The sequence below is a fragment of the Toxorhynchites rutilus genome, chromosome 3 (assembly GCF_029784135.1).
Source record: "Toxorhynchites rutilus septentrionalis strain SRP chromosome 3, ASM2978413v1, whole genome shotgun sequence".
Classification (NCBI taxonomy): Eukaryota; Metazoa; Arthropoda; class Insecta; order Diptera; family Culicidae; genus Toxorhynchites; species Toxorhynchites rutilus.
In genome coordinates this window covers 327,460,631-327,532,719 of record NC_073746.1, presented here as the reverse complement: position 1 = coordinate 327,532,719, position 72,089 = coordinate 327,460,631, and the positions used below count along the sequence as shown (strand labels likewise).

General features: G+C 37.6%; 1 protein-coding gene across 1 annotated transcript; it reads left to right on the top strand.

Moving 5' to 3' along the window:
- The first annotated feature begins 35,773 nt into the window (after window positions 1-35,773).
- LOC129779398 (uncharacterized) lies at window positions 35,774-37,972 on the top strand. The gene is made up of 2 exons (XM_055786842.1): window positions 35,774-36,354; window positions 36,413-37,972. The coding sequence occupies exon 2, from the start codon at window positions 36,962-36,964 to the stop codon at window positions 37,823-37,825; it is 864 nt and encodes a 287-aa protein (XP_055642817.1). The 5' UTR covers window positions 35,774-36,354; window positions 36,413-36,961; the 3' UTR covers window positions 37,826-37,972.
- The last annotated feature ends 34,117 nt before the right edge of the window (window positions 37,973-72,089 follow it).

Genomic DNA, 72,089 nt, shown 5'->3' with positions numbered 1-72,089 from the left:
AATTTATTCATGGTGCGAAATGTATAAATTGCCGATCCTACTGCCGATTGCAGTCAACCTAAGGAATGGAAAAGGAATTTCAATTTATATTCTCAACTGTTCCATATACCCGACAGGCCATCCACTCAGACGCTTAGTAGACTTTAACTCATCCAGAGTCATCCGGAAATATAATACCAACAATTCATATAATGTGCGGATGTGAAACACGTCAAATATAATTCTCAACCCTTTGTTATTGTGGAAGGAGCCGAATGTTTCGTCGTTTCGAACAGTTGTGCTGTGTTTTACAATTTATTCAAAGTTTAATTGAAAAGTTTCCTGCAAAAATGTTAGCAATATGCAACGCTCCAACAGAATAATCATTCTAAAGTAATCAAAAGTCGAATGAAACAATTTGTTGCACTTGAAACATGGGTTCCCCGTGGCGTACAATTTTATTACTGTCTTATCACATCCTGTCAATCGGATATCCCCGTCCGGGATATCTTATGTAGCCGTGATCCTGATCTTCTGCTTCATCTATACCTGTTCCTCAGAAACGCCGATGTCAACGTTTAATGATGTTTCCTTCGTTGTGTCCCTGTTTCGTATTCCTCCTATCCGATCTATAAACTTTTACTTAGTCGCGGCAATACATACACACACTCTTTACAGATACACGGGCCAAAGGTTGTGCAGTCCACTGATGATTCAACAAAAGCCAAAGGTTGTACCGCTCATGAAAACTCTACACGAGCTGATGATTGCACCGGCTAGTGACCATTCTATCCTGGATTCCTCGAGAAGACGTACCACGCTAGATATGGGGTACAGACTAGGGTGGCTGATTAATGGTCAGCTGCATCCCAATAGGAAGTATCCCGTGTCGGGCACAGGTACAGATCATTGAAGACAGCAACATCACAATTACGAAAACACTTGTAATACTAACCTCGAGCCAACCGTGAGTAATCGGTTACATATTACTAACATAGTTATAAGGCAAACATTGTCGAAATATTGAACTCCCGGCCCCGTCAGGTTGACGCCATATGAGCCTTAATAAAAATATATATTTTGGATAAAAAAAAAAATAAAAAATCACATCCTGTGGGATAGAACACACATTGATCTTCATACCTCATGGTGTTCTCACTCAAAATCGTAAATTAAACCACATTTCAGATCTTAGACTTCAAATTTGCTCGCTTGCAGTTGATGTACACATCTACCTATATTTGATGAATAACTAATTCCAGTGTTTTTCAAGATCTATACGCGTATATCAGGCACAAATATGAGAGGTACGAACACGAGCTTGCTTCCTGAGAAAATTCAGTCTCAGTCATGATCATTTATACCTTCCAGTCATTTGTATCAGATTCTATTCGCTATTCTTTCTTTCTTTCTCTCCCCAAAACAAATACTTCGAAACAATTTCCTCGCTGTCGATCAATGAATGAATGAATTTAATTTGTTTTGAAAGAGAATCCAAAACAGAGTATAGTCGAGTTGAGGATATTCAGAACAGCTAAAAGTGTTACAAAAGTGTAAGCTAAATGCGCTGAGCTGGTTGCACAAACTGCACCGTATTTTAGGCCATCTTATATCGCTCATAATAATATACAGGTAAACTTCGATATAACGTACATTTCACTTTCAAAATTGTACGTTATATCGAAGTATAATAATGTACTCACAAACGTAGTCTATAATACATTATTGTGTTGCTGGTTTAGTAAAGTTAATGAATAACTTCAATCAGAAGAAGATGCCAGCCTTTCTCATGATGTTTCCCTTCGTACTGTTGATTAAAACTTGATTCATTTAGAATCCGGAATTACAAAACCAGCTGTATTTCGGGATTGATTGAAGGTACAAAACTTGTTTTAGCATCGTAATACAGACAGTTCAAAGTATATTGAAATTTTTTTTCCTTTACACTTTGGAAATGTGTACGTTATATCGAGGGTACGTTATATAGAAGTTTCCCTGTAGAAGTGTCGAAAACGCAACTCATCTAATCCCGCAACCGACACTGTCCTGTGTTTAAATTATAATTGTAATGCAGCAACTTACTGTTAATAGCTATTTCACATTATCAATGAAACTGAGAGCGAATCGAAAGAAGTTAATTGAAGAAAATGAATAACATTGTTGATTTATTTTCACAGTATTTTATAATCGTTATAATCGTGAAAAATTACCGTGTAGGATAATGTCGTTTCGGATAACACCCTGTGTAGTAGGGTCCGCCAATTCAGACGCTGGTTTCTCGGTATTGTTTTTTTTACGAAGGATTACTTCTTTCAGTAAAGGTTCAGTAATCATAAATCAAATCACGTTTTTAACAAATATTGTTAACGTTAATAACTGTTTGTGCTGCGAACGAGTTTTGATGATTTACATACCTATCGTCTGATTTCATGCCGTCTGGAGGGGTCCCAGTAGAGAGCGAAAACTGCTTCACAAGCCCCACCAGTTAGTGATTCATTAGCCAGACGAGTATTTTTCCAACCGTGAAGCTGTTGTATCTTCAAGTAGTAGAAGACAATTTCTTTTTAGAACTAGTTTCCAAAGAAGCCTCCGCTGTGGACTTTTGAGTTCAAGTATCCAGAGGCACGTTTCGTTTAGGTAAAACAGTGCGCCACCCGACCAGTGCCTTCAGTTTTGTTTATTAGATATCCCGAATAATGGATCCAATATATAACCATATCTGATTGTATATATGACAAATGGAAAAAGATCGCCGCGATAAATTTTATAGCTATAACACAAAAATAAAAATAACGCTTGCGATACATGCTTATTATTCTCGTTCTCGCCGTATTGTTCTCGTAGGGGAAAGTATGAATCATGTTTCGGCTGATTCTACAAATCCAAGCAAACCTTCAGCTCTTTCAGTCTCACGAACATTCTACCAAAGAGTTATTTCGAAAATTTTATGCTTCAGTGCACCCATGGCCGAGTGGTTAGCGTCTCACATCATCATGCCGGGTGTTCGGGTTCGATTCCTGTTCGATTTCGTCAGAGAAATTTCCTTCGACTTGCACGCGTATTCAAGAGCTTGCCTCTCGGAATACGTTGAACGCGTGTTATTTGGCTTAAGAAATCTCAACTTAGTATTAATAAATGACGCTAGTTAATGCATACGTTGAGACGGCAAAAGTTCCACAGGGAACGTTGACGCCATTCAAGAAGATGACCAACATGCACGAGGAACTCTCGATACCCAGAGCACTATCGGATCTTTCATCCGGTCATCTTCCGGTAATTGTTTCTGTCGGAACAGCAGTGATTCAGCAAACACAGCGAAGGCGAAATCTTGGACAACCTTCTTTCAACTATCCAGGAAGCGGAAAGGAGATGTATTCTACAAACCAAGGTAACGAGGAAAACCATTGACATTGACAGTCATACACGCAGAATTATCATGCTGAAAATCTTTATTAGCAGACAATATTAGAGAAGTTAAGTCGTTCGTGAGTTATAGTGTCGCAAATATGGAGCAAAATAAAGAGAAAATCCGACATATTTTACAGTACTACTATGACAAAGGCAAAAATGCATCTCAAGCTGCCAATAAAATTTGTGCAGTTTATGGACCCGATACAGTTTCCATTTCCACCGCACAACGATGGTTTCAACGTTTTCGTTCTGGTGTAGAGGTCGTCGAAGATGCGCCACGCTCCGGAAGGCCTGTCGTCGAAAATTGCAACAAAATCGCTGAATTAGCCGAGAAAGACCGGCATAGTAGCAGCCGTAGCATCGGCCAAGAGCTGGGGATAAGTCATCAAACCGTTATTAACCATTTGAAGAAGCTTGGATTCACAAAGAAGCTCGATGTATGGGTGCCACACACGTTGACGCAAAAAAACATCTTTGACCGTATCGACGCATGTGAATCGCTGCTGAATCGCAACAAAATCGACCCGTTTCTGAAGCGGATGCTGACTGGCGATGAAAACTGGGTCACTTGCGACAACGTGAAGCGCAAACGGTCGTGGTCGAAGCCCGCTGAAGCGGTTCAGACGGTGGCCAAGCCCTCATTAACGGTCAGGAAGGTTCTGCTGTGTGTTTGGTGGGATTGTCAAGGAATAATCTATTATGAGCTGCTTCCCTATGGCCAAACGCTCAATTCGGACCTGTACTGCCAACAACTGGACCGCTTGAAGGTAGCACTCATGAAGAAGAGGCCATCTTTGATAAACAGAGGCCGCATTGTCTTCCATTAGGACAACGCCAGGCCACACACTTCTTTGGTGACGCGCCAGAAGCTCCGGGAGCTCGGATGGGAGATTCTTTTGCATCCGCCGTATAGTCCGGACCTTGCACCAAGTGACTACCACCTGTTTTTGTCCATGGCGAACGAGCTAGGTAGTCAGAAATTAGCCACAAAAGAGGCCTGTGAAAATTGGCTATCCGAGTTTTTTGCCAATAAGAAAGCGAGCTTCTATAACAGGGGTATTATGAAGTTGGCATCTCGTTGGGAACAAGTCATCGAACAAAACGGCGCGTATTTGACTTAAAACAGATGATTGTAACTAATTTTATGAAGAAATGAAAATTCAAAAAAAAATACCGCAGGACTTTTTTGACAGCCTAATATAAGCCTAAGCCTGTACCTCCACTAGTGGACAATAATCAGGTATTTGTGACCTCATTAGAGAAAGCAAATTCGATTGCTACCCACTTCGAAGGTGCGCACAACTTGGGACGAAACATAAATAGCCCGCTAGAATCAACAGTTTCTGAGTCTATAGAAAGAATCAGCACTATCGATATCCCGTTACAAATACAACGAATAACAGTGAATGAAATTAAAGATAACATAAAATGTACAAAAAATATGAAAGCACCAGGATTTGATGGATTGTTTAATATTCACCTAAAAAAGATGGGTCCTCGAGCATACACTCTTCTCGCGAATATATTTAACTTCTGCTTAGAAAATTACTATGTTCCTTCGATGTGGAAATCGGCAAAAGTGATCCCCATTTTAAAACCGGGTAAAGACCCCACCAAAGCAACAAGTTATCGACCAAAAAGTCTGCTGTCATCTATTAGTAAAATCTTCGAAAAGTACATCTATACACGTCTGCTCCTACATGCTGAGGATAACAACATTTTATTGGAGGCTCAATTTAGTTTCAAACGAGAGCATTCAACAGTTCATCAACTGAAACGAGTGACAAATTATATTCAACGCAACAAAATGGTGTCCGAAACAACAGTTATTGTTCGGATATTCGTTAAAAACATAATTCTCGTAGCAGTTCGTGGTTGTACAGCTCAAACTGTAATATTTTTTTTTATTATGAGCAAATTTCCAATAAACAACTTAATTCTACTCACAAATTATAGTTTTTCTAATACGATAGAACTTGTTTCGATTTTCAGCTGTGGCGTCTATGCAAAGTCCTAATAAAGAATAACAATGTGCTACTCAAGTGATAATGCGCGTTTTTCGTCTGCGCGTTTGACAGTTGTCACTTTGTTGACAGCTTTGGCTGCATGGGCATCGGACCTTGTGCCCAGCGGTTTTAACAGTTATGGTTATCTTAGACATAGAGAAAGCTTTCGATAACATCTGGGATGACGGCCTTATACATAAATTGGATCGTTTCGGTTTCCCGTGCTATTTAACCAAGTTGATTCAACATTATTTGAAGGATCGAAAATCACAGGTAGCGCTCAATGGAACAATGTCTAGAGAATATCCTGTTGTCGCTGGCGTACCTTTTCACCACAGACGTTCCCATACTTGCTGGTGATGCTACTCTAGCGCTATTCGCAGATGACACGGCTATATTGTATAGAGGAAGAATACCTAGACACACCATCAATCGAACACTCACAGTGTTAAGGTCTTTCATAAAATACCTTCCAACATGGAAGATTAAAATCAATGCGACAAAAACTCAACTAATTGTGTTTCCTCATAGAAATTTTGGAACCTAATTCCTGAAGCTGGGATCAGAATCCAAGGACAGCAAGTCGATTGGTCTAATGATGTGAAATGCCTTAGTCTCACTACACGAACCACCGAGATCCATCGCATTACTGGATTAGAAACAATCGCCGAAAGATTTAGAAAAAGGTTAGAAATATTCGTAGACGAACGCAGCATTCTACCCATCCAATACTAAGAACTCTGTTCTGAAGATCAACATTTATCCTTTTGTTTTGTGTTTATTTTGTAGATAGTTGGTATTTTATTTTTTTATTTATATATGTTAAAATAAAAAAAAAATCTTGTTTTGTAATAGCAATTAAAACGATTTTCCTAGGGAAAACGAAGATTGACTACATGAAAACCTCGTTAATGAAGCTGGAAAACTATGTTGTGTCACTTAAAATTAGAACTAAAATCAATGTCAAACATGTAATTACTTTAATAAAGAGAAATTTAATCAATTGAATTCAAAGTCTTGCTCATTTTATTCAACTTTAATGGTGAAACTACAGTAAATATATCTATAATCGAATCAAATTAATCAAAAATCAAAAACAAAACAAACACAAACAAAAAAAAAATTAAAAACAAACATTCAACAATTCATCCACTGTCGATATGCTTTCCTCATTTGGTGAGTAAATATTCATTACAAAGTATGGGCGATGAATTCGAGGAAACTCTGAGTATTGATGCTGTAGATTTTTGGTAAAAAAATATAAGCGATCGAAAGATCCCTGTAAAATTTTCTCAATGGCATGAACTTCAACTCTATGGTCAGCCCGAAAAAACATTTTCTGGAGGGATAGAATTTTTAAGCTGCATGAAAGATGGCAAAAGATGATTGTATAACAAATATATAAGAATGTAGAATATATAAAAAAATTAATACTCGTCAGTCTGTCTATATAAGTAATGCTATGGTTGGTCCCCCTGTTTGTAACAAACTTTTGGATTCTAAAGAAATCAAGAGTGGAGACAGGCACAACAAATAGACCGTTAAAATCGGACTAACCGTTCTTGCCAGGGAATCCGATCCGTTTTGACAAGAAATTGGAATATCTTTGCTGCTGCTGATATAATTCGACTGGTGAATATTTTATGTCTCTTTTAGGTTTTTTTTTTAGGTGGCGACGTAAACTGCTTCACGGCTCGAGATACACTGTATGCTCTTTGCAAGTATACCACCACTGTTATATATTTTAGGGTGGCTAATGAAAAACGAAGCGGTGGGGCTTGCGATGCAGTTTTTGCTTCTCTTCAGGAACTGAACACCTTGTGCTGGGGATCTCAAACTATTTTGAGCAAAGGACCCCTTTACCAGAATGAAGTGATACCGTCGATCCCTGTAGCCAAATTTCATTTAAAAAATTATCTTTATATTATTCATTCAAAATACTTCCCAATTCAAAAACATTGCGGCAAGCAAGTAAACTTGATATATTTTTTTCATTACTAAATACACGTAAAATTCAGTAAATATCAAGTGTAATTAATAATTATTAATACAAATTACAACGATTATGCTGGTGGATCACACCATTGAGGAAGATGGCGGTTCCTTCGGCAGAAGGAGGCCTGGATGATGATAGCTCAGGAATCTGGATTTTACACTTTGGTCTCATGGAAGACCAAACCGTTTGGATGTGGCTTGCGGAGAATGGAAAAACATTTTGGTAAACTTCAAAAAACTCTGGAATTTATTTACGCGATCGTAGACGGTTAATGGTTGGATTTGGAATGGTAAAAGTATTTGGTAGGGATCTTCTCGTATGATATTTCATTGTATGCGTTCGACTCATGTTATTTGCGCATTGGGTTATTGTGTTGGTTATGGTTGTGATTGTGGTAGGCAGTCTTCCGAAAAACACTTACACATGTCCACGCGATGTGAAAATTCCATCTTTTTGTTTGAATTCGAACATGATTCTCGCTAGTGTTGAGTGTCTATCCCCAACACGAACAATGATACACAAACATAGACATGTGAAAACAAACACGATGTTTATAATTCAAGAACATCATGTACAAACATATCACCCGATGTCGCAGTATTCATTGCTTTCGTTTCGTTTCTTTTCATACACGGAAAGAAATTATTCATCCCAAAACATTTCTTCGTAGAATACTTTTTCACAGAAATTTAGTTCGCATTTCAAAAATTGCACGAACTAAGAGGCTATAAGTTCATGCACCAAAATATATATTTTTATTAAGGCTCATATGGCGTCAGCCTAACGGGGCCGGGAGTTCAATATTTTGATAATGTTTGCTTACAACTATGTTAGTAATATGTAACCGATTACTCGCGGTTGGCTCGAGGTTAGTATTACAAGTGTTCTCATAATTGGGATGTTGCAGTCTTCAGTGCTCTGTACGTGTGCCCGACATGGGATACTTCCTATTGGGATACAGCTGACCGTTAATCAGCAACGACCCCCTAGTCTGCACCCCATATCTAGCGTGGTGCGTCTTTCTCGACTCGAGGAATCCAGGATAGAATGGTCACTAGCCGGCGCAATCATCAGCTCGTGTAGAGTTGTCATGAGCGGTACAACCTTTGGCTCTTGTTGAATCATCAGTGGACTGCACAACCTTCGGCCCGTGCATCTGTAAAGAGTGTGTGTATGTATTGCCGCGACTAAGTAAAAGTTTATAGATCGTTCATGCACATTTTGCAAGTCTGATTAAATAATCCTTAGTTTCGTTCAAAGAAAACATTCTCTGAATAGAAAGAAGCTTTAAATTTTTTTTGCGTGCATGTTGGCAATTAAAGTCTGGGGAGCCGACTGCATAGCGGGCGACGTCGTACAAATGCTGACCAAAAAAATAAATACCCAAAAATTAGTTTTAGATGCAACCTTCAGCGGCACACAGCAGAACCAGCAGAGAAATTTCAGCGGCTAAAACACACCATTAATTTCTCACAAACTGAATGAAGGAAAAAACTAAAAGCTACACTTACACTGCACTACATATGCTATGTGTGCATGCGATTGCATCATCCTTTCTTCTCCTCTTCTCCGCTAGTTTTATAGCTCGGGTCGCGATCGTCGCGAACAAGCAGTATTGGCCATTTGTATTCAAAGATCCAGTCAAAATTGTTGCTCCCGTGGTCGAGTGGTTAGCGTCACCTAACATGTCACTGCTGAATAATTCAATTTTAGTACTTGTTCAAATAGCTAATAATAGCGAATGTTACATGAATTCAATATATAAATTGATGCGTGCACTAAATAATGATATCAAATGTGAAAAACTCTCATATCAATCGATGTTTATTTTGTTCAGAACAGAAAAAGAGGTTTATTTTATTTGCCCAATATTTTTGATGAAGCACCCATTGTCATGAAAGGAAAGCATTTTTTCCATGTCAACATACCAACACACCACGCGTTGAGTGATGGTGGTGTGGTGTCCGATTCGCTTCTTCTGGAGGGGATGAAGGGTAGGGTTGGAAAAGGAAAGTTACTTCATTTGATTCTTGCTCCTCTTTCGTGCTGTCGGTCGCGAACATATGCTTTCTACTAAAATAATAGTCATTATTTTTTACAAGTTGGTTCACGTAACATAACTTATACAGTATATTGAATGTTTCAAATAAGAACTGGTGTTAATTTATAGGGATCGATTTCATGACCTCGTCGACCCTCTGGGTAACCGATATCGACCTCAAGGGGTCGATATTGACCACTTTGAGAATCCCTGAACTAGTGATATGCACAAATGTATACGAAATTCTCTCGATTGAGTAAAAGAACTGAATGAACTCTTTGACTCACGAAATTAAACTCTCGGACTTCAGAAGCATGTGATATGTGTGATGTGAAAAAAAGATAGAGCTTTGGTTCGTTTTCGATAGAGAACATATGGAGCAAATCCACGCCAAATCGTCAAAAAACAGCAAATGTTGACCCGACCTGATTTTTTTTAACTTGGTGTTTATGGTGGTAGCAATACAAAATCGCGATTTTCATTATCAAATGATGAATTAAAATTACGACTGATTTTTTTAAAAGGGCGTATTCAAAAAATCGTTACTCAGAATCCATCTGAACAATCTGATTAAAATGTGATGATTGATAAAGTTGTTGGAAAATCAACAAACTATTTAGAAAAAGTAACATTTTAAATACGCTGTCAAGAAATGGTACTCAAAAATTGCATTTTATATTTAAAACATTTATATCTGATTTATATTTTGAAATATTTATATCTGATATTTTTGTATATTTTTATTGGAGAACACTTCTAATTTTACAAAGTTTGACATATAGTGGTGCCGTATCCGACTCATCAAAATGGAGACGTGAATTTTTGAAAATTTATTAAATTTCCAGGGCTGTGGAGTCGTAGCAAAAATTTCCTGACTCTGACTCCGACTCTCCACAATTATTAGTACCGACTCCGACTCCGACTCCTGCTAAAAAAATTAAATAATTCGGAACCAGGTTTTCAATTAAAATGTTCTATATACGTTTTTCTCTAATTAGACAATAAAAATAAACATCAAAATTTGGAATGCTCGTAAAACAGAATTGCTTCAGCCAAATCTTCCTTCATGGAGGCTCGAAGATCTGATTTCACAATTTTCAAAGCAGAGAGCCTTTCTACTGTGAGTAGGATTTTTTTAAGAACAATACAGATTTTTGACGTAGAACTACGTCTTTCAGGAAGGGTGCCAAGTCAGAAAACAGGTCACGTTTTCATGAAATAAAGTTAACGCTAATAACTATATTCACTGTGAACGATTTCTCATGATTTGCATACCATTCGAATCGGAATTTCTCTAAGATTTGTTTGATATGCTATACATTACAATTCTCTAATCTCTAAACGGTTTAAATTCATGAAAACTGGAAGAACTTCCTTTTTTTCTCATACATTTGTTCTGCCGATTTGTGTGCTAGCCCTACTCGTATTTCGAATGCTTATAAATCGAACATTTCCTGACAGATCGAATTAATTAATAGGAAATATTTCTACGCGTCTATCACGATTAATGAAATGTTATTTTTCATGAGATGAACAATTGAATAACTGTAAAATGTCAAGCGTTATCTAAACGCCCTAACTGCCAGGTTTAGATTGGCCCGATTTAAGGTTTCCCCAACACAGACTTCAAAATTGATGTACCTGTGAAAATCCGCTCTGCAAATATACATGCAAGTCGAGGTTATTTTTGTTCCCACCAAGCTGTGTTTCCCTAACACGGACTTCAAAATCAATGTTTCTGGGGGAATCTACTTGGTCAAAACATGCAAGTCAGGGGTATTTTTCCCACTGAGCTGTGTTTCCCTAACACGGGCGGGCTTCAAAACTAATGTGCCTGGGAAAATCCGTTTTGTCGGGGGTATTTTTTGGTGTTGAGTACTTTTGTACTCGCTTGTCGTTGTGCAGACCGTTTCCTTAAAACGTACTTTAAAGCTGAGAAGCTGTTATGCAAATGAAACACAAATTTCTGCATTACTCGAGAATTAATCAAGTAAATGAAACCAAATTTGTCATGTGGAGGTTTTAGGGTGCAATAAATGTTTTTACGGTGGTTAGATACTCCTCCCCCTCTCTTTGGGAGGGTGCGGGGTTTGGGCTTCCATACAAATGAATCACAAATTTCTGCATTACACGAGAATTAATCAAGCAAATGAAACCAAATTAGGCATATTGAGGTTTTAGGGTGCAATAAATGTTTCTATGATGGTTAGACTCTCCACCCCATACAAATGAAAGACAAATTTCTGCGTAATCTGAAAACTGATCAAACAAATGGAGCCAAATTTGTCATGCGAATGTTTTAAGGGACATGAAACGTTTTCTAAGGAGGGGGGGGGGTGGTAGGCTGCCATACAAGTGAAACATACATTTCTGCATATTTCAAGAACTAATCAAGCAAACTGAACCAAATTTGGCATGTGGAGGTTTTAGAGGGCAAGAAACATTTCTAAAGTGGTTCAACACTCCTCCCACCTTTCTGAGAGGGAGGAGGGGGAATGTTTCTATGACTTCTCCATCCTCTGAAATGGAGAGGGGGTGCCATAAAAATATTACAAATATTTCAATCAAACATGACAGTTGCCCCATATGCTCTACACTTACTTAGTGACAAGTGCTGTTAGTCCATTTGATGTTTGCGCTAGCGAAAATGATCTTGGTTCGAAACTGGAAATGGATTTTAATGTGATGAAACTCCTATATCTTCTTTATCTATACCAATAAAAAAGTATTGGCGAATGTGTTGATAAGAGTAGAACTCGAGGAAGGAATTGTCCGATTTAGGGCTGTCTTTATTCTATCATATTTTCTGTATAAAACATTTATTCCATGTAACGGAGAAACATGTTATTTGCAAGTGGTTGAAAAATCTTGAACGAGAATTGAGTCTAAAAATAATCTGATATTATAATGATGAGTTTTGTTAGAAATACTAGGAATTTTATAGTAATAGGTAAATTCAACGGGGTCGATTAGAAGATCAATTAATGAACAGTTCTGCGATTGGACCCATGAACTTGCTCATAGTAAGAAAATGTGAATGTTTGAAGGTATTGATAGCAAAAAACAAATGTTGGGCGGGACGAAGTTTGCCGGGTCAGCTAGTGATTTTATACGATTAAAATTTGGATTGCTCGTAAAACAAAATTGCTTCAGCCAAATCTTCCTTCATGGAGACTCGAAGATCTGATTTCACAATTTTCAAAGCAGCCTTTCTAATGTGAATAGGAATTTTTTAAAGAACAAAACAGATTTTTTTACGTATTTTTAGCTGTGATAGTGTCTATCAAGTGATCGTCACAAATTGAAAATAGATATGTAAACCTACGCCTCACAGTTCCCACATGAACAATGATAAAAGTTTATTGCATCCCACAACCACAGCTTTCGCTCATGAATTAACGACATGAATTAAGATGAAGAGGATTATATTTTTCTTTGACGTAGAGGCGAATGAACCGTAAAGTTTGAAGCCTCTTAAGAACAAAAAAGTAGTAGTAGTAGTTCTTTCATGATTCACTCCTGTTGTGCTCCTACTATGATTTCACAGATACAATCCAGCCTTTGTCTTGTATAAATGTCGTAACGCATCACAATAAGACGACTCAACAACTGCATGTGGGTCCAGAAGTGATGATGGTCGAGTGGTGATAGAATGCAGGTTTCATAATCGCGACGGTCCTCTGGTTTGAATCTCGATATTACATTTCATTTTTTTTTACTTCCGAATGGGTGGCTGTTGGAAAATGGAAAAATGTCTCCAACTTGATTGCTCTCAGTTTCCTGACGTTGTCCATAATCTAAATTCTGTTCTTACAGTCACCAAAATTTTCGAGAATCTGACAGCCTCTGGTTGGGTGTATCATTAAAGTGGATAATTCAGCTGTTCCACGGTATTTTTACAAAGTATTACTCCATTAAGTTCACATTATTAATAAGCAAAATTAACATCCAGATTTCCTTGTCATGAAATAATTTTTTTTTCATGATCTGAATATTTTGATTTGGGTCATTGGGTCGGAGTCGGAGTCGGTAAATTTTCCAGACTCCGACTCCGACTTCTAATAAAATGAAAATCCTTCCGACTCCGACTCCATAGCCCTGGAAATTTCGAAACTCTTTGAAATAGTAACCATTTAAGAAAAGTGTTTTGGAAGGAAATTGAAGCACTTTTACATGAAGTAAAAACCCATCTAAGTTACTTTGTTGATTGAAATTGAGAAAACTTTGAAGATCGTTGGATGGCTCCATCCTCGTTTCATAACAACAATAAATAAAACGATAAATGTTGATAAAATAGTTAGCCGAACAAATGTTGGATATAAAAGGACGAACTACACAATAGTTCAAAGGTGATTAAGGAGCTTTAAGAAGGGAACCAGAATGAGCGAACCCTTTTCAATAGAGCATGTTGCCCCCACAGCTTTCGAATACTAAAATTGGGGTGGGTAGTGTTTCTTTCAGCCCGGTGACAAGCTCTCTAGACGTTGATTCAACGAGTCCGCGATCTGCATATCAATGATACATCCACACAGCGTTGGGAAAAGCGCATACGATGACTGGTTATTACAACATCCGCATCCAATACTCGGAACTCCCACCTGGTCTGGACTGTTTTCGCAGATACCGGTTGATTTCAGCATTTTCCCAGCCATTCATCGATTCCGTTCTATCAGAAGAGCCCGCGTTATGTGTCACGTGTGTTTGTTCTTCCGTGAAAATATATCGAGGTGGGCAAATCGAGTTGTAACCGTTTTGGATTCAGTTGTCGGATTTTCCAGAATTCGGATGCCGTTCTCGCGTCGGGTGATATTCCCCAACCTAGCGAAATTACACTGCTAAACTATGCCACGGTTGAGCGTTTCGTATGATGTGCCGATGGACCTCTTCCAGAATTCAATCTGGAAGTCACTTTTGTTTTAATTTTTGAATTTTTGAATCATTTTCCCGTCAGCAAAATCGAGCATCCAAGCAAATTGGTTTTCAGTAGAAATCTAACCCTCAGCGTGAGAAAAATTTAATTCTTGGCAAGTCATTATCACGATAGCAAAAGCTAGAAGCTTCGAAGAAATTTATCTATAGTGCTTCGTGGATTTTGGATTCGTGGATTCTCTCGATTTTATGACCGAATCAAAATGGTGCCTGGGCTGTGGAGGAATATAAATAGAATAGAATTCTTTCATTTATAGTCTTGATTGGACTGCAAATGCAGATTTTGGTCGAGCGAGGGGTTTCGTGAATTTTCCAAACATGGAGATGTTTCCTCCTAATTCGCACCTATTTTGCAAGAATTTTCATTTCGTTGCCCCTGTTTTTCTAACAAAATGGAAATAACGAAAACACTTCCCGAGACAAACATTCTTTCATTTCCATCTCGATGAAGGTGTTCCCCGTTTTTGAGAGATAGTTTTATGACTTATTTCAGCCAGACAGATGTGCGTCCTCATTTGGGACAATAACGGCTCCTTTATATCTTTATGTGGAATAATAGGAAGATCCAATTCGGGGATAAGAACCATCGCCAGCTTGGAAAAACATCAAACGAGCGAACAGACATTGACATTTGCATGATAGAATCAAGTTTGAATTCTATTTTTTAAGTTTAGTTTTTTTAAACAACACAATCTGAGAAAATTTTCCAGAAATGGAATCAATCCAACAATCAATCATTTTGTGATTGTTTTGCCCATTGAAATGTTTGGATTGCCCATGAAGGGCTCTTCGAGTGCTCCCATTGAAACGTTCTGTTGTTTTTGTGGCCATTTTACCATTTCCTGTTCACTTTCGAGCAAACGCCGTTTGGAGCCAGATCGACGGAAATCTATGGATGGATGCTGGATTTGAATGTGGCTAGCATTTTCAGACGAGAGGAAAAGTTAACCACTGACCGGACGTGGAACCGTATGGAATTCGAGTGTAAGCTAACACGTTCTGATAGAGCACCTTTTTGCAGGTGCTTACTTTGTAGTGTTTGAGCAAGAGTTTGTTTGCGGTATCAATTGCGGAATTGATTTGAATGAACCGAATTATTTGGAACTAAAATTGAATGAATGGAATTTTGGATTCAGAGGAAAAAAAGTTGTCTTATATAAGACGATTTAAAATAGTTTCGAAAGTTAACTTAATCTATCTAAACTAAATTCAATAACTTCTCTCATTCCATATTATTTAAAATAACAAAAACTTTAAATACTACGAGTTTATTATACGAACAATCAAAATAGGCAGAAAAGAGACAAAAAATAGAGTACGCAAGTGAAAAACACAGAATTGAAGGATTGATTAACATCTGACAGTGCTATAACAAAGGTCAGAGCGAAACCTTATTGACACTTCGCCATGAACATCCACTATAGATTTGGATTTATAAAGACAACAATTCAGCCTCACTGTAGTTGCAAATTTCAACCAAATCCTCGAGTTCGATGTTAAATAAACCCGTCCTTCCGCTACCGATCGTCCGCCCTCCCGCATGCTCTTATTTTATTTGCACATAAACAAGAAAATAATTGCATTTTAGATTATTCTCAAATTTCGTTTGCGTTGTGTCGGTTACGATTTCCATAACCATCCAAGCTTATTTCCTGTGTGGGTGTTACGAGGCCAGCGAGCAACAAGCTTCCCCATCCCCCATCACTGTCAGGACCTACTGATTCCCCTACAAACTGTTCGCTTCGAAAGCGATGGTTCTCCGGTAAAAGGGGGCGCAAACTCATTGCAAGGTTAAATAGACTGAAGGATTAACATAGTTTGAAGCATAGTAAATTTGCAGATTATCTTTAATTTCGTTAGCGATGGAATTAAGTTTCAGATTGCGTGAGCATTGTTTGTCTGTGTGGGCGCAATTGGTCCAATGGTACAAGTGTTGCTTTGTACGAAGAAAGGCGAATTTGCATTTACTGCATAATCTAGCTATTGACTAACACGAAGCCAATCGATTGGAATGAGATCCTCGTTGAGTTGGAAAATTTTCGTTTCACTTGTGAACGATTTCAAGTTAAGATACTTTTCCAACGTGGCAGCATGACTCTGCCTCCAGTGATGGATCACATTACACTAGACAGTCAGGATATTAGAATTAAAAAAAATGATTTGAGCTATTTGATCCGATATTTTTTTCCATTCTACCGCTCTGACTGTTAAGTGTCAATTTTATTTACAACGTTTTTTTTACAACAAATAAAAAAGACTCGAATATATATTTTGACTACCGTTGAATGTTGAGCAAAAATCAATCAAAGCATGTTCAATATCGTACCTGAAATCCAGTATACAAATAATAAAACAGATTAGCAGCTTTTTTTACCATACCAGTATCAGATAGTACAGAAAATAAGAAAGATATTGTAAATATCTAGGAAATGAACGCATCAACACAAAAAGATGCTTAATATTTCAAGTGGAAAGAGAACTATGCTTCCCATCCTCCTTGAACTCCACTTACCTCTTCATCCAAGCAGACAATCCTATAAACTCTCACACACTACACAGTCCCAGAGTGCTACACACGAGCTGGGAGATGAAAGACTTTAATGAAAATAAATTGCTGATAGTTTCCAGCTATAGTGTCCTCTCATCCTTCTATGTATTTGTTTACTGGGGAGCCAAACATGAAAAGCTTTTCCGCATTACTGAATCAGTACACTTCGAATAAGAATTATTCTCCCATTAAGAATTATATTTACAGCAGTTTTCCCTTGCTTGACAAGCTGGTCTCGAGAGACATCAGTGCGGGCTGTGTTTTGTGAATCCCACTGGAAGCATATCCGTGTGTGATATTGATACAACAAGTTGAGAAAGGAGACAGTACTAATTGAATTTAACAACCAAACAATGTTAACAAATCTGGTCTGAAATTACATTGAGGTTTGATGCAATTTTACGAGGCCTCTGAGTTTCATCCAAATAGGTTATTTATTTCAGATCCGAATGCGAAATTTTGTAATGAGTAATAATTATTGTCAAACACATTATTAGTTGGAATGAAAGTAAAAAATTCTATTTATATAGGTGGATTACCTTTGATTTGGTGTCGGAAGTTTATCCGTTTTTTATTTCACAATAAATGATAGAAAATATATATTGCAGCTGGACATTAGGGCAGAAGTTTCGAAATTGTGTTAAGCGACCGTCAATTTGGCATGACATTACTATATGATTATAATACAGGGTGGGCCATTTAAAGTGGAAGGATTTGTTTTGCTATTACAAAAACAAATCCTTCCACTTTAAATGGCCCACCCTGTATTATAATAGTAAAGAAGTGGAATTTTAAATTTTTTTTTTAAATTCATTTATTTTGGTCCAAGGAGATTTGTTCTAACTACTTTTTGATTATGATATCTCGTAAATGACCGCCTCTGGCCTTGACCGCAAAATGTGCCCTTTTTTCGGCATTTTCCATCACTTTGCCCAATGTTTCGGCCGATATGGCAGCAATTTCTTGTCGGATATTGTCTTTCAGCGCAGCCAGGGTCCTTGGTTTACCAGTGTATACCTTGGATTTTAAATATCCCCATAAAAAAAGTCAGGGGGCGTCAAATCAGGTGATCTCGGTGGCCAGTCATAATCGCCGTTTTTCGATATTAATCTTCCGGGGAACATTTCGCGCAATAATTTGGTCGTGGCAGCCGCTGTATGGCATGTGGCGCCGTCCTGTTGGTACCAGTAATTGTCCAATTCATTTTCACGAACAAATGGCAATAAAAAATCGGTTATCATTGTCCGATAACGCTCCCCATTCACGGTTTTTTTTTTTTTATTGAATCGTTTATTTTTACAGGCTCAGTTACATAAGTTTAAAGGAGCCGAACTCCTATCTGTATTGTTACAAGTATATATAATCATTTTTCATTAATTCTAGTGTTAATGAAGTAGAGAACCGATTACTCGCGGTTTGCTCGAGTTTAGAAGGGTGACATTTTTTTCAGGAAAAGGAAGGGATATAAGGATATGTTGACAATGTTCACACTCACATTCGCACTCACATTCATCATACTCAATTCTTAAGCCTATCTTATATCTAACATGTATTTACATTTCACCTTATTCTATTGTTAGTAAGAAGGGATTTAATTTCTCGCGAAGGAAAAGGAAAAGGAAAATATAAGGATATAAGGACAATCACACACGAAGATCGATAACTTTTAAGAAGACGTATATTTGGGACATGTAATCAAGGTCTAACCGAGCCAACACATCTCTCACCGGCACATTGGGCTGTCTTCCTCTGGCCCGAAGAGAGTTTTCTAAATTCGATCTGGCAACAAGATACACCTCGCACGACCAAACAACGTGTTCGATGTCGTGGTAACCTTGGCCACAAGCACAGATATTGCCATCGGCAAGATTAAAACGAAAGAGTAGCGCGTCTAACGAACAGTGATTGGACATGAGTCGAGAGAAGGTGCGAATAAAGTTCCGACTCAAGTCCAGACTTTTGAACCATGGTTTGAGGCTAACCTTAGGGATAATCGAGTGAAGCCACCGACCCAATTCATCTTCGTTCCACTTACGTTGCCATTTAATGATGGTATTTTTACGGACTAAAGAATAAAATTCATTGAAGGCGATTTGACGCTGATAAATATCGCCTTCAATTGCACCTACCTTTGCCAATGAGTCAGCCCTCTCATTACCCGGAATTGAGCAATGTGAGGGGACCCAGACAAAGGTAATGACATAACAGCGTCTGGTTAAAGCACTCAAAATTTCTCGTATTCTCTCAAGGAAGTACGGCGAGTGCTTTTCCGGCCTCACTGAACGGATTGCTTCGACAGAGCTAAGACTATCCGTTACAATGTAATAGTGTTCAACAGGTCGTGAGGCGACGCTGTCCAACGCCCAGTGTATTGCTGCCAATTCAGCAATATACACTGAGCAAGGATTCTGAAGACTGTGGGAGGTGCTAAAAAATTCGTTGAACACTCCAAATCCTGTGGACTCATTCATAGAGGACCCATCAGTAAAGTACATATTATCACAATTGATACGCCCATATTTTGCATTGAAGATCGTAGGAACGATCCCCGATCGATGATAATCTGGAATTCCATGGATTTTCTCCTTCATGAACAGATCAAAATGTACAGAGGAATTGATGTAGTCAGGAAAACAAACACGGTTGGGAATATACGAAGAAGGATCAACCTGCATGGAGATGAATTCATGATATGAAGTCATGAATCCAGAATGAAAATTTAGCCCGATCAGCTGCTCAAAATTTCCGATCACCAATGGGTTCATGACCTTACACCGGATGAAGAACCGAAGAGATAATAAATTGAAGCGATCTTTTAGTGGGAGTAGGCCTGCCAAAACCTCGAGACTCATGGTATGCGTTGAGGGCATACATCCCAACGCGATACGGAGACAAAGATACTGAATTCGCTCGAGTTTAATGAGGTGTGTTTTGGCAGCTGATTGAAAACAGAAACTGCCATACTCCATCACTGAGAGAATAGTTGTTCGATACAACATTATAAGATCTTCTGGATGGGCTCCCCACCAGGTGCCGGTAATTGTACGGAGAAAGTTTATTCTTTGTTGGCATTTTTTACTCAGATACCTAATATGGGCCCCCCAAGTACATTTGGAGTCGAACTAGACCCCAAGATACTTGAATGACATAGCATGAGTGATTGGTTTACCCAAAAGTTGAAGCTTTGGTTTTGCTGGTCTATGCTTCCTAGAAAAAACCACCATCTCTGTTTTCTCCGTGGAGAATTCGATCCCTAGCCCAATGGCCCAGGTTGAAAAATTGTTCAATGTATCTTGTAAGGGTTCTTGCAGGTCGGATTCTTTTGATCCTACGACAGACACTACTCCATCATCTGCAAGTTGTCTTAAGCTGCAATTTTGTGTAAGGCAATTGTCAATGTCGCTTACATAGAAGTTGTACAAAAGGGGGCTTAAACATGAGCCCTGAGGGAGGCCCATGTAAGAGACCCGACTTACTGCCGAATCTCCATGAGAAAAATTCAAATGTTTCTCACAAAGCAAGTTATATAACATATTATTCAATAGAGGCGGTAGACCCCGAGAGTGTAATTTGTCTGACAAAACCTCTATTGAAACAGAATCAAAGGCCCCCTTTATGTCCAAGAATACTGAAGCCATTTGTTTTTTTTCGGCGTAAGCCATTTGAATTTCTGAAGAAAGCAACGCAAGACAATCATTCGTCCCCTTGCCCCTGCGGAACCCATATTGTGTATCTGAGAGTAGGCCATTCGTTTCAACCCAACGATCAAGGCGAAACAAGATCATTTTCTCCAACAATTTCCGTATACAAGACAGCATTGCTATTGGGCGGTACGAATTGAAGTCGGACGCGGGTTTTCCGGGTTTTTGAATAGCTATAATTCGCACTTGTCTCCAATCATCTGGAACAACATTATGCTCCAGAAACCGATTGAATAAATTCAACAAGCGATGTTTCGCCACATCAGGGAGGTTTTTCAGCAAGTTGAACTTAATTCTATCTGTTCCTGGAGCCGAATTGTTACAAGAAAGGAGAGCAAGAGAGAATTCTACCATCGAAAACTCGGAATCAAGATCGCACCTATCTTGTGGTATATCTCGAACAATTTTTTGCACAGGAACGGAATCGGGGCAAACTTTCCGTGCAAATTTAAAAATCCATCGATGTGAATATTCTTCGCTTTCATTCGATGAAGAGCGATTTCTCATGTTTCGAGCCACTTTCCATAATTTTTTCATTGACGTTTCTCGTGACAAACCTCCCACGAAAGTTCGCCAATAAGCACGCTTTTTCCCTTTGATCAAGTTTTTAAATTGATTTTCAAGGTCCAAATACGTTTGAAAATTCTCAATGGTTCCACGTTTTCGAAAAGCTTTAAATGCGTTCGATTTATCCTGATAAAGCTTGGAACATTGGCTATCCCACCATGGATTGGGAGGCCTTCGACGAATAGTGGAGCCTGGGATGGGTTTCGTTTGAGCGCGAACCGCGCTGTCATAGATCAAACGAGAAATGAAGTTATACTCCTCCAATGGAGGCAAACCATCTCTGGAATTGATGGCTAGATCAATCGCGTCCGCATATTTTTTCCAGTCAATGTGTCTTGTGAGGTCATATGCCATGTTTATAGATTCAGAAGAATTCGACCCAATGGTGATGGAAATTTTGATTGGCAAGTGATCACTACCGTTGGGGTCCTGGATTACATTCCACTTGCAATCTAACGATAGTGAATTCGAGCAAAGCGAGAGGTCAAGAGCACTTGGGTTAGCAGGAGGTTTAGGTACACGTGTTGTTTCCCCAGTATTCAAAACGGTCATATTGAAGCTGTTACAAAGGTCATATATCAACGATGAACGATTGTCGTCGTACTGTTCCCCCCAGGCAGTTCCGTGAGAGTTGAAGTCTCCCAAGATCAATCGTGGCTCAGGAAGGAGTGAGCACATGTCAACAAGTTGCTTGCGGCTAACCGCAGCTCTCGGAGGCCAATACAAACTGACAATACAGAGGTCTTTGCCTCTGATGTTTGCATGACAAGCAACAGCTTCGATCCCTCCAATAAGTGGAAGTTCAATTCTAAAAAATGGGTGGCACTTATTAATGGCCCACCCTGTACCCTCCGTATCTGTCATCGCGGTCCAAGCGTATTATATTAAAATCGTGGAAATAGAGATCATTTTGAGAAGAGAGCCAGGTTTCGGACAGAGCAAAAACATCACAATTGAATTTATGAATTAGAAATTTGAAAGTATCCAATTTAGGGATAAGACTACGACAATTCCACTGTAAAACAGTGATATCTCCGACCTCTCTATCTAAATTAGACATCAAGAGAGATAATCATTGCAAGAAGGGGCCATGTTTATTCACGGTTACCGTTGCTCCATTTTCGTTTTCAAAGAAGTACGGGCCGATGACTTTATCGGCATAAATGTCACACCACACAGTAACTTTTTGGTCGTAAAGAGGTTGCGTTTCGATGAATTGAGGGTTTTCAGTAGCATAAAACCGACAATTTTGTTTATTCACTCCTCCATTCAAGTTGAAATGCGCCTCATCAGACATTATGATTTTTTGCCAAAAGCCTCGTTCATTTTTGGCCATTTCGATGGTCCATTTCGCAAAATCAAGTCGACGTGGTAAGTCAGATGGGTTAAGTTGTTGAGCCATTTGAATTTTATACGGAAACATTTTCAAATCAACACGAATTATGCGTCGGAGAGTGGTTCGAGCGATGCCTAACTCTTGCGAACGATGGCGACCTGATGTCGATGGAGTCTCTGCAACACTGGCTCGAACGGCATCAATATTCTCGTCGAAACGTCTTGGTCGTTGTCTGGACAGATGACTGGCATTACCAACACTACCAGACGATATAAATTTGGCATATAATCGACGTATAGTGTTGTCTCCAGGCGATGTTTTAACTTTATTTTTATTTTTCCACGCACGTTTAATTAACACAATTGAGAAGTTATTTTGAATGTACAGCTGAACAATTTCAGCGCGTTGTTTAGGTGTGTATTGTTCCATGGTTAAAATTGTACTGAAATGACGCTTCCAACGCGGTATGACATTTGTTAATCTGACATCTCTGTCAAAAGTTATGGGGTTGCCAGATGCTTCCACTTTAAATGGCCCACCCTGTACTTCGGCGATTTCTTCATCCTAGTGGAATGAATGATCTTTTACTATCTATAGACGAATTTCATGCCAACTCGTAATAGGAGTTGGCAGCACCATTTCAGATAGCAGATAGGTCTTTTGAGCAACTTCGCATTCTTGAAATATTTAAAAAAGACTACTTTTTTGAAAGGCCCAAAAATTTTTCTTGAGTTTTTACAAAAAATTAACTCAAAAACTATAATACCTACCAAATTTGGATCAAAGGATGAAATGTAGGAAGTTATTTAAATTTTCAAAAATAACCATTTTTTTGAAAAAAAAATTTGCTAAAAAATATTTCAAAACTTAAAATTCATTTTCTCAAAAACGTATTTTTTTAAATTCTTAAAAAGAAATATGAATAGCCCTTGCAATTTCCAACAAGTCGTCTATACATCGGAAGATGAGCACTTTTACAGGGAAAAGTTTTTCTTACAACAACTTTTTCATGTTTTCTTTGAAAAAATTACAACTAATCCTAATTTTGTTTAAAGTTAAGATAGCAATATAGTGTATTCGACAGTAAACAGTATGCAGAATAAAATTGATTCTGTTTTCAAAATTTAAATTGAAAAAATACCTCTTTTATCAATGAAAAAAAATATTAGCTCTTTCGAACTTTATTTATTAGTGTCACAGACGTTGAAATTTGAGGTTTTTTTTAAACGAGAGATCACCGAAAATCGGGGTTTCAAAAAAAAAAAAGAATTGTTGGTGGCAAATGTCTTAAAATTGCATTATACGTCGAGATTTACTGTTATCTTGAAAAAAAATTTGTCAAAAAAAAATTTTTTTTGGCACTTAGTCGTTTTTCCATCTGAAAAGTCGACTTGTAACAATATTTTTTTAAACATAACTGTAAATCTCGACGTGTCATGTTATTTAAGACATTTGGCATCAAATTTTTTTTTCCAAAACCCCGATTTCCTTTACTCCCCCCTCAATTTTTAAAAAAAACTTCCTTAAGTCCGATTGAGCTGATATTTGGCGCAGGGTGTTTTTTCGAGGTGTTGAACATTTTATATAGGGTAACTTTTTGAAATTTTAGGGTCGATAACTTCCTATACATTCATTGGCACCCTAGTATACATGTAAGAAAGCTTTTTCTGCTGAGAGTAAAACTTAGAGCTTAAACAATTTGTGTTACCTTTGATGCGTGCTCATTTGCAAAGTATCTCTTATTTTGCTCGTATTTTGTTATGGCGTTTATATTATATGCGAATATTTGAGTAAATGCTATACCAGTATGGGTGGATTAGGATTGAGGGATTTTCCTCTCCGATTTCCGATCGTTCAGATCGTTTCTTTGTACGCCAAAAAATCGAGAAAATATTTTTTTTCTTTTCGATCTTTCCGATCGTAGAATTTTTTATTGTTAATGTATGTTTCAGTGAATATTGATTTTAATCTCACCAAAAACCACAAAATTTCATAAACATTGGACCCCTTTCAAGGTTGTTAAATAAGTGCTCGTAAATTAGGGGAAGCAGTTTTGTAAGTTCCATCAAGTAATCACATATGAGGGGCTTAGAATGAAAGGGGTGTAAGTGATTTGATCGATTTCTCTACATCGAGCCTCTCTTTTGGTCAAAACTCATCTGCAAACTCATTCCCAGCTGTATTTTACAACGTGAAAGGTAGGTCAGAACCTCATCTATCGGATTCTATAGCAAACTCAAATTGGATCGTGTTTGCAGTTGAGTCATTAATCAAAGAAAAAGTTGATGAAGAGAAATCGATCAAGTCACTTACACCCCTTGCATTTTAAGCGCCTCATATTATATTTGCACCATCACATTCACTAGGCTGACAGTGAAAATTGTGACAAAATTGGATGGTGACATAAGGTCCAGCCGAAACGTCTTTTCCCGGAACTGGGATTTCTACCAAGACTCAGACTAAACGCCAGACACGGGACAGTTGGGTTTTATGGGATTATTATCAGCGGAATTCTGGAAAAATATTAGTTGTTGAATTTTCAATAATAATTTTCAATTAATTTATTTAAATAAATGGTTTCATGACGGAACAAGATAAATGCCTTTGAAAATAAATTGTTTTTTTGGTTTCGAAATTTGTTTTTGACCTTCATGCTGAGAGTCGAAATAAAACGTCTTTGATGTTTGAATAGAAATGTGAAATGTTTATTCCATGTCCATGTAAAGACGACACTCATATGGAATGAGTAGTAAAAAATGGAAAAAAGGCATTTGATTTTTCAAAGATATATTCAGCAAAGATCGATATTTTTTCTAAAAATCGCCCAATCCTAGGGTGGATAGCTCATCTAACGAAACTTTTAAGCTCATTCGATGTAATGCATGAGGATGTCAAAAAATGTTTTTTTTTGTGTATTTATGGTTGGATGTGTAATATTTTTACCAAATCACGAATTTCAATAACATAACATTTGAATCGGCCTGAAGTCATTTTTCACATTTATATGTAACTAGAAGCTGTAAGGTTGTAAAGATTGAAAATATCTAAAAGAATAATCGATGCTTTCTGGCGTAAGATCACATATTTCGGTAACATATCGAGAAGACAAATTGAAAAACAAAATATTGGTCGTGTCACCAGAATAATACAGGTCGAACTCGATTATTAACATTAAATACAATTTTGGACTCGATTATATACTGTATGAAAAAAAAAAATTTATATTTCAAATTTGGCTTATTTCAAGAAAAAATGTAATATTTCAACGTTTAGGTCTAATTTAATTGGCTATTATAAGTACAGTGGAGTAGAAATCATGATTCGCAGATTGATGCAGATTTTTATTGAATTCTCACCTGGAATCGTTTGTAACGATATTGCAGCGAAATTAAGAAAGATAAAAGTTGAGTGTCAAAGAACAAATTGTAGAGCGGTTTGAGAGCTTTAATTTGGTTGATAGAAACAATCAAGTTTATTATAGATTTTTGGGTTAAATTTTAAAATAACACCTTCAAAAGCAGTATCTCTTAAGTTTTTCACTTCCAAAATTTTATTTAAATCCACTAATTTGAATGTTTCATAACTTTATCCTATACTAAATTCTCTCATCTTTCAAATGGAAGTAACAGAATCTTACCACGTAGTGTATTTTTTAAAGTAGAGACAGTTAGACGCAATCAGACTCAGAAACAGAGAAAAAGTTCAATAATATTGTTGAAATAGGACCATATGCTTAGAAGGATTTTTCTCATCAAATATGATCGTCTATCACCTCCTGAGAGATTCTGGATATATTTTTTTTCAATTTGAGTAAGGTGTTTTATGATTTTAAGGGGATGAATTAAAAAAATCTTTTTCTTTATTCAAAAAACGAAAAATATATGTATAAAAAAAATAAAAAAATCGGAGACTATGTATATAATCGAATCTTGTATAAGAAAAATTATAAGTTATAATTATAAAGCAATGTGAATAAGCTTATCCTGGTAGCTGTGTAAGTATCGGTTACACCTCAATGAAGCACTGTATTGTTACTACAGTGTATATGCTAGTTGTATAAACAGCAATAAAACGAGCTACGGTGGCGTATTAATAGCGATTCACCATCGCTATTCTTGTACGCAAATCCACACGCCTCACGGGGGAAGATTGGAACAGGTGTTTGCCGTCGTTGTCATCGAAGTAAACGATTAGCAATCGGTGCTGTGTACATCCCACCTGATCGTAGTCGCGACGTGGAGTTGATAGATGAACATGTAGCCTCTGTTCGTGATCTTTGTGACAATGCTACATGTGTAGATCAGATGCTGCTTTATGGTGATTACAACCAGCCTCGCCTACAGTGGTTGCAGAGTGCTGGCGGCGAAGTTTTACCAGCAGGAGCTTCGACGGTATCTGCGTCGAGTGCTGCTCTGATCGATGGAATGGACTTTTTGAATTTGAGTCAAGTCAATTGGCACCGCAATCAACTGGATCGAACTCTTGATCTTGTTTTTTGCTCAACTGACTGTGGATACGCATCATCCACCATTGGAAATATCTCTACCAGTACCTCGTACGTGCCAGTACAGTGACGGGTATCCTGTTGCCGATGAACACACCCCCGATTTTGGAAAAATCGACTACGATGCACTAGGTTATTACCTTCCCACTCTTGACTGGACATACCATATGCTTAGAAGGATTTTTCTCATCAAATATGATCGTCTATCACCTCCTGAGAGATTCTGGATATTTTTTTTTCAATTTGAGTAAGGTGTTTTATGATTTTAAGGGGATGAATTAAAAAGCCTATGCCTATCAAAATGGCAATGAAATGGCCTCCGATTTCTGTTTCACCATTCAACGTTGGTTGCGGGAGAATGTACCCCACAGAAGACGTCCAGTTTCGCCTTCTTGGAGTACGGCTTTACTTCGACAGCTGAAACGTGAAAAAACGCCTGTCAGCGAAAACATCGTGTTCTACAATCGTCTGACAGCAAACTCAGATTTCAACATGCAAGTAATGCGTATCGTAAGCTGAATCCAACTTTGTACAAGGCCCACGTCTTGAGAATGCAAACCAATCTGCGAAAAAATCCGAGAAACTTTTGGAAATTCGTCAACTGTAAGAGGAAAAACTCAAACCTCCCAAGCAACGTGCTCTATGACGACGTCGAAGCGAGTACTCATACTGAATGCTGTGAGTTTTTCGCCAAGTTCTTTACATCCGTGTTTGACCATATACCAGCCAGTGAAGCTCAAGTTAAGTTTGCCTCCTTAGGTGTTCCTTCGGATGTCATAAGTTTGACGACGTTCGTGGTCACTCCTGCCATGGTGATCTCCGCTGCAAAAATATTAAAAAGTTCGCTTTCGCCGGGTCCTGACGGCAAACCATCGGTATTGTTCTGCCGCTGCGCTGCTGATCTAGCTGAGCCACTTTCTGTCATCTTTACCCGATCACTCAATGATGGAGTATTTCCTGAAATTTGGAAGGAGTCTTTCATGTTTCCTGTCTTCAAAAACGGTGATAAGCGAAACGTCAGAAACTATCGTGGAATAACAAGTTTGTCGGCTGCGTCCAAGCTATTTGAGATCATCGTCAGTGAAGTTATTCTTACTCAATCCAAGAGTTACATCTCTACCGATCAGCACGGCTTCATGCCCGGCAGATCGGTCACCACGAATCTGTTGAACTTCACCAACATCTGCATTACTGCTATGGAGGGCAAGGCTCAAGTCGATGTCATCTATACCGATCTAAAGGCGGCTTTTGATAGGATCGACCACAACATACTTTTGGCTAAACTGTCACGTCTCGGATCATCTGCAAAACTCGTGTCGTGGATGAGATCATACCTGGCGCAAAGAAAACTGCGCGTTAAAATTCATGGCTGCGTTTCCTCATGCTTCTGCTATTCTTCTGGAGTCCCTCAAGGAAGCAACTTAGGCCCTTTGTTGTTCATATTATTTTTTAATGACATTGCTGCGAAATTAGGGTTGAACTGCAAATTAATTTATGCTGATGATTTGAAAATATTCTGCATGATCCGTTCAGCTGAAGACTGCCAACGCTTGCAACATTTGCTGAATGTGTTTGTTGACTGGTGCCATCTAAACAAACTGATTATCAGCGTACCGAAGTGCTCCGTCATGACTTTCCATCGTTCCAAAAGTCCGTTACAGTTTGATTACTGCATCGACGGTGCTTTGCTTGAAAGAGTTGAAAAAGTTACTGACCTTGGAGTAGTGCTGGATCAGAAATTGAACTTCAACGCTCATTACAGCTCAATCATTGCTAAGGCAAACCGACAGCTCGGATTTATTTCGAAGATTGCGAAGGATTTCACTGACCCATACTGCTTGAAGTCCTTATATTGCGCTTTAGTACGACTAATTCTCGAAACTTCAGCCGTTGTTTGGACTCCAAATGTGATTTTCTGGAATTTGAGGATTGAGCGTGTACAGCGAAGATTCATCCGGTTGGCCTTGCGTCATCTACCTTGGCGCGATCCATTGAATCTTCCTGCTTACCCGGATCGATACAGACTTTTAAACCTGGACACTCTTGAGAGAAGACGCAGAATACAACAGGCATTTTTCGTATCAAAGCTGTTCAATGGGGAAGTAGATTCTCCTCGGCTACTCTCATTACTGGACCTTCGTGCTGCTCAACGACCTCTCCGACAGCGATCTTTGCTACAGAACAGATTTCATCGTACTTTATTCGGATACAACGAACCGCTGTCGTCGATGATTCGAACTTTCACATTGGTGGAGGATCTATTTGATTTCGGAGAGACATCCAGCCGCTTTAAAAAAAGATTAACTAGTTCGTCGATTGTATAAATAATTGTATTATATTATTATATATTTATTCATTAAGACCACAGATGTCAGATGGATCAGATTTAAATAAATAAATAAATAAACACTACATGAATACCATCAAAATCGTCGAATCAATAATAACTGTGCCAATTAATGATAGCAAAGCTGAAATTATACTTAGAAATTTGAATCGTTAATGTAATACAGATATTAATACAGATTTTCTAGGGAAAACCCAGAATTGGGTTATATCTGTGATATAACCGCAAGGTAGACGCAGGACTACCGCAGGCTCTGTAATCATTTGTTTGAATTGCATCCGAATCAATTCTCAATGAATGAATGAGTAATTATTTCTAAAGATTGCTGAAAGTTTTCCTTGTTAGTGTATGTGAGTGGTTGAGTATGAGTATGAAATTGTAATTAACATGAATTTCAACTATTTCGAACTTGTTGGTGGTCCAGAAACGAATCGTTTGGTTTGTGTAGTTTTGCAAAAGCAACTGATTGATACATAATTCTATTTTTTTCGCTTGAGAATACTACACGAGAGTTTTCATGACCACTCCACGTGGAAGCAGAAACTCGTTTTCGAAACCATGAACTTACAACCCGGTATAGAATGAAAGACGTAGTCCTACGTCAAAAACTAAGATGGTAGATATTTTTATACAAAACAGGAAGTGGGTTATATCTATGGTATAACCGCAAGGGTGACGTAGGACTATCGTTGATTTAGAGATCATTTGTTTGAAGTTGAATCTAAATCCATACTGAATGAATGAATAAATAAATATTTGGGTGACTTCAAAAACGAGAGCGTTACGTTGGAGGCTCAAGGTTTTATGCATCCAATATTGGATACAAAAAAACCTTGTTCTGAAGTATTATATGGATAGAAAACATTAAAATAAACTCGCTTGAATGTAATTTTCAATTCCAAGGGGAACTGGCAGATTATTTTTCAGCAACGATCATTTCTTTCCAGGTTTCTTCTCGATAACCAGCAAACAAAAAGAGTTGCGCGCGTGTATATGTGTGTGTGTGTGTGGCGGCTGCTTCGATGTCTTCCCGAGGAACCGTATTTCGATGCTGATACTCTCTTGGTCACCTTCTCTTCTCCTTTTGATCGATCGGCTTTTCTGCGCTCCCTCACAGTTAAAACAAACTGATTGCATTTCAGGTCAGGTCAAGCCAGGTAATGAATCCCTCGATCCCTCGCAGTTCAGCTCGTTCAGTAACGATGATATCTTGTCGATGTCCTCAGGCGTCGTGCACAAATTACGTAACGCTAAAAATACGGATCTTGAACCTTCTCCCGCCACCCATTATGTAACGCAATTTCCTATCTCTAATAAACAGAAAGTAACGCAACATCTATCCCCTCCCCCCTTATCGCGTTACGTAATTTGTGCACGACGCCTCACGAAAAATGAATGGGTTTCACCACCAGAATATCATTTAAGTATGCTTTTCGTGCGTGATTGAATCGAGAGAAGGTGTGGTTTACGATGGTAATTTGGAAGGCTAACTAGAGGAGAATGAACTCTCTGAGTATGAAAATTTCGGCGACTGAGCAATAATCGATTGAAAATTATATAATTTTCGCGATACGAAACATTTTCCGTTGCGCGCGCATATAATATTGGATACGAAGATATCCTACTGATGGGAAAGAATAATCTTCAGAAGCTCTCCAGCTAATTACACTTGATTGAAAAGTTACGAAATCAAATGTATTTGGTCGCTGTGTTATATGGTTAGAAAACATTAAAATAAACTCTTTCGCATGAATGTATTTTTCAATTCCCAGGGAACTGGCAAATTATTTTTCAGCAACGATTAGATCTTTCCGGAATTTTCTCGATGCTGTATGGCATCCAAACGAAAATACTCGCTTCGGTTTGGCCTGCAAAAAACTTTTCTGAATTCTAATCCATCAAATTTGGAGCCCTGAAAAGGGCCGTTGATTATATGCTAAGCTAATATAGCACCCTCTCCTTGGATTCGACGGGCCAGCTGAATGTCCTTGGGCATGATGTGACGCGTTTTGCGAGGATAGCACACAAATTTGTGAAAGTGAACGAACTGAAAGGAGCATTTAGCGAAAATCGTGGTTTCGATAATAATTCGATACCGATAGGTGCCATGGATATGGATTTCATAATGAAGAATATGAAATACATGACATGATGTAGTGAATATATCCGAAGAAATCACTTTGGTGAAACTGCATTATAAAATTATTTGTGTACGAATGCCGCAATCGATAGTCGACTCTAATTTGCGCTGGGTAATTTCCTCGGAGGACTCAATTCCTCCTTTGAGCATTAATAATCTCTTTCTGGCAAAACGAAGTGGTATGAATCACATTATTGGAATGATAGAATGAAGAAGTTTTCTGCTAATTTCCTTCAACCTTCAAACATATCTTTCACCCGTTTGTCGTTTTCGCGTTCGCTAATCCTTTCTCACAACACCCATTTCTCATTTGAGAAATTGTTGATTAAACATTGTTTGCCAGTGCGCGTAGAGCGGGAATTTCTAAAGATTCATTGTTCGCAATTGATTGAAAAAATTCAAAACGAAATGTATTTGGTCGCTGCATTATATGAGTAGAAAGCAAATAATCGCTCGAAAATGACTTGATTTTCGCGATATGAAACATTTTCCGTTTTTCATGTTATGCATCCAATATTGGATACAAAAATTTTCCACTGATGGGGAAAAAAATATTCAGAAGCTTTCCTGTTAATTGCGATTGATAGAAAAATCACAAAACCAAATGTATCTGGTTGCAGTGTTATATGGATAGAAAACAATTTTCAATTCAATTCCCAGGGGAACTGGCAGATTATTTCCCAGCAACGATGATAGCAACGAGAATTCCGCGCGTGTATGTGTGTGTGGCGGCTGCTCCGATGTTTCAAGCGGAACCGTGGCATCACTCTCCTCCTGATGGATTCCCTTCTGGCCTTAGGTGCACAAATAGGCTCTTGGTGACACCGTTTATCAGCGCTTTCATGATAAACGAAATTAGCTTCACAACAACAGCGACAAACGCTGTTCAATCATAACTGAGTGGGTTTACGAGCGGCGCTCGCTTATATACCGATTGGTGATTTCAATAGCCTGTTTTGAAAGCAATTTTAAGACTATTGAAACAAGTTTTTGGGTGTAAAAGTAACAAGTATATGACGCGTAAACATTTTATCTATCGAATGAAGTGTTTATTATACCATTTCGTTCAGTTGTTTAAGAGCTATTAACGCTCAAAATCTCGGTCTCCGGTGTAACGCTTTTGTTTTCGAAACTTTGATTTCACACCCCGGTAAGAAATGAAAGACGTAGTCCTACGTCAAAAATACAGATTTTATTATAGCAACTCTGTCTCTCGTACGTTTCCATTTGAAATGCCAAACATGTTTCTAATAGCTCAAACCGAAAACTTTTGATTTTCGCGAAGGTAACTGGTAGTGTGTAGAGTAGAAGAAGCGAATTGAACACCACACCAACACCACTCAACACTCTGTGTGTTGGTGTGTTGACATGGAAAAAATGCTTCACTATCATGACAATGGTTGCTTCGTCAAAAATTGTGGGCAAATAAAATATACCTCTTTATCCATTCTAAATAAAATAAGCGTCAATTAATATCATAATTTATAACTTTAATTTATATAACATCCGCTATTATTAGCAATTTGTACAAGTACTAAAGTTAAATAGAGCGTGGCGGAGATGTTTAGTTATCCACATTACAATACCAAGAATAGGTATTAACTTTCCTGAAAACATACATCTAAAACTAATTTTTGGCTGTATGTTTGTTTATTTGGCCAGCATTTGTACGACGCCCTCCGCTGTGCAGTCGATTCCCCAGACTTCAATTGGCAACATGCACGCAGAAAAAAAATCTTAGAAAGCTGCTTTCCATTCAGAAAATGTTTTCTTTGCACGGGAGAAAATCAAGGATTATTTAATCAAACACGCGTAAGGTGCATGAACTCATAGCCTCTGAGTTCATGCAATTTTTGCAATGCGAGCTAAATTTCAAATTAGTTTCTGTGAAAAAGTATTTTACAAAGGAATGTTTTAGGATGAATAATTTCTTTCCGTGCACGAGAAGAATACTGCGACCATGGGTGGTATGTTTTGTACATGATGTGTTTGAATAATAAACACCATTTTTCTATATAATGTGAGAAACGTGTGTGATGTTCGTTTATCATTGGGCGTATTTGGGATAAACATTGAACACTAGCGAAAAATATGTTCGTGTTTAAACAAAAACATGGAACTTGAACATCGCGCGCACATTTCTAAGTGTATTTCGGAAGACTTCTGCTCACAATATAAATTAAGAGTTTCATGCACGTTTATCGAGGAATAAGTTTAAAATTAAGTTTGCAATCACAGTGCATCAGCATAGAAGCAAATTTGAGTAATCTTATCAATTTGGTGTTATTCGCTACAAGAAAACAACACTCCATCATTGATAGTCTAATTCGCGATAGAAGACTAGTAGAAGTACACTCGTGTTGAACGAGTGAGAGCTACATTTGCTCTTCAGAACATCATGAATATTAAAAATGGGAATGCATCTGGAGTAACTCAACGAGCAAAATTATATTAGAACGAAGCATACGATCGCTTCTAGCAATAAAGGTATTTCTACGGGCAAAACTAATACTGCTTATAACTATTGCAAAAATGAAGTTATACACAAAGCACTTCGCTGCAACGAGCACAGAAAAACAGCGCCTCGGAAAACATGTAAATTCACAGAAAGGCATTCGTTCCGTTTGCTCAAACTGGGAGAAAATGGGATCTCGCGCAAGTTGCATAAATTATTCACCCGAAACCTTCCCTCCCCCTTTCTGATGATACCCGAAGCGCATTATGTTTCCTCCTGTGGCAACAAACAGTTTCTCGTGCGTTGAGCAACATTCTCTCTATCCGATGGAAAGCATTGCCCGGCGCCGAAAGCTATATGATGCTGAAAAATATATTTGCTGAAAGTTTAAGCTGAAAAATTATGGTATAACACAATGAGTGGTAAAGTTTTCCCACGGTTGGGTTGGCTGCTTCAAAATCTGAAGGCAATATTTCGACTAAATGGTGAAGTTGAAAACTGATGATCGTCATGTTTAACTATTCATTGAATCCAGAAAGCCGTTTGTGGTATGACATCGATTAAAACACTTGGAAAAGAATATCTCGTCAATATGCCATCTTTAAAATTCAATTCCCACTAGAAGCATACCTTGAAATACGGAAATATGTGTAATACTCCGTTTAATATTTTCCCAAAGACTCCGGCTGTTCCTCAAGAATGTAAAATAAACAAAATTGAAGTTTTCTTCCCCACAATTTGGAGCATTTACACAAAAATTGAATATTATGAAACAGCTTTTGTTCATAAAATAAATGCAAACTATTATCCCTCGCTGCAAGCTAAAAATTAAAGTTAACCTCTGAGTTTACTATTATAAATATTTTCATATATTCATATTGGGGAAAGAAGTTGGGGAACGCTCCGTCCGATCGTCGTGTTTTCACGTGAACATCTGGGCCATAAATATGCCAGAAGCTCATTTTGTCTTCCGCTCGCGAAACATTTTCATCCCAGCAGGTGGTGGGATGTTCCGATGCAGCATCGCACCTGGGGAGAATTTTATCTTTCAATTTCTATAATAGCCCCAGTGCCGTCTCTTGGAGGTGCAATATTCAAAAATACGGTAATATGCCAGCAGCCAAAGGACTTTGCTGCTCGCCAATATGGTGTTGTGGAACGATATGCTCCAAAAACGTATGTTCTAAAACCGTCTAGCGTAACGATGCAAGTATCTTTTGTCGATCTTCCTGAGAACACCAGTGGCTGAGAAGTATGTATTCTAGAGAATTGTGTATAACCACAACCGTTGCGATAGCTGACAAAAAAAATATCGTAGGGGGATTAGGGGCATAATGAACACACGGGGCGAAATGAGCACCCCTCTTTTTTACAAAACTACGCTAAAAGTGATAATACGTGTTATGCGAAACTCTTCCTAAGGAACTAAAGTATTTATTTTTCATTGAAAAAAGTTATTGGTCCTTGTAAAACACGGAAAAATATTTAAAAATTGAACGTGGTTCGCATAAGATGAAAAACTTATAAATTTGGAGTACTACCAAATAAGGTTTTACGACCGTTTAAAGATCTAAATCTATTATGCTAGCACTGCAACATAATGTATACATCGTACCTCAAGTTTCACCTTCATTTCATTTTTGATTTTATACTATAATTAGAGTAAAAACACACTTTAACTCCAACTTGTTGACTAGGGGCGAAATGAGCACCTCTAGGTGGGGTGAAGAGAGCACCTTATATCACCGAAACTAACCTTAAATTTCACTCTGTTGATCTTGTCAGTATTTTTGTTAACTTCGTCAGTGCTTGTTCATAGTGATGGTGCGAACATACAAAAGGAAATCCGGAAGACAGAATTGGTCAAAAACGGCCCTGCAGGCGGCTTTGACCTCTATAAGGCGAGACGGAAAATCAACGAAACGAGGCGCTAATTACCATGGTATTCCGCGGCAGACGCTAGCTCGGTATGTGAGAAAATACGAAGCGGCAGTGTCGGGGCAGGAGGTGAGCCGTATTGGTTCCTTTAAAACTGTTTTCACCCCCGTCGAAGAACAAGAGCTGGTGGACCATATTTTGGATATGGAGCTTCGATGCTACGGCATTACTACCCGTGAAATCAGAAGTCTCGCATATCAGCTGGCGGAGAAAAACGGAAAAGCCCATGTCTTCAATAATAAAACGCAGCTAGCTGGCTGGGATTGATTGCGTGGTTTTCGTAAGCGTCATCCGGAACTATCTTTGCGTGCTCTGAAGGCAACCTCTGCGGCTCGTTTACAAGGATTCAACAGGGTAGCGGTCAACAATTTTTTCGACGTTTTGACCCAGACGATGGCGGCAGGCATCTTTTCTCCAAGCAGGACATTCAACGTCGACGAATCATCCATCCTTACGGTAAGTTGAGCAATATTTGTTTTCATTAGTTGATAAATTAGGTTTCATGTTGTTTTAGGTACAAACGAAAAGATCCAATGTGCTTGCTTTGGAGGGACGCCGACAGGTCGGATCGATAACATCTGCGGAGAGAGGGCTGCTTTCCACAGCATGAATTTGCATGTCGGCTTCAGGAAACTTCGTTCCGCCGATGATGATATTCCCCAGAACCCGGCTGACCGAGGCTCTGAAAAAAGGTGCCCCTCCGGACACGCTCTTCGTTTGCAACTCGTCTGGGTGGATGACGGTGAACGAATTTAATGCCTGGTTCGAGCATTTCTTGCACCACACACGACCAACAGCTGAATCGTCAGTGCTCCTCCTGCTGGATGGACATAACTCACACATCAAGAATCTCACCTTTCTCGAGCGAGCACGTGAGTGTTTTGTGACTGTTGTCACTTTACCCTCCCCCCCCCACTGCAGTCATAAGGTTCAGCTTCTCGACGTAAGTTTTATGGGACCCTTGAAAACTTCTTTTTCGAAAGCAGTCGAAGCCTACCTGTAGGCTAATCCAGGTAAAGTCGCTACCCTTAATGAAATCAGCGAGCTATTTGGATTGGCATACATGCAAGCTGCTAATGCGGCAACAGCGAAAAACGGATTCAGTGCGACCGGTATTGTCCCGCTGATTAGATTCGTTTTCACCGACAAATGTTTTGCCCCCGCTGATGTTACGGATGTTCTCCCAGACATTGATCCCATTCCAGGCGCGCCTTCATGCAGTCGAGAGGATGATGCATCTGCCAAAGTTGACACGTTGGAGTGTGAGACAGGTCGTTCACACAGGGTGAACCGTTCCTTCGAAGGTGAAAATAGTTCCTTGCTTGATGGAACAGCAGACGTCCTTCCTGGAACAGAATCAGTTCCATACACAGAGTGTTCAAGTGGTGCATCTGCCGAATTCAACGCAATGGATTGGGTGCCGGGCTCTCCTCAAAGTATAAACAGTTCGTTTGGAAGTGATGGAAATAAAACCATTCCGATGACTTTACCGTGTCGAGTGAGTGACTTCAAGGTTTCTTCATCTGAAGTGATGTCTCTACCAAAAACAAGCACCCGAAAAATCGTTCGAGGTAGGAGGGGAAAAGCCAGCAATATAACCGCCAGTCCTTATCGGAATGAGCTGAAGTCATTGCAAACTTTGAAGAATATAAGAAAACTGAAGAAAGCCAAGAAAGTGGAGCAGAAAGGCTTTTCTAACAATGGATCCGAAACCTCCAAGCGAGGTCGACCAAAAGGAGCCAAAAACCAATCAAAAACGACGGTTATGCAAGATTCACTTTGCGAACATTGTGGCAGCTGCTTCAGTTTGTCGGAGGATGGACAAGATTGGTTAAAGTGTTCGAAGTGCTTCTTGTGGTTTCATGCATGTCAAGAGAATGCACGATGCCCATCATGTGACTTCGCAAAGATGCAGTTGCCGTGCTGAGCTTTTCCTTTTTTTTTTATAAAACCTTTATCACTACACCTTGTCTGTTTTGTAGTTATTTCTTCTTTTATTGAAGAAATTTTTTGTTGAAGCTAATTATGCCTTTGTTGACGTTGAATTGTTTTTTTTAGTGTTGATGAAGTAAGTTGAACATGTCATAAACATATCATTGTTGAAATACTGAATAAAACATTTCGGAGCAATGCAACACATTTTTTTTATTTATTAATGCAAGAAGAAATGCGCATGTGTGTATGTGTTTGCTGTACTTAAATACATCTTTGAAACATTTGTTAATAAGGGTGATCATTATGCCTCAGGGGGGTGCCCATTGTGCCCCACACACTGGCTCATTTCTTGTTTTTGATGCATGAACTAAAAAGGCAATTTCCTCACTCATATAATTATTTTTCTATTTGTAAACCGTGTATCTTTAATTATCAATAGTTAATAAGAGTTTTGTGCTAAAAACACCTCCAAATTTCATTCATTTTTAATGCTTAAATCAGCAGTTAAGTAAGGGTGCTCATTATGCCCCTAATCTCCCTATATCATCTATTTGAGAAAATAATGATGGGAAGGACACAAATATTATTAAAGCATACTGGAAATTCATAGTTCAAGTAACACATGATATTTTCACGTATTTATTTGATAATCTGTTGCTAGACGAATCTGTGACCAGTACAAATCTCCAGAATTAGCCAATATGGTATGCGTCGCGTTCCACCAGGGTATCGCTAAACATCACGTATTTTCTGATTTTTTAGAACGGCGTGTGTAGAATAATTATTGTTAAAAAAAATGTTACTCAAAATTCAGACGTCCGATTAAAATATGATGTTCGGCAAAATTGTTGGTGAATTATTGAACTGTTAAGGAAAAATAACATTTTATATACCGTATACCGTTAAAAAAAAAATAGTATTAAAATCTTTTATATTTTCAAAGATTGTGATTTGACACATTTTCATATGTAACATAGCATGTGCAAAAGTTCCGCAATTCGGAAAGTTATACGAACATCAAATCGTATAAAATTCCAAAGTTGTAGGCGTCCGTCTCAGCAGCGTCCCAGAAGACTTATGGGAAACGTCCAAGATCTTCAGCTCGATCGTTCGCCAGCCGTTGAAACATTGGGGTTGATATGATTCTCCCTGCGGGATTCTTAAAAAAAGCTCCCACAGCTAGAGGTGGTTACCAAGCGAGATTGCTTGCCAGTGGTCTTAAACGCAAAAATGTTCATCCAAACCCTCTGGGCAGCGAATATATTGTAGGATTCTGAGCTTGCAGAAGAACAAGCAACATGGCGAAAAATTATCGTGCGGACATTAAGAAGCTCAACTCTCTGCATGTTTCAAGAAGGATCGTATGGAACATCAAACGTCAGTACTCACTCCACTGCTTTTGCTAACACCGACATCACTGGACCAGTCACGTTTTGGACTGGCTCTACAGTCGCACATCACTGGATCAAACCAGGTCGAATTTCTGGAAAGTTTTCGTATCCGCAAGGATTCACCGATTAATAAAGTATTCACAATGGATGTATGTACAGACCGTCCTAAATCCTGCCGACCATATCTTCCGAGGAGTGCTTACGAGCCAGATTATCAACGACAATATGTGGTGGCATGGTTCACAGTATCTCACCTCCCCCGCCAATAATTCTCAACGGAAGTTCATTCCTACCTTTATTCCTTCAAGAACAGTCCGAGAACGCTGCCAGGCTCGCACCAAAATCACCACTGAACGCACCATTTGATACTCGTCATCCGATTCTGCTTCCAGCAAGGCACACCTTGAGCTTCCCTATTGCCAAGTCCATTCACCTACAGACACTTCACGGTGGACCGTCGCTGATGCTCGCTACAGTCCGTCAACGATTCTGGCTTCTTCGAGGTCGAGAGTTGGGTCGTAAGGTTGTCGGACAATGCATCACCTGTTTCCGGTGCAATCCTACAACGCCCAACCATATTATGGCACCTTTACCATAGGTCCGCCTCAGGCCAGCGGGAGCTTTTACGCATACTGGGATGGATTACTGTGGGCCATTCCTCGTTCGTCCGTTAATTCGGAAAGGTTCGTCGGTTAAGGTATATGTCGCGTTGTTCGTCTGTATGGTGGTAAAGGCCGTGCCACTCGAGGTCGTCGCCGACCTGTCGTCCGCCGCGTGCGTAGACGCCGTCAAATGATTCATTGCCAAGCGCGATCAGGGTCTTGAGTTGCATTACAATAATGCGACCGCTTTCGTCGATGCGGATCGTGAGCTGCAGACGCTACGAAAGGAATACCTGCAGCAATCGGAATGGGGAAACTACTGTGCACGAAATGGCATCACCAATAATTCAATAGTAATTCTAATTAGCCTTATCATCCAGCTTTTATTTGATTACAATTACGTTCCTGTAGGATCTTTGAATACAGAAATATTTTTGTTTTGATGAAAAATTGCCTCTTACTCTTTCATGATTAATTGTTCATTAAATAATGATCGCATCGAAAATTGAAAGGTAGTTTTGAAAACATTTTTGAAATCAGTGGAAACAATTTGAATAATTTTTGTTTTCGGATGCGATAATTATTTATTGAACAATTCATCAAATATGAAGGAGAAATTTTTCATTCAAACAATAATACCTCTGAAATAAAGGAAAAGAAAACGATATCATTGTATTGCAAGGTTCTACAGGAACGTTATAGGAATCAAACGAAAGCTTGATAAGGCTAATTTGATTTGCTATTGAATTACACTTATCCCCCTATTTACACGGTACCTGTTTTACACGATTTCGCTTTTACACGGTTTATAAAATAATAAATTTTGAAAAATTTTAAAAATTTATATATGTAGTTCATATGAAAGAAAGTAAAATAGGATCATAGTTTTGACTACGAGTACGATTTTATGTTTCAGAACTGGAAAGTTATCAACTTTATAACTTTTTTGAAGTATTTGTGTCAATTTTTCAAGCTCTTAGAATGCGAAGAACATTGACAGAAATGAAGAGTAAAGGGAAGTTATATCTCTGCTTTTGGATGAAAATCTCTTTGATAAATTTAATGATTAATAAAGCAATAAATCTACACAGCTAATAATAGAATTTTTTTATCATTAAGTCTGAAGTCGAATCTGAGATCTTCCCGGATTCGTCGACTGTTGAACCAGAATTGCATCAGGAATGCTCAAGTGATAAGGTTGACTTTATACAAACCAGAATAATAAGACTGGTAGTTCCAAAAAGTGGTGATAGCGAATAAACTTATTACAATCTATTTTCTTGTTTTATTTGTATCCAGAATTTTTAATGAATTTCATAAGTAAATTTTTATAATCGTTTCACTTAAATACATGATTGAATTGAGCATATATTGAGAGTTTATTTCATTTTACACGGTTTTACATAGCAAAATCTGAGATTTCATTCTACACGGTTTGGTCGGGAACCTATCTTCAGTGTAAATCGAGGGATAGGTGTAGATGGCAAAAACTTGTGTTAGTCCACAAAATCTTCAGAAAAACAGCAAGGAAACAATTTTTTATTTTTTCCGTTATTTTCATTCACCAGATCAACACACACCAATACAATCATTTGTAATGAAAAAATCAGCAATTATTTTTCGGACAACCCAAAAGTTAGGTAGGATCATTTTTGAATAAATTTTGTTATAACTTTGTAGTACGATGTTTTGCGTTAGAATGTTATGTACTACCGAAGTTTACCTTTTATCCTTTCAATGAATTATAACCAGAGAATCATTTAATTGACGTTTTTCTTTTATTTAACATCTTAATATTGCAGAATAAATTGACCAACTAACCCCACACACGGGGTAAGTTGGTCAATATGTAGGGCATGTCTATCATATAATAGACAATGGGCTTTTTCTTCAAATAATAAGCTTTTTTCATTAGAGATTTCCTTCATTATTAATTAATTAAGACGTTAAGCCCCGACCGAAATAATGAATGGATGAATTTTTCGTCTGGCCCACGTCGGTTGCAACGAATCGATAGTTGACGCGGGGCTTAACGTGTTAATTAAATAAAAAAACAGTTAACAAATATCATTTTGTCAAGTAAAAATAATTAATGAAAGTTTCAAATTCTCATCTTTCTTCTATCTAAAAACTACATAAGAGTCTTCAAAAGTCTGGCTCAGCGTAGAATAGTAACTTCTGGCTTTTTAATCGATAGTGTGGAATTCCGTTGTTGGAAATTAGTCAGGCAATCCTTTCCAGCGATTTCGTCGAATATTTATTTCTTGTAACCAAAATGAACATACATTTATAATAAAAAAGATTATGATGCCATGATTTTAAAAATTTCAATTAAATAATAGGAGTACCGTTAAGTTTCTTCATTTTTTTTTCAAAAATTAAGGCTTTATTCTGCAAAAATGGTTACAAATTTAATATTCAAAGTACTGTCCATCGCTAGCCATAACTTTTTCCCATCTTTTTGGAAATTCACGGATCCCTTTGTGGAAATAATCAGCCGGTTTGTCCACGGTTAACCACGATTCGATCCAATTTTTAACTTCATCAAAATTGGAGAAGTGCTGGTCAATCAGGCTATGTTGCATCGATCGAAAATGGTAGTACATTACAGCGTTTCCAAGTATGTTTTAACCGGTTTCGCGACATACGGCCGAGCATTGTCGTGCTACAAAATAACTTTATTGTGTCTTTGCTCGTATTGTTGCCGTTTTTCCTACAGTGCGCGGCCAAAACGCATCAATTGTCGTCGAGGTTACTCGTAATGGTATGATTCGGTTTTAGCAGCTCATAGTATACCACCAAGCTGGTCCCACCAAATGGACAGCATAACCTTCTGGCCGTGAATATTCCGCGCGGCCGTCAATGTTGATGCATGGCTGGGGTATCCATACGTTGCCCGACGTTTAGGATTGTCGTAATGGACCCACCTTTCATCGGCAGTAACGATTCGATGCAAAAAAAAAACCTTTCTTTTATGCCGTTGTGCTCCAACGTATATGTTGAATGCACGTGAAAAAACGGCGTTCGACGTCTCGTGGCTTCAATTCATACGGCACCCAATGTCCTGTCTTTCGGATCATTCCCATTGCTTTTAAGCAATTGGATATGGTTTGCTGAGCTACTCCAAGTGTATCTGCAAGTTCTTGTTGCGTTTGTGACGGATCTTGATCGAGTAAAGCCTCAAATTCTTCATCTTCAAACTTGTTTGGCGGTCCGGAACGTTCTTCGTCTTCCAAGTCAAAATTATCACTTTCAACCGTGTAAACCAAGTCTGACACGTTCGCATAGTTGGAACATGGTCACCATAAACTCCCATCAAAATGCGATAACTTTCCGCAGCTATTTTCTTTATGTTGAAGCAATGAAGTAACACTCCCCGCAAAAACACTCTCGTTGGCACGACATTCGACATATTCGAAGTGGCAAAAAACTATGGTGTTTACGCTTCAACTTTTTGACATATACTGAAAAAGACGCGCAATTACAGTAGCTTTCCAACGATTATCTTGAAATTTTATTCACTGGAATATTAATCAAGTTACGCCATCTGTTGTAAAACCGAAGAAATTTACCGGTACACCTAATATAATTGTAAAATAAACATGGCGCAGAATAATGGTTTTTGAATGAAATGATATTTCAGTATATTGATAAATTCACCAATTCATTATTTTTTGCGGACGATTGAAAAAAGAGCACATCATGAAAATGATACACAATATTTTTATTGCGCCAACATACAATTTTTTCTGTTCAAAATTATCTGTTCTTCGAATGTTGTTGAAATAGCAGATTTGTTTGAAAATTTCTGCTTGGCCTTTATAACTAATAGTTCAAAGAAAGTACATTTATAGAATCATTGGCCACTAGTATGATATATTTTCCTTGGCACTCTGAATTTGTATACTACCACTTTAATATGGGAGCTTAGACCACCTCCTCCAATTCCGCCTTTTACTTCTGCAGACGCTGAAATCTTCTTCCCAGTCTCTTCCACCACCTGGGAATAATTTTTATGCTTCAACTGTAAATGGTTTAGCATATTCGATGAATTTCGACAAAACACCATGACGATTAAACAAATTTTGCACTGTATTTTTTTGAAAATATTGTTCCCTTTTTTATTAATCGCGATTACTGTGATACTGTGATTCGATACAAAATTACTTGATTAGAATTTCAGATATTCAATTATTCGAATTAATCGAACGATTAACCGATGTCTCTGCGCACAGCCGGTCTCTTGCTTACAATTGTTTTGACATTTGTTCGTTCACCCCAAAGTACATTGAAATAACCTCCAGGTATGCTACATTACTCGATGCATTATTGCGAGTTTTTTATTATATTTAAAATCTTACAGCAGAAAATACAAACACAAACAATATACTAATATTGCAAGTGGTTTGTGTAGTGGTTGGTATCAGATTGTCTCGTTTCAAATATACAGGGCTTAGCAGTAAAATATATGCTATCTATATTTATTAATAGCTTGCGTAATAATACGCGGCATACTTGAAAATTTCATATGCGTTGCGTTACTGTTGTGTTACCAACTAGCCCCTAAAGATAAAGGGTGTGTCACATCAAATTGCATCACGGAAAAAACGCTGTAGAAATTCGCCCAGTAGACCGATCCTTTTGAAAATTTTAGACAGTAAAATAAAAACTATTAAACAACTTTTGGCATTTTCTTTTTATTCATACTTCGAGCCCAAGCCCGTATGCTCGCACATTCCTCTTTACCCCGTCCATAAGGTTCTGTACGTCAGGTTGTAGTTTTATTTGAACAGAAATCCATTTTCTCTTGAAGTCCGCCTCCGATTTGACAACTTTTGGGTTCTTCCGGAGGGCCTGCTTCATAATCGCCCAATATTTCTCTATTGGGCGAAGCTCCGGCGCGTTGGGCGGGTTCATTTCCTTTGGCACGAAGGTGACCCCGTTGGCTTCGTACCACTCCAACACGTCCTTTGAATAGTGGCACGAAGCGAGATCCGGCCAGAAGATGGTCGGGCCCTCGTGCTGCTTCAATAGTGGTAGTAAGCGCTTCTGTAGGCACTCCTTAAGGTAAACCTGCCCGTTTACCGTGTCGGTCATCACGAAGGGGGCGCTCCGCTTTCCGCAAGAGCAGATCGCTCGCCACACCATGTACTTTTTGGCAAACTTGGATAGTTTCTGCTTGCGAATCTCCTCCGGAACGCTGAATTTGTCCTCTGCGGAGAAGAACAACAGGCCCGGCAGCTAACGAAAGTCCGCTTTGACGTAGGTTTCGTCGTCCATTACCAGGCAATGCGGCTTCGTCAGCATTTCGGTGTACAGCTTCCGGGCTCGCGTCTTCCCCACCATGTTTTGTCTTTCGTCGCGGTTAGGAGCCTTCTGAACCTTGTATGTACGCAGGCCCTCCCGCTGCTTGGTCCGCTGGACGAATGAACTTGACAAATTCAGCTTATTGGCGACATCCCGGACCGAACTTCTCGGATCACGTCTAAACTGCTTAACTACGCGCTTGTGATCTTTTTCACTGACGGAGCATCCATTTTTGCCGTTCTTCACCTTCCGGTCGATGGTTAGGTTCTCGAAGTATCGGTTTAGTACTCTGCTGACCGTGGATTGGACGATTCCCAGCATCTTACCGATGTCCCTATGTTACAACTCCGGATTCTCGAAATGAGTGCACAAGATTAATTCACGACGCTCTTTTTCGTTCGACGACATTTTTCCAAATTTACGAAAAATTGACAGTGAAGCATGGCCAACGTGATCTATACACTCTTATCTGATTATAAGCGAAAGCTGAAGATATAATTCCAAAAAATTAAATTTCTACAGCGTTTTTTCCGTGATGCAATTTGATGTGACACACCCTTTATGAAAAAGAATATTCATGAAAATTCAATAGAAATAATTTTAAAATCAATTTCCATTAACATTTAATTACGTTATTGTTTTACAGTGTTTTACGTTAGAACCGATTTTTTTTCATTATTATTAACCATTTTTAAAACAAATTTTATAATGCGCAATCAGTAAATGATTTTTGGCAAAATCGGCACCATGTTCTTATTTTTTAACCTGCTTAATAAAATGTTTTTCCAATTTGCTTATTTTGTTACATCAGCAATTCGCCGTTCTTCATTCACAGATCGCTAATTTTTTGGACGCTCAGATTTCAAGATATCGTCACTGACCAATTTACCCCTATGACCAACTACCTTTTAAGGCGTTTCCAAAGAAACTATAAATGGAATGTTCAGTCGTAATAAAAAAGCGTGTTAAAAACTTTTGTTTTCAATAGTTTTCGGCCTGTTCAGGTAGTGACGTCTTTAGGGGAAGACGGGGTAAGACCATCCTCCTAAGAAAACCAATTTAAAAAAAAATGTCCATGCTTGTCCACGGAGAGGGGGGAGAGGGTACATATTTAATCCACGTGGACAGGAAGAACAAATATATCTTTTAAATACAATCACTTATGCATTAAAAATTAAATAAAATCTGTTACATTTTTAAGAATTTCAAAACTCTCTGTATTTATCAATGAACGAATTGAGCCTTCTGAGAGTGCAGCCCAGTCAAACGTTCATATTTTTTCTCATATCATTGAACGTTTCTATAGCCATTTTCTAAAAATATCTCATGTAAACTTCCTTTGATAGAACTTTCATGTTACGGAGTATGCATAGACGCCCATAACCCAAAACTATAAAAATTAAACGATTCCAGGGGATTGAGATTGAGATTTCATAATATGCGTAAATGGATTTTCATGAGATATAATTTTCTATACACGTTGTTTTATATCGAGAATAGTTAGTCTTAGGATAATAATGTCTGTATAGTTATTCATACAGAACTGCGTGTAAGCAGTTGTGAAATATTCAATTTAATGGAACTAAGTATCTTTAGGAGTATCGAAGAAACTTCAAATTTTGTTTTTTTGTTTTTACTAATGTTCCCAAAATGCATGATATTGTTTTTATCAACCAAAATAAAGCTACTATTTTGTGTCAAATTCCGAAATTCTGATTTTCGACTCAAATTCCGATCACTTCATTGTAAAAACTGAATTTATTGAACATCAATGTTATTTTGATACCTATAAATGTTGTTATACAGAAAGGTTTACCCTGAAAAATATCGGGGTTTTCATTATTCAAATATTTATAACATTGATGTTCAGTAAATTTAATTTCAAAATGAAGTATTCGGAATTTGAGTCTGTTTACTCCTCAATCCTTTGTTAAATGTAGATCTATATACATCAGTGTATGCTTCCTACTTTATCTTTTTTTTCCTTGAAATTATTTTTTATTAATAATAAATAATTTATGTATGAAAAATGGTTCTGTTCGTTTGTGTGCGCTCGAAAAGTTCAGTACTGATGGGGTTCATATTATGACAAAATATACAACACACTTCAAGGATTGTTTTTGCTACTGCCAACACCTCAGGAAGCTTTATCATTTCCAGATAGAATAAGCACATTTCTGAAATAAAGCTGTGAATATAAATGTACTTTCTAGTATTGAATATGTATTCTATATGATAGCAACATATTTTTTGAAAGTGTTTAAATAATTGTGAACTGAAATTGTATCTGGTAATGATTTTAAATCCTCTTATTTTTATTCGATTGGCGTTACTCAGAATCAATCTTTGCAATTGTGTTGTTTAAATTCGGATGCGGATTGTTCAACTGTATTTCCGTGTTGGGAAACAAGATAGACTTTATATCTTCGCAGATAATGTATTATCTGCAAAGTATTTCAAGTATCGAAAATTCAACTCATACGAAACATATGCTTTTGCTAAAAGTTTCTCTGCCATAAAACCTCAATGTGCCACAACAAAGCGTGACAGGGTACAGCTAGTAAAATTTGAAACAAGTAAACTTGAATAGAATTTAAACATAATATATGCGCAATTCAGTTATTTCATCAATTATTTCAGTAAAATAAGGAAAAATATGACAACGGGGGGAGGGATATGGAAATGTTCACGCTTGTCCACGGAGGGGGAGGGGGGTGTCTAAATTCGTACTTTTTCTGTCCACGTGGTATGTGGACAGCCCCTAATGACCCCGAAGTAGGTATTTCTGGTTCCGATTCGATATGTTGATATCACAACGTGTGGCGTTTTTACCCCGTTGGTCCGTCTTCCCCCCAGAACACCTTTTGCATTATTTTGCACTTTACACGCATTTTATATTATACTAGCTGACCCGGCAAACGTTGTTCTGCCATTTATTTCTAGTGAATATTTTGGGTGTTAAATGAAACATCTATAATGTATTGTAACATGTTTGAATGTTTCAACGATGTATTTCATTATTGGAACTGATATGTTTAATCTCTTAAAAGTTAAACGTAAGGTGAAAATGTAATATATTTTTGTCGTAAAGTAGAAAAATGGAATGAAGAAAATCAATATCAATTTCGTTAGATTGTTTTCACATTGAATCTGGCAATGATTGCCTGTGAGTCTGTGGATGATTGTCTGCCATTGTCAGTATTTCTTAGTTGATATATTGGACATCAGGGTACGCTTGTGATCGTGTCGTTGGTGAACCTTGTACTTTAACGCCTCGTATTTGTTACATCCGCCATGCAAGGCGTCAAAAGTCCACCATCCACTCATGAACCATGTTTGTGGTAATAATATCGAACAGTCACCCATATCCCAGCATCCGATTGGTTTGAAACTCTTCTTAAATCCGTTTCTCTCAATTTCAATCGTTCTATGTAAATGTGGCAACCTTGATTTGTCGCAAAACAAACGTCAAAATTATTCATCCGTATTTGTGGAGCAATTAACTCTCTATCAGATTGACAGACCCAGATGGATGTTGTTTGAATACATAGAAGACAAAGTCCTGACCCTAACTTTACTTTTCTTTTCTATGAATTTTCTTTACATTTCCACCAAAACTTTATTGATAATATTAGGCTGTCAAAAAAGTCCTGCGGTATTTCCGCGAGGTGTCGTTGTAAGCGCGTAGTTCTAGTTGTATTCATTGTATCGAGTATACAATATATATGTATACTATAGCTTGTTGGAAAGGTATTTTTGCGCGCTATAATATAGTCCTTGACAGTGTTTTGTTTGGTTAAGTCGTTCGTGAGTTATAGTGTCGCAAATATAGAGCAAAATAAAGAGAAAATCCGACATATTTTACAGTACTACTATGACAAAGGCAAAAATGCATCTCAAGCTGCCAATAAAATTTGTGCAGTTTATGGACCCGATACAGTTTCCATTTCCACCGCACAACGATGGTTTCAACGTTTTCGTTCTGGTGTAGAGGTCGTCGAAGATGCGCCACGCTCCGGAAGGCCTGTCGTCGAAAATTGCGACAAAATCGCTGAATTAGCCGAGAAAGACCGGCATAGTAGCAGCCGTAGCATCGGCCAAGAGCTGGGGATAAGTCATCAAACCGTTATTAACCATTTGAAGAAGCTTGGATTCACAAAGAAGCTCGATGTATGGGTGCCACACACGTTGACCCAAAAAAACATCTTTGACCGTATCGACGCATGTGAATCGCTGCTGAATCGCAACAAAATCGACCCGTTTCTGAAGCGGATGGTGACTGGCGATGAAAAGTGGGTCACTTACGACAACGTGAAGCGCAAACGGTCGTGGTCGAAGACCGCTGAAGCGGCTCAGACGGTGGCCAAGCCCTCATTAACGGCCAGGAAGGTTCTGCTGTGTGTTTGGTGGGATTGTCAAGGAATAATCTATTATGAGCTGCTTCCCTATGGCCAAACGCTCAATTCGGACCTGTACTGCCAACAACTGGACCGCTTGAAGGTAGCACTCATGAAGAAGAGGCCATCTTTGATAAACAGAGGCCGCATTGTCTTCCATCAGGACAACGCCAGGCCACACACTTCTTTGGTGACGCGCCAGAAGCTCCGGGAGCTCGGATGGGAGGTTCTTTTGCATCCGCCGTATAGTCCGGACCTTGCACCAAGTGACTACCACCTGTTTTTGTCCATGGCGAACGAGCTAGGTAGTCAGAAGTTAGCCACAAAAGAGGCCTGTGAAAATTGGCTATCCGAGTTTTTTGCCAATAAGGAAGCGAGCTTCTATAACAGGGGTATTATGAAGTTGGCATCTCGTTGGGAACAAGTCATCGAACGAAACGGCGCATATTTGACTTAAAACAGATGATTGTAACTAATTTTATGAACAAATGAAAATTCAAAAAAAAATACCGCAGGACTTTTTTGACAGCCTAATATAAAGTCATCACCAGACACGATTTTTCAAGATTTTCCCCACTTGCAGAGAATGTATTGCCGTTTTACATAGAAAACATTTGATATGTAGGGCTAATTTTTCATTTAAAATTTTCGTGTTAGAAGCGTGTTTATCCCACCCGAAAATCCATAATCATTTTTGGTTCACATAAATGGAACACGGAGTTCAATGTCGGCTATGTCGAATTGTATGGCAAGGTTGCCACATTTGCACAACTCGATTGGTTTTGAGTCGAACGGATTACAGAATGCAAAATTGCTATCCGTTCGGGCAATTCTGACTCGATCGGATTTTAGTAGTTGATCAGTAGACAGATCTGGAATTTCAAAGAAAATTACATTATCGATATCCTCGGGGCCTGTCGATTTTGTCGACAAACCAAACTAAAAATGTGTGTATGAGGTAATCCTCGGGTTGTTCCATTCAACCGAATACATCTAGCAATATATGGGATCATGACTTAATTTTTTTGTTTGAACACAAGTTTTTACATTCACTCATTGTTGGGACAGCTCACGACATCGTAGAATTGCGTTGTCCTGCTCATATAGAATCATTATATGATATAATAAGAAATGATGTTCATAATGTATAAATTGCCTTTAGCGGGATCTTGTTGTTCAATGTTTACGCAATATCCGTGGGAGATTTTTCTTCTAAGAGACCCTTCTGACTTGCATTATAGTCACACTTGTTCCAGAGCTAGTTACTTAGAATACATTCAAGGCGTATTGCTTGGCATAGAAATCTCAACCAAGTACTACTAAAAATTATGCAAGTGATACTACTATAATAAGGCGAACGTTGGGAACGTTAGTGCTATTGATGAAGAACATGGAGAGAGTCGTCTGAACGATGTGCGTCAACGATGCATTCCAGATCATTGTAGTTTCTTCGAATCACAATTTATCGCGTCACTGTGCAGTCGCCATCTATGATTCTAGCAACGCATGCACATTGAATTTACACACGTGCTCTCCAGCAGGTTTTTTATCAGGATTGATGACAATAGCGTGATTGTCATTTTATAAACAGAACAATTGTGATTTGATGTATCTTAATAATTCGTTGTGCTCATTCAAAAATACTTCCAGCTCGCCGGTGATATGCCGGGCTTCAGATGAAGTGAGGTTACTTGAGAATGTGTGGATGAAAGATCGTTGTAGCGATGTTGCGGCCATCTGTCATTTGACAATATAAATAAATTTGTTCTGTTTGAAAAACGAAGGACGGTTTAATTATTTGAATATTGTTTATACAAAAATACTAAAATCCCCATTGAAAAAGGGTATGGGTGTTTGAATTTGTGGTTATATGAATTATTTAAAGCCAAGTTTAAGAAAATATATTCTGATTTTTTCCGCATAGGGCCACCCTAATCGGTATTAAAAATATAGTAATCGGTATCCTAGCGGTATCGTCTATAGTTTAAAACCTAATCTTATGCCTACCAAGTTTTTTGTACACAATTTCATCAAAATCGATCGAGCCGTTTCGAAGGAGTTCGACCACGAACATCGTGACACGAGATTTTTATATATATATATATATATATATATATATATATATATATATATATATATATATATATATATATATATATATATATATAGATTTTACATACCTTTTCATGCAGGCAGAACTGGAACAATTTACTGAAGGACTGGGATACTGGCATCTAACGGAAGATACTGTTTTTGCTGGAGAAATCCTTATTTTGGTTACCTTGAAAATTAGATCGTTTGCAACCGCAATGGACGAAAACTTTGTTTTGTTTACAATTTTGATTTTTCGTGCGCTCATGTGTGTTTCGTTTCTCGAAATGACAAAAGCATGCTACTAATGCTTCTTGCGTAGCATATTTGCCAAAATACTGAGGTTTTCTTATAAAACTAGAGGTGGTCTGTCTTACCCCGCCGGACGGTCTCACACCGTCTTCCCCTACTCATAAGGAAACCATTGATTTTTTCTGTTTCGGATAGCCAGTAGGACAGAAATCGTGTACGCCAGGGCATTGCTTTTTCTGCGTTCTCTCCCACTTCACACCGTTGTTACTTTTTTGGACAATTTTTGGATAATTTTTTGACGTAGGACTACGTCTTTCATTTCTATACTGGGATGTAAGTTCAAAGTTTCGAAAACGAAAGCGTTACGCCGGAGAACGAGATTTTGAGCGTTAATAGCTCTTGAACAACTGAACGAAATAGTTCATTCGAACACTTCAACGAACACTTCATTCGACAGATAAAATGTCTACGCGTTATATGCTTGTTACTTTTTGATCCAAAAATTTGTTTCAATAGCCCTAAAATTACTTTCAAAACAGGCTATTGAAATGAAAGCAAACGGTATATAAGCGAGTGCCGCTCGGAAATCCACTCAGTTACAATTGCGCAACGATTGAGGTACGATCGCTGGAATGGATGGATGTTTCCCTAACACAGACTTCAAAACCATGGAGCCAGGGGAAATCGGCATTGCAAAATAGATGTAAGCAGTGGGTGCTTTTGTACTCGCTTGCGTATCTGGAAACTGGAATGTTTCCCTAACACAGATTTCGAAACCATGTAGCCTGGGGGAAATCAACATTGCAAAACAGATTCAAGCTGCGGGTACTTTTGCACTCGCTTGCGTTTCTAGAAATCGGAATGTTTCCCTGACACAGACTTCAAAACCATGGATTCAGGAGAAATTGGCATAGCAAATTAGATGCAAGCCGTGGGTACTTTAGTACTCGTTTGAGTTTCTGCAAATTGGAATGTTTCCCTAACACAGACTTCAAAATCATGAAGCATGGGAAAATCGGCATTGCAAAATAGATGTGAGCTGCGGGCACTTTCGTACTCGCATGCGTTTCTGGAAATCGGAATATTTCCTAACACAGATTTCAAAACCATGGAGCCAGGAGAAATTGGCATAGAAAATTAGATGCAAGCAGCGAGTACTAGTGTACTCGGATTGACTATGGATTTTATATGGCATGATATGGTGTAGTGGATATGAGCTAAGTGGATATTATGTTAGATATCGAAGAAATCACATTTATAAAAGCAGCGTTATAAAATTATTTATTTACGAATGCTGCAATCGATCGTCGTTATTGGGAAGTTGGAATTGTTGGGAAGGGGGTCTTATTTTCGTTATGTAATTCCGAGGAGGAATCCATTACTTCTCAAGCGCTAATAATCCTGCTCCGGATCAACGATGATTCCAATTGTCGGGGCTTGGTGAGTGGGTACTATTTGCGCTGGGTATTCCCGAGGAGATGCGATTCCCCCTTTGAACGTTTTATAATTCTTTTCCGGCTAAACGAAGTGGAATGATAATCACTTTATTCGAAAGATGAAACGTCTAAGATTTATATGCTTGTTACTTGTTGATTGCCAAGTCAACGTTAGTCCTACGTCCACCTTGCGGTTATATCAATGATATAACCCACTTCTAGTTTTTTATTTAATTATTTTTGTATTGTTAGAAAACTAATACTTAATACTAATATTCAATGGATTTAAAAAATATTAGTAATTATATGTGTTCAGAGCTCGAAACGACAAAAAATCATTCCTCTCCACTAGAATATCCTCTTGAAAGTCTCTGGAAATCTCTATCCTTCTCTGATGGAAAACTATTGAACTTCTCAGCTATTTCTTCACAGCCACATCGTTCTGTGATAGGTGAATCTGACTCTCCACCTCGCTTCTCGCACGAAACAAAAAAAAAGTTATTCGAGCGGTAAAATTTCACTATACAACAGTCAGCAATATCATCTCGCCAGGAAGCAACCTGGGAACGTCACCACTACCATCACAGAAAGTCTCTTATTCGCTGCCACGAAGAAAAAACTCCAATGTCGAAGTTGATGAGGTAAAACTTGAGTCGTAAAATAATTTTCCAAACACTATTAGAAACAACGTGCGTGTTTCGAAGCACGGTTTCCGCCACCCGCGCTTATTTAGTCATCAAATTGAATCTCATCGAATAGGCTCGTGGGCGGGAAACATCGGTGCTCACATCGATGACCCTGGGTAACGATGGGTTCCGGGTGTCGCGACGAATTTAATCAACGCAAATTGCATAATGGCAACGGAGTGGCGCGGGGATAAGAGGAAAATAACGAACACGGGAAATAACAGCATCACAGCATACTGAGAAACCAACCCCCAAAACGATGCAGTGGAGCACAATGCGAAAATTAGGGAATTCGAAGGCGCATGAGTTTAGTGAGGCAGGTAAAACATAAACTATTATCATCAAATATTGATACGTTCCGAAGAGTTGTCACACATAGGTTTGGATGAAATGTGTTTCGTGTTCGGTGTTGTGTTCAAACTAATGGAAAATATATCAAATGCTGGAACAACATGTGCATCTGGTGCGCTAAGCTGGGTACTGATATATTCTTATGGTTTCGTTTGCATTACGTATGCTGCACGGAAGCGGTGATCTGTTTTTAAATTTCATTCGTATTTTCCAGTAATTCACGGATTGAATTCTTTAGTTACTACAAAAAGTTCGATCAATTTTGTAAATACTCAAATTTATTTTGTCTAAATAAGAATTCTAAACTTACATGATTGTGTCTAAGAGGGACAACTTTAATTCGAAATAAGTTCATCCAAAGTATCATATCCTATGTCGTATGTTAGAACATCTGCCAGAACATCATCGTTGAGTGCATCCCCTTGTCCAGCCCGAATCGGAGCAGTTTTCCCACCATGCCCTGTCTCGAAATCTTCGTCGGTTTTTGGTAACATCACCACGGCCGAATCCGTCAAAAACAAGTTTAACATCGTTTCAATGCGGTTCCTGAAAGTACCTCTTTGAGCTCGCGTTTCAACTCAACCATGTGCCGGATGCAATCCGGCTGCAGGCTATTTTTCGGTTTCAGCAGAAACCGATTTGGTTTCCTTCCAGAGGAAAGCTCCACAAAAGCAAACGATTCACACCAAACCGACTCTTAACACATACACACACACACACACACACACACACATAGAGCACTTGTAGAATGGTGCATAACGCTGAGGACGATCTTGATAAATTGAAAATCACTGAATCGTACTAGCGAATCGCGTAATGCGGTGGGAGTGTTACGGGGGGATGTCTAGCGGTTTGCGGATTCACTTGAAAAGATGATCCTTATCATCATAATGTGCTGGAAAGCGTTCTCCTCGCGTTTACCATCTTCGCATGCCCAAATTTCATGCAAATGGCTTTCAGAGAGAGTCAATAACAAGACGAACTCGGCTCTGAGTGGCTCGAGATAGGACGAAGTATCCGCCACTGTTGGCAGTGGATAAGTGGGAAGTATCATAATATTTTATGGACCTCTAAAACGATTACAATGGAATCGTTCTCGAAAGGCGCTCCATCGATCGTATGTGGATGAAAATGTTGGGAAACTTGTTTTGTGTATCCGAAAATGGCTGGTAAATGTGACGAGATATACTTGGAGGTTTGTCGGTATAGCATTAGGTTACTTTCCAATACGCGATTATATTGGTTCTAGGAAACATGATTGAAGCTCTCAATGGAGGGCAACGAGCTTATTATGCGTTCAGGACAGCAATCAATTTGCAATTCAATTGCGAATTTTCGTCTGACATTCAGTAAGAGGTTATAGGAAATATTCTCACGATGTTAGGTATATTATGAAGATTAACAAATTTACTACGCTCTCGGTGCGCTTAAATGTTCCATTTATACCTGAAAAGGCGATGTTGTCAGGTGAAATTCCCGTTGAACTGAAACTTCACGTTCAGATCAGGATTGCTATAGATGCTTCTAGGAGTTCTCTACAATGACCTCAATATGACAAGTCTTTTTCATCATTTGGATGTTTATTAGATAAACACTGCTTCCCTTCTAAACTTGTTATATGAGGATATACTTTCAGTGGAATATTTACACATAACACAGCCCTGATGTCTCTCGAGACCAGATTGTCAAGCAAGGAAAAGCTGCTGTAAACGTTTTTCTTAATGGGAGAATAATTCTTATCCGAAGTGTACTGATTCAGTGATACTGAAAAGCTTTTCATGTTTTGCCCCAGTAAGCGAATACATAGAAGGATGAGAAGACTACAGCTGAAAACTATCAGCAATTTATATTCATTAAAATCATTCATCTCTCAGTTCGTGTGTAGTACTCTGGGATTGCGTATTGTGGAAGGGTTTAGGAAAGAAGGTAATCAGAGATATAATCGAGAAACAAAACTTTTTCACTTTCAAAGCCAGAAGTAATCCATATAAAGTAAATAAATGCTCTGTTAAAGCACATCTAGATGAGATACCAGTGGAAGAGAGCATGTTGGCCTAGGTAAAGACGCGCTTGGTTTGTAGACAACTTTCACGCAAGCTATAAGTTAGTAATACAGGTCGGACTCGATTATATACAGACCCGATTTTATACTGACTCGATTCAATATGATTCGAATGGATATAATTTCGGACTATACAGCTTGAAAAAAAATATTTTTTATATTTCTAATATGACTTATTTCAAGAAAAAAAAAATCATATATATTAAATTAGTTATGATGAGTACAGTCGTGATTTTTGAAGATTTTGATTGCATTTTCACCACAAAATGTTTATAACGATATTGCAGCGAAATTAAGAAAGATAGATGTAGGGTGTTGAAAAACAAATTGTAGAGCGGTTTGAAAGCTTTAATTTGGTTGATAGAAACAATCTAGTTTATTATCATTTTTTGGGTTAAAACATAACACCATCAAAACCACTATCTTTTTGTTTTCAATCCATTAACTTAGATGTTTCACAAGTATATCTTGTACTAAATTTTCGCATCTTTCAAATGGAAGCAACAGAACCGTCCAACGTAGTGTATTTTTTTAAGTAGAGCCAGCTCAAGGCATATTACCTCCTGTGAGTTTCTGGATAAATTCATGTGAGAAAGATTTATAAAATAGAAGTCATGTGAAAAATTTAAAAAATTAGTCCAAGATGGTAAAACTATTTTTGACGAATTTTGTGGAACATTGAGTTTTTATGAATTTTCGAAACTTGGAATTTTCGTATGTTAACAATCATTTTTAGCCACAAATTATGAAACCTGATGTGATATAAAACAAAAAATCCATTTTCGAGATATTTAAAAAAATATTTCTGTGGAAAACTCATATTTCCTCCAACCTTAAGGGAATCAAAAATACTCATGTTTTGTCATTTGCCGATCACATTTGGAATTGCTCTGTAGAGGCACGAATTTCGGACGTTTTTACAAAGAATATTTTTACTATTTTTTCATTATTTGTTTCTTTATCGTTTAACAATACTACTAAAACTTTGGAAAAAATATTAAAAATTAGAATACTTATATGGTGAAGTGATAGGGTACAAAAAAAGCTGTGCCATGAAGTACACGATTTCAGCCGCTTCCAGTTCTGGTTATCTGGAACAAAAAATTCGGACAAAAACTGAATCAGTAAAGATGACACTATGGTGTGAACCTCTCCGTTTGTTGTATGTACTCATAACTTTCAAACGGGTTCAGTTCCAAGGTGGAATTTGACTTTATACAAATATGAGTCTACCAAATAGACAACTCCTAACACAAGATAAATTTAAATTGGAGAATAAATGATAATAATTTATCACTGAATTCCAAACAGGAAAACGGTTCAGAAAAAATCTCATTCAAGGATTAACCTAACTATTCAAAATCAAAAATGTTTATTTTCGGGTGAACATATTTATGATGGGTTCCTAATAAGAGCCATAGGATTTAAAATTGATATAAAACTTAAATACTTCTGCCGAAAATGGTTCAGTCTAACATTTAGACGGAAAATGTTATGCAATTTATGATATGAAAAATTTATACAAATCGTATCTATATCTCTTAGCCTTCTACTTCGATGTACACTGCAATGGTAACGGTAAAGGCTCGCTTGTTGACTGCTGGTTTGTTGGCTTAAACTTACCCGCCAAAAATTAAAAAAAAAACAAATCCAACGGTGTTATTGCATACGATCTCGGTAGCGTTTGTACTATCGAATCAATGAACAGTCCGAGCAACAAATCCGTCGTAGCTGTGTTTATGTGGCATGTTGCACTATTTTGTCCAAAGAATGTCGTCTCCATCGTTTCCTGGAACAAAAAAAAAATATTTGTAATAATAATTCGTGTATTACTTGTGGGTCGATTTAGAAAAAAAATTGTATCTAGGACACGACCTCATATTTTCGACGTAGAACTACTCAACTGTATTATGCAATCCTCTTTACCAGGATTTGTGTTTACCGCTTCGAAAATTATTTTAGAACGCATCGAAATTTTTGTAATGGATCATGTTATTTGTTACAAATAAATTTGATGAACGTCCTTTTACGTTTGATATGATGCTTAGGACTACCAAAATATGTGAACGGAAGTCTGTTTTGAGGAAGCCGTAAATCGGGCCAATGAAAACTTAGTTAGGGTAGTTATGGTGTTTAGATAATGCTTATTCAATTGTTCATCTCATGAAAAATAATATTTTATAAATTGTGATAGACGTGTAGAAATATTTCCTATCAATTGATGCAAACATCTTTCCGATCTATGAGGAAATGTTCGAGTTATAAGCATTCGAAATACGGGTAGGGTTAGCACACAAATCGGCAGAACAAATGTATGGGAAAAAAGGAAGTTCTTCCAGTTTTCATGAATTTAAATCGTTTAGAGATCAGCGAATTGTAATGTATAGCATATCAAACAAATCTTAGAGAATTTCCAATTCGATTGGAATACAAATCATGAGAATTCGTTCACAGTGAAAATAGTTATTAACGTTAATTTTATTTCATAAAAATGTGACCTGTTTTCTGATTGGCATCCTTCCTGAAAGACGTAGTTCTACGTCATAAAACTTGATGCATGGAATGAACCACCAGATGAACTAAGTCAAAAGAAAAATGTCAACAGATATATTGTGGCGAGATAACGATAATTGAACCTACCTATAGAAATGATCCTGTGAAGAGCAGTCGCAACAGGACATTTTAGAACGTTGAGAACATAATCATAAACCGCTTCATGAGGATTTAATCAAATGTTATCACGTGTGTTATAAAAGCAACAAATACCACAGGCTTGCATTTTGGTGAAACTGAAGATTTGAGACTCATCAAACCACCTGCAAGAAGTCCAAACACTTCCCATCCGGACTTTATTAGATTGGTAAACATTTCCACGAATAGAAGGTGTTTCCGTGATGCAAATGCTTTTGGAAAAGTTCGACTTTTCCGTGTATTGTTGGTATTCCATTTTGGGAACTTCGTTTGTCGCCTGTTTACCGAAAACTCAAAACAGGCACGCACATCAGGTTCAACTTATTTCTCTCGTGGTTGTTGATTCTGCTCCCGAAAATAGTTGTGTGCGTGTAAGTTTAGATTGAGCCCAAAAACTGACAGTTTCGTTCAAACAACCTTCAAACAAGTTCAAGTTCGAACAGGCTCCGCGGTCATAGAACAGAACCATAATTAGCTTGCTAAGCAACTCTGGTGTGATTCACCGGTAAAATATTTGATATTTGCGTTGGAAAAATGAATAATGTTTCCATTTATTTCCGAACATTAGTACTGCGGTGCACTTCTCTCCACTAATAATTATTCTAGGCTTGAAAGGCTTTAAATTTACTAATACAAAATGAGAATTCGACATCCGCTTTAATTGATAACGCGTTATCTACTGACAAATACTCAAATTTCTGAAACCATCTGATGTTACCTATGTTTATAATGATAAACAATAGCAACATAACATGAGTGTGAATTATCAGTTAATTGATATTCATAATGAATGGATGAGTCTTTCCAATTGATAGAGCAATAAAGCTTCAATTGATTTATTTTCCGCGAATGGGAATGTTGCCATTGCTATCTTCTCGTACACCGTGCTGATAAACTGAATAATGATTAAATCATCTGTATCATGAGTAATTTTTCTAATCGTATTATTGATTGTGGTATTACTAGAAATTCATTCGAATATTTATGTGTAAATTGCATTTTAATTGCATGGCGTTTATTGTTACTAAACAATGAGTATAAATCCAAATAGCCAGAAGTAACCATCACACAATTTCGCCGTTTGGCAGTATTCGTTTAGCGAAACTTTAAGATTACTAAGTCAGCCACTGATTGAACAACTTCCGCAATACTTGCAACATACATTGTCATCCGCAGTTATCGCCACTAATTATCTGAAAAATGTGTAACGCAAAAGTTCCAAAACAACTTTTCTCGTATTCGCATCGCAAGCATCATCGTTGTGGGCGACGAGGCGATAAAAGATGCGAAAAAAAATGCTTTCCTCTTTTTTTAAATTCATTAGCATGCGAAAAAACTTTTCCGGAAACTGGCAAATCGGATCCGCGAGTTTATTGCTTGGTCAAAGTGCTGCAGCAGGACCAACTTGTTTGAAACATCGTTGCTGTGAAATTTTCCGAATGTTTCACCAATTAATTTGTGAACAGTCTGTTTTACCGATGATTATTTTTTCAACTTTCTTCAGTACACTAGATGTACATTTTGTATTTTGAGGAGGTAATACAACGGCAACGATGGTGAACTCCAATGAGGCAAAACAAGGAAACATTCTCATATTCTTGTTCATCGGTTCGAAAAATTAACAAAATCAATGATGAACTGGAAAATTATTATCGAATTAGGAGGATAATCGTACTGAATAACATTTCTCATCAACTCTGATCTCTCGTCAATATCAAATATACGTTTCTATCTGTCATTTCTGTTGCTGCCCGGCACGTAGTGAAACTTTGACTAAATTGTCGCTACAGCGGGCTCAGGAACAAGACAAACTAATCACAAGATCTCGTTATCACGTTTAGCTTCCCCTAATCAACATTGTGTTTGATTTGTTCTTCCATTGTGAATGTCACGTTCGAAGTTACGTAATTCGAATCCCAGCCAACGCCTAACTTGTTTGATTAGAGTAGTGGAAAGTATGTTAATCAATCATTTCGCACCGAGCTCGTTTCAGGAATAATACGTACCGTTGTTCTGTTTGATTTGCTTCCAACTTCCATAAGTACATTAATTTATGTTCCATGTCATTCAAACGTCTGTCTCAGTTTGTATGATGAGTTGGGGGAGTGAATAAATGAGCGGTAAAAAGTTGGACCGCAATTCCAGGAAGCAGCATTATTTTTGCTCTGTGGCTCTGGAGTGAACATGGATGTTTTAGTTCTTTCTAATGGACACATGGCACCGTTTTCGGGTTTTTTTCGGTGCCAACGGATTTAGGACGATCCCAATTGTTTCCCAATATTTTGTTGGGTGCGAAATGTTAGAATACCTTAAAAACTTAAAAAGTAGCTGAAACTCTCATCGTATTGTTTTATAAAGTTCCCTTGTTCCGAATCAGCGCAAATTAAGCTTAAGTTGTGCCTTCTCTTGAAAGCAGTATTCCACTCATCAAATAAAAACTGTCGGGAAAAATCAACCCTTGTTAGCTGCCGGAACCATTCCACACCATGAAAAATTCTGCACTAGTAGGGAGGAAAAAATTCAAGAAAGAAGTCCCGCCAATCAACCTTCAAATTAGATGCTGTTAAGTTTGCATCACCTCAATGCATCTTCGGTGTGGGTACGAAAGGAAAACAAGTCTTCTGCTGTGAGTGACATTAACAACATTTTGCTGTTGTGAATTTTTGATTCATGAATCTTCATTTAATCGTTGGATATCTCTTTGGACGTATAATACTGAGTGACTTTACGCTTATTTTTCGCTTTTGAAAATGACAACTACACAACCATAGAATCGATGTAAAAAATTAGTGTTTTTGTTTTTTAATTAATTCTCTCCCAAAAATGCATGATACACTTAATTGTTTCAAGTTAAGCTCTCAAACCATTTTTTAATTGGTTCTTTGACATCACACTGCTATTTCTCTTACTTCCGCTGTAATTTTATCTATCACTAGCTGACCCGACCAACTTCGTCCCTCTAAAAATTGTTTTTTTAATATGAATTCTTTCGAGTATTCACGTTTTCTTACTAAGCGAACGTTCGTGGGTTCGAACTCTTCATTGGTTGACCTTCTAATTGGCCCTTTACAATTTTCTTCTAATGTAAATTTCCTAGTTCTTTTTCCAAAACTCATCATTATAATATAAATTTATTTCTAGGCAAAATTTGCGTTCATGATTCTTCGAACACTTCAAAAAAACTCGTTTCACCGTTACATAGAAGGCATGTTTGATACAGAGAAATAAATTTTTATTTTCAAAGCGCGTTATTCCACCTGATAATCCATTGCCATTCACACCAACGGAACACGAAGATTGATTCCGCAAACGCGGAATCCAATTGCACTAACAACGATGTCATTGAAGAACGTATGGGATTTATTTTTTTCGAGCTTTCCCTCAAAGTTTTTCTTACCATATCATTGATCTACGGACAGAGATGAATACAAAAAAATAAAACCGGCTCAAATCTGACTATTCCTTTCTTGGGTTTTGCGCTTACCAACACGTTTGGCGAACCATTTTTAGTTACAGTAGAACCCAGATTATCCGCGAACGGTTATCCGTGGAGTGAAATATTCGCGACAGCGAGTTCCATAGTAAATCTGCAGTCCTTCCCGGGATTTATCAGTGAGTGATAGGTTCATACTCTTTTATTTTGGTCATGGCTTTCACATTATCTGACCACTGATGCACACGACCTTATAATAAATGGATAGTTTAATGATTTCTGTATCGATAAAACATAGTTTTATGCTGAAATACCTTTCTACGTGTTTTCACCTCATTTTTATTCTTTTAGTGCGTTATCCGTGATTTTCGTTATGCGCGTAGACCTTCCCAGACTACTCCCAGGATAATCGGGGCTCTAGTGTATATAGATACAAAACATTATTGCATATAAACTCTTGTCGAAGCAAAAGCTTCGTTCTAAGTAGCGTACTTTTTGAATTAGGACAAAACATTAGGGGTTCTTGAAAATAAGTGTCATAGTTGAGATCTGAAGTAAGAGTAAACTGAAAGCTATGACGAGATAGGTGCCAATCAGGAGTACTCTATGTGATAAAATTTAAAATCCTGATCAGCGACGCAGACCAAACTTTCTCGGGCTCCAGAATAGCTTTATAAAGCCTTTATCCCACCTTAAAATATTTGCACTGAGTAACCTAACACCCTCTGTATTTGTTCCGTTAGCATTATTGTACTACATTTTTAACTACTTCAATCTACTTTTGGCAAGCTATAAAAACAACGGCACGGTGACGGTGAGTCTCTCAGACTGAACTAACATTTAGAAAATTGGAGATACACACACTTGCAATAAGCATCAATGTATGTTACGATTGGTCAATATATGTTACAATTGTGTGATAATGCGCACAATATCACGCACAGACAACTTCGGTATTATGCATAGGGTACATGTTGATATTATTTATTTTTTTTAAATTTTTGAGTTTTTGTGAATTATTTTAGAAACAGTGGTGTTTTTTAACTAAACCGCGAGAACTTATCATCTTTAAATAAATAAAGAATGCGTTCTTGTAAAACAGATTTTGAAAAAGTGTTTCCAAATGTATACATATGTATGAAGCTAAATGAACGTGTTATATAGGCGGAACAAAGAGCTAAGCCATTTACATTTTTTCTTTGTTTTAACACTGGATATTGTGTGAAATGAGAATCTATAACGTGAGCATGAAACGAAAAAATTAAAGATTTTACACGCTTATGACTTGATCTTTTCTTGATAGATCGTACAAAAATTTGAAATTCCCACGTTCTGATTCTACCATTCTACCGCCCCTAGCAGTTCGTGGTGAACACAAGGCATAGGAAGCGCATTTTTATTCTGCTCTTCATGCTTAGAGGCGAACGAGTGGACTCAGAAGGACCATTAGTTTCACGTACGTATTAGGCATCTGATAAACCCTAACATTTTCTTTATAGATCACTGAATAGATTATCCGGCCAGTTTTCTCAAGTTTTAAGTAAGTAATATTGAGAAGTATCAGCAATTCCAAATGAAATCGTCCTAAAAATGCAGATTTTAAAAACTTGTATTTTTGTTTCCAATGAAAGTGTGTATTTCGTTTGGATTGGAGGAAATATGAGTTTTTCATAGCAATTGGGAACTTTTTGACTCAAGCGTAACTTTTGAAAAGGGCGTATCGATTTTAGTAAGAGAAATCTTTGATAATTTATATCTCAAAAACTATGAGTCGTACCAAAATAGTGTCTTGGAAAGAGTTCTAGAGTATTGATGGTTGAATATGAAAAAAATGCACACTGAGAGAAAAAATAGTACTTTTTTTTATTTACAAAATAAAAATTCAATTTGGAATATCCAAAATACACATTTTTTAATTTTTTTATGTTTTTCATACAAAATAGAAATCATGTAGGAAATTAAAAAAATGAGCCCAAGATGGTAAAACTATTTCTGACGAACTTTGTGGAACAAATGAAACTACAACGCTTTTAATTGAGGACGGCGGAAACCCTTGGGTTACTGCCTTTAGTAATGTTTCTTCAACGCGATTGGATTTGGATGGCAGAAACCCTAGGGTTTCTGCCAAAGGCGAGTATTCTTCCTTTATGGTAAACAGCACGGCACTGAAATGTTCTGTGTTACAGCAAAACGTCTCTCACTCAATGGATGTCTGGATATATTACCAGAATGCTCGTGGTTTGAGGACTAAAATTGACGATCTGTTTTTGGCATCATGCGACTGCGGCTTTGATATCATCGTTTTAACGGAAACCGGCTTGAATAACAGCATCAATTCCGAGCAACTGTTTGGGCCTGAATTCAATGCGATCGTAATCTTTGCAACAGTTCCAAATCTAGCTTCGGTGGAGTGCTTATCGCAATCGCAGCAAAACATGTCAGCTATTTCATAGTGACGCTTAGTGGCTCAGCAATTGAACAGGTGTGTGTTGCGGCATCAATCCGGGGAACGAAAATTTCGATGTGTGCCGTTTATATCCCGCCGGACCGTAGCCGTGATGTTGCAGCCTTTGATCAACATGTTGCTTCAGTTCGCGAAATTTGCGACAAGGTATCACCTAACGAAGTTGTATTAGTTTGTGGTGATTACAATCAACCACGTTTATCCTGGGTGAGAAATGACAATGAGGTCGCTTGCTGTAGCACCAGCGTATATACTCCTGCTAGCTTATCGCTTATTGATGGTATGGATTTTTTGAATCTACGCCAGCAAAACCTCATACAAAACCATCTCGGTAGAATACTCGACTTGGTGTTCACCAATACAGCATACGATTCTATTATGATTAACGAATCTTCTGCCCCGTTGCTTCGCGTTGATTCTCATCACCCCCCGTTAGTGATATCGGTTTCACTCCCTTTCCCGTCCGACAACGCTCCTACGAACATCGACAGAAATGTACCACGGCCTCTCAACTACAAGAAACTAGATTTCGATGAACTATCCGATTATCTCTCAAACACAGACTGGAATCTAGTCCTGAATTCTGATCGCGTAGATAATATAGCCGAGAAGTTTTGCTCATACATTTGTCAGTGGCTAACATTGAATGTACCCATTAGTCAGCGTCCCGTCTCACCCGCTTGGAGCAGTGCTGATTTGCGAAGACTAAAACGAACGCGTAATGCCTGTCAGCGCCGACTTCGGCATCATCGCACAATGGAATCAGTGAGTGCATTTCGATCTTCCAGTAATGCTTGTCGTAAGTTGACTGCGAGATTGTACAAAGCATATGTGTTGAGAGTCCAATCCAACCTAAGACGCAACCCTAATGCGTTTTGGAATTTTGTCAATTCGAAAAGGAAAAAATCAGTCATTCCGGCGCATACATTTCTTGACAACGAACAATCTGCCTCTGTATCTGAAAGCTGCAAGCAATTCGCTGAATTGTTTGCATCCGTCTTTGCAGAATCAGCTGCTTCCGATGAAGAAGTAGAACGAGCAATCGGAGATGTGCCTACTGATATAGTGGATTTAGACATGTTCGAAATCACTCAGTCTATGGTTCTTGCTGCTACTAACAAACTGAAGAACACCTTCTCGCCTGGACCCGATGGTATTCCCGCGGTTGTGTTTCGCCGGTGTGCTGCCTCTCTAGCATATCCATTAAGCACGATATTCAATCGCTCATTTGAACAGCGTAAATTTCCTGAAATTTGGAAACATTCACTCCTGTTTCCCGTGTTCAAAAGTGGAGATAGACGAAATGTTCGGAATTACCGTGGAATCACGAGTCTGTCAGCTGCATCGAAATTGTTCGAAATAATAGTTAGCCAAAGCATACTCACTGGAGCGAAATGCTATATTTCTCCTGACCAGCATGGGTTCATGCCAGGTCGTTCGGTTACAACTAATTTGCTGAATTTCTCGTTTAATTGCTTTGTACAACTGGAAGCTAGAGCTCAAGTAGACGTAGTGTATACCGATCTGAAAGCTGCGTTCGATAAAATTGACCACCGAATATTATTGCGTAAACTAAGCCAGCTTGGTGTCTCCAATAGACTAGTTGAATGGCTCAGCTCGTATCTGCGCGGTAGAGTTCTCCGTGTCAAATTTGGGACATGTACTTCAGATCCGTTTGAAAACTTGAGTGGAGTACCTCAAGGTAGCAACTTGGGACCTCTGCTTTTCCCAATCTTCTTCAATGATGTGGCGCTTTTACTTGGCGATGGCTGTAAACTAATCTACGCTGATGATCTAAAATTGTACTGTGCGGTGAAGAGCATCGAAGACTGTCATCGCCTACAACATTTGCTGAATGTGTTCGTCGACTGGAGCCGAAGGAACAAGTTGATTGTCAGTATTCCGAAGTGTTCCATCATAACGTTTCATCTAATTTCACAGCCCGTAATTTTCGACTACCGCATTGGAGATATTGTGCTCAATAGAGTTGAACAAATAAGTGATTTAGGCGTTTTATTAGATAAAAAGTTTTCATTCGCTAGTCATCGAAATGCCATTATTGCTAAAGCCAACCGACAATTAGGTTTTATAACCGAAATAGCCAAAGATTTGAAAGACCCTTATTGCCTAAAATCGCTGTACTGTTCATTGATCCGTCCTATCCTGGAGAATGCATCTCTAATTTGGATGCCGCACCAACTGAACTGGAGCTTGAGAATCGAGAGGGTTCAAAAACGCTTTATTCGTGTCGCCCTAAGAGATTTGCCGTGGCAAGACCCTGTAAACTTACCACCATATCGTGATCGCTGCAAATTAATAAGTCTTGACACCTTGGCCAGACGTAGGAAGATTCAGCAGGTAACATTCATGGCGAAGCTGCTTAACAATGAAGTCGACTGCCCCCGACTGCTGTCGCTACTCGATTTGCGAGTTCCTTCTCGAGCTCTACGAAACTCCGCTCTGCTCCAACCTAGATTTCATCGCACAGCTTTTGGATATAATGAGCCCATATCATCGATGATTCGCTCTTTTACTCATGTTGAGGATTTATTCGAATTTGGCGAGCGTTCCAACTGTTTTTCGAGAAGTGTGGCTAGATCTGAATACTTCCATGACGTACTGTGATATTATTCATTAAGACAATCCAGTTAGATGAATATAGCAATAATAAATAAATAAATACATAAATAAAAAAAACATCGAATTTTTAGGAATTTTCGAAACTTCGAGTTTTTGTATGTTAGCAATCATATTTAATCACAAATTATGAATCCTGATGTTATTTAAAACAAAAAAGGTTATTATCAATCTCCTTCTAAATGCAACCATTCTCGAGATATTTAAAAAGATATTTCTAATTTATTGTTTTTTTATAGTAAATAATCCCTTTTAATATGTTTGTCGTGTTATACCGTCATGTTCATGAAATTTTATGAATTTGCTTATTATAGTACCGAAATAGTGTGTTAAAAAGAGTTATATAATATAATAGTGTGTTAAAAAGAGTTATAGAGTATTGTTGGCTTAATTTGAAAAAAATATACACTGAGAAGAAAAATTAGTACTCTTTTTTTATTTACAAAATAAAATTTAAATTTGCGATATCAAAAAATATGTATTTATATTTTTATATTATTATATTTTTTTAAATTTTTTCGTATAAAATAGAAGTCATGTAGAAAATTTAAAAAATGGGCCAAAGATGGTAAAACTATTTTTGACGAAATTTGTGGAACATCGAATTTTTAGGAATTTTCGAAACTACGAATTTTTGTATGTTAGCAATCATTTTTAGCCATAAATTATGAATCATGATGTGATTTAAAACAAAAAAGGTTATTATCAATCTCCATCTAAATGTAGCCATTCTCGAGATATTTAAAAAAATATTTGTAATTTATTGTCTTTTTAATAGTAAATAGGCCCTTTAAATATGTTTGTCGTGTTATACCATCATGTTCATGAGATTTTATGTATTCGCTTATAATTTCCAACAACTTTTCCAAATACATCGTTATGGTAAAGACATATGTTTAGGAGTTACGTTACGAAACATTGGAAGACATGTGGGTTAATACAAAACGTAGCGAAACAAAAAATCTTTTTTATCTCAATACAAACTTCAATCAATCAAAAAAATTGTTGGAAATTATAAGAAAATTCATAAAATTTCATGAACAAGACGGTATAACACAACAAACATATTAAAAGAGATTATTTACTATAAAAAAGATTATAAATTAGAACTATTCTTTTTAAATATCTCGAGAATGGTTGCATTTAGAAGGAAATTGATAATAACCTTTTTTGTTTTAAATCACATCAGAATTCATAATTTGTGGCTAAAAATGATTGCTAACATACAAAAATTCGAAGTTTAGAAAATTCCTAAAAATTCGATGTTCCACAAATTACGTCAAAAATAGTTTTACCATCTTGGGCCCATTTTTTAAATTTTCTACATGACTTCTATATTATATGAAAAAATTGAAAAAAATATAAAAAAAAAACATATTTTTTTGATATCGCAAACTGAAATTTTATTTTGTAAATAAAAAAAGAGTACTAATTTTTCTTCTCAGTGTATATTTTTTTCAAATTAAGCCACCAATACTCTATAACACTTTTTAACACACTATTTCGGTACGATTCATATTTTTTGAGATATAAACTATCAAAGATTTCTCTTACTAAAATCGATACTACCTTTTCAAAAGTTACACTTGAGTCAAAAATTGAATCGATACTACCTTTTCAAAAGTTACACTTGAGTCAAAAAATGAACCATAATGATGTATTCGGAAAAAATGTTGGAAATTATAAGCAAATTCATGAAATTTCATGAACATGACGGTATGACACGACAAACATATTAAAAGGGATTATTTACTATAAAAAAGACAATAGATTAGAAATATTTTTTTAAATATTTCGAGAGTGGCTACATTTAGAAGGAGATTGATAATAACCTTTTTTGTTTTAAATCACATCAGGATTCATAATTTGTGGGTAAAAATGATTGTTAACATACAAAAATTCGAAGTTTCTAAAATTCATAAAAATTCGATGTTTCACAAATTTCGTCAAAAATAGTTCTACCATCTTGGGCCCATTTTTTAAATTTTCTGCATGACTTCTATTTTGTATGAAAAAAAAATTAAAATATATGTATTTTGGATATTGCAAATTGAATTTTTATTTTGTAAATTTTTTTTCTCAGTGTACATTTTTTTCATACCGTCAATACTCTATAACTCTTTCTAAGACACTATTTCGGTACGACTCATAGTTTTTGAGATATAAATTATCAAAGATTTCTCTTACTAAAATCGATACGCCCTTTTCAAAAGTTACGCTTGAGTCAAAAAATTACCAATTGCTGTGGAAAACTTATATTCTTCTAACCTAAACGGAATACACACTTTCATTCGAATCAAAAATACTCATGTTTTGTCATTTGTCGATTTCATTTGGAATTACTGGTATTAATAATGTATTGGTCTACAATAGTTTGACGACAATAAATAAATAAATAAATACCATTTATCTGGATTGAAGGTTTACTCAAATGGTAAACAATCCTGAATGAGAACGAAAGAAATATGAAAAAAAATTAATAATCTTGTTAATATCATTCGAACAACTGGACAGAGAAGCTTGTTTGTCAAAGAAGGAATGATTTTCTGTACTCATTGAGTTAAGATATTTACGTTTAATAAATCGAATTCAAATATTTTGAACGAAAAAAAAATAAGCGGGAAGGAACAGCTAGTGTTAAATATTAAATGAGGGGCTTAGAATGCAAGGGGTGTAAGTGATTTGATCGATTTCTCTTCATCAACGTTTTCTTTCGTGAATAACTCAGCGCACAAAAACGTTCCAATTTGATTTTGCTGTAGAAACCGATAATTCAGGTTCTGACCTATCGTCCACATTTTCAAATAAGCTGGGAATGTGTTTGCAGTTAAGTTATGATCAAAAGAGAAATCGATCATGGCACTTACACCCCTTGCATTCTAAGCCCCTCAAATATTAGTAGAAAGTACTTACGTATTAACGTCACCTCAATTTATATGTTTACTAGTTGACCCGGCAAACTTCGTATCGGCCAAAATTTATTTTTCGTTATCACATCCACGTTTTCTTTCCACTTTCGAACGAAGATCAATTTCGTTAGAGCAAAAATCGAATGGACTAATAACGCGTGTCAATATGTATTTGAAGAACATGTGCGAATTGAATTTTTCGAACTTTTCCATTTTTATAGAGTTTTCCGAAAAGTTTCAATTGTCATGTTTGGTTGAAATATGTGTAATATTTTTATGGGACCACTCTCCATTCCAGAGGAGGGAGGGGTGTCATACCATCATAGAAACATTTCTCGTACCCAAAAACCCTCTCATCCCAAATTTGGCTCAATTTGCTTGATTATTTCTCGAGTTATGCAGAAGTTTGGGTTTTATTTGTATGGCAGTTACCCCTTAGAGAGAGGGGAGGAGTGTCTATTCACCATAGAAACATTTATTGCACCCTAAAACCTCCACAAGCCAACTTTAGTTTCGTTTGCTTGACTAATTTTCGAGTAATGCAGAAATTTATGTTTCATTTGTATGGCAGCCCCTCCTTAGAGAGAGGGGGAGAAGTGTCTAACTACCATAGAAACATTTATTGCACCTTAAAACCCTCGCATGCTAACTTTGGTTCTGTTTGCTTGATTAGTTCTTGAGTTATGCAGATATTTATGCTTTATTAGTTTGGTAGCCCCCCCTAAGAGAGGGGGAGGAGTGTCTAACCACCATAGAATCATTTTACATGCTCTAGAACCTTCACATGCCAACTTTGGTTTCGTTTGCTTGATTATTTACTGAGTAATGTAGAAATTTGTGTTTTATTGCTATGGCAGCCCCCTCCTTAGAGAGGGGGAGGAGTGTCTAACTACCATAGAAACATTTATTGCACCCTAAAACCTTCACATGCCAACTTAAGTTTCGTTTGCTTGACTAATTTCCGAGTAATGCAGAAATTTATGTTTCATTTGTTCTGCCATACAAATGAAAGATAAATTTTTGCATTACTCGGGAATTAATCAAGCAAACGAAACCAAAGTTGAAAAAAAAAGTTGAAAAACCCCCCTAAAGAGGGGGAGGAGTGTCTAACTACAATAGAAACATTAATTGCACCCTAAAACCTCAAACTGTCACGAAAACCTTCCCCGGCCCCAAAAACCCCTACATACCAATTTTCATGTCGATCGGTTCAGTAGTTTCCGAGTCCATAAGAATCAGACCGACAGACATCACTTTATTTTTATATATATATAGATTTAAGTTTATTTTATTGCAGTGAAATTATTCTAGGGTCAATGTAATGGGGACAAGATCGCCATCTAGCGACCTCAACAGGACATCCGACAAAACTCATAATCTGATAATACAATCCCATAATCTGTCGGAATTTTTTCGTCTTCATTCGGCTAAACGTTAAATTCTGGTAGATGTTGCATTCAGATAAATATGGCATTCGGGTGAATGTGCATCAGGTAAATGTGTTTCGGTTGAATGTGACATTAACAAATACATTTGGAGATTCAATT

Excerpts from the sequence above, each read along its gene's own strand:
- LOC129779398 (XM_055786842.1), top strand. The coding sequence starts at position 36,962 with ATGCAAGCTGCTAATGCGGCAACAGCGAAAAACGGATTCAGTGCGACC.